Source organism: Quercus suber, unplaced genomic scaffold (genome assembly GCF_002906115.3).
Source record: "Quercus suber isolate HL8 unplaced genomic scaffold, Cork oak 2.0 scaffold_391, whole genome shotgun sequence".
NCBI lineage: Eukaryota > Viridiplantae > Streptophyta > Magnoliopsida > Fagales > Fagaceae > Quercus > Quercus suber.
In genome coordinates, this window is record NW_027069843.1 from 1 (window position 1) to 72089 (window position 72089).

At 36.5% G+C, this 72089-nt stretch overlaps 2 protein-coding genes across 4 annotated transcripts; both read left to right on the plus strand.

Annotated features, from left to right (window-relative positions):
• Positions 1-1288: 1288 nt before the first annotated feature.
• LOC112040879 (monooxygenase 2) lies at positions 1289-6712 on the plus strand. Its single transcript, XM_024073812.2, has 6 exons — positions 1289-1456; positions 1599-1745; positions 2258-2326; positions 3127-3292; positions 4904-5123; positions 5972-6712. Exons 1-6 carry the CDS (start codon positions 1383-1385, stop codon positions 6532-6534), a joined length of 1239 nt encoding a protein of 412 aa, XP_023929580.1. The 5' UTR covers positions 1289-1382; the 3' UTR covers positions 6535-6712.
• Positions 6713-15105: 8393 nt separating this feature from the next.
• On the plus strand, positions 15106-55938 carry LOC112040881 (monooxygenase 2). Of its 3 annotated transcripts, none has more exons than XM_065761013.1 (6): positions 15106-15293; positions 49947-50093; positions 50620-50688; positions 52163-52328; positions 53334-53556; positions 55177-55938. In XM_065761013.1, the coding sequence occupies exons 1-6, from the start codon at positions 15220-15222 to the stop codon at positions 55737-55739; spliced, it is 1242 nt and encodes a 413-aa protein (XP_065617085.1). In that variant the 5' UTR covers positions 15106-15219; the 3' UTR covers positions 55740-55938. The 3 variants fall into 3 exon arrangements, with proteins under 3 accessions (XP_065617085.1, XP_023929582.1, XP_023929581.2); XM_024073814.2 differs by lacking the exons at positions 49947-50093; positions 50620-50688; positions 52163-52328; positions 53334-53556; positions 55177-55938 and adding exons at positions 15541-15687; positions 16142-16210; positions 16935-17100; positions 17808-18027; positions 18864-19572 and having other exon boundaries at positions 15134-15293; XM_024073813.2 differs by lacking the exon at positions 15106-15293 and adding an exon at positions 49517-49701.
• The last annotated feature ends 16151 nt before the right edge of the window (positions 55939-72089 follow it).

Sequence of the window (72089 nt, forward strand, 5' to 3'; positions counted from 1 at the left end):
TCTCTCTCTCTCTCTCTCTCTCTCTCTCTCGGCTTAAGAGTTAAGACAGAATGTAGTTGGAAGGCTAATTGGCGTGCTTGTTTGTGATAAGCTCACGAGTGTAAAGTTCAATTTAAGTAGATATAATATTATATGTTTATATCGATACATGTACAAAAACATAGTTATGTAAACTTGCTATTGCATTGTCCATGTTTGTAAACATTTTATAAGACATCAAATTATTATTATTATTTATAATTTTCTAATAAATAGTCCATTTCTTAGTTATTAACTCAAATAATAAGTTCATAAACAAAAAATATTATATTAATTAACTCAAATAATATTATTTCGGCAATAATTTAGTTATTAACTATTAGTATGGATTTGAGAAGGGCTAACAAATTTTAATTGTGGTGTTCACTATACATGGAAAGGAAAATGTTAATCAAGTAGTTCGTAAATAAGCTCAAACTTGTTTTAAAAATTTTAAAAAGGAGATAGTGTTCAAAATAAAAATAAATGAACAATTTTTAAATTTTAATACTTGACTCGGCTAAACTTATATACAACCTTATAACATTGTTTGGTTGAGAGAATGTAAAATGTTAAAAGAACAAAAAATATATATTTGTATTTTCTAGTATTGTATATCTAGAGAAATTGGAAAAGTAAAAAAAAAAAAGATTTTATTATTATTATTAGTATTTTTATGCGCTTATATTAAAAGTAAAATGACAGAAAAGTGAGAGTAATTTTGATATTTCATTTCTTTAAGTTTTCTCTCTAAATTCTTTCTCAAATTTGGAGAGAGAAAAATATATGTAGGCCCGATGAGATAAACTCCCTTGACCCATTTTTCCCCCCTTAAGTTCTCCTGTACCAAATATTAAAAAAAAGAAAAAAAGAAAAGAAAAGAAACTCTCTACTATTTTCCTTCCCCTACTTTCCCCCCGCTTCTACCAAACCCACTTAAATTTCGTTATTTTATTTGTCCTGCGTGGCTGCTATTTTCAAACTTTCGTATGTGCTTTCATCATCATTGTCTTTCTTATTGCATCATTTTCATCAATCAACGTGATGTTGCTGCCATTATATTTAGGTCCACCACTACTCTTTAGAACCATTCTATCTTGTCCTTCCCCTAATTTCCACCCTCCTCTACCATGCCCACTTAAATTTCATTATTTTATTTGTCCTGCGTGGCTGCTATTTTCAAACTTTCGTATGTACTTTCATCATCATATATTGTCTTTCTTATTGCATCATTTTCATCAATCAACGTGATGTTGCTGCCATTATATTTAGGTCCACTACTACTCTTTAGAACCATTCTATCTTGGGGAAAAAAATATCTCATTACCAAATCTCCTTCTCCTCAGAAAAAAAGCCAAAATATCATGGAAGAAGTGCAAGACATTGTGATTGTGGGAGCTGGAATTGCTGGTCTTACAACATCCTTAGGACTTCATAAGTACCCTTCCTCTCTCTTTTTTTTTATATCCATGTACATGTTTGTACTTTAAGTGTATACAAATCCATACCTTGACATATCTTAATACTTCCAAGTAAATAAGCAAATCCAAACCAACACTAACAACGAAAAGATTGCGTAGGTTCGGTATTCGAAGCTTAGTATTGGAATCCTCAGGCAGTTTGAGGATCACAGGATTTGCCATTGGAATATGGACAAATGGTTGGAAGGCCTTAGATGCTGTTGGCATTGGTGACTCCCTTCGACAACAACATAAACAGATTTATTGGTGAGTACTAATTAGTAGCCTTCTCCTCTCTTAATTAGTGTCACTTTTCTTGGAAACTAAGCAATTCATCAAGAAGCAAAAACAGTCTGGGTGCAAATACTAGAAAAAAAAAATGTAATAGTGTAATAATACAATCGGGGGACTATCTAAAACTATAAACTGTTGGTTGCTTTCCAATTTTGTTAGAGCTTCAGCATATGAGTTAGCTTAATGATCAGCCTATGAAAATAGCTAACCACCTACACTTATTCATTCTAGTTGAGTGATACCTATGTCTAATATCATTTCAAGGCTACTCAGAGCGAAAAAAAAATCGTTTGAAGGCAAAACTTTTTGCGAAGACTACATAACTTAGAACAAATGAATTAAAATTAATTTCCCATAGTTAATTGCAAAACTTTGAAAATACATAAACTTCTACATGTATTTGGTTAAATTTTACTAGCTAACTCCCATCACAAATACAAGAACATGCATACATTGTATACTGACCAGCAGCTACTTGTATGCAGGAATTTGACTACCTCTACAATTTCAGGAGTTCAAACAGCAGCGATGTCATTTGAAGCCAAAGGAAAACAGTAAGTTAAAGTACTTGGAGATAGCAATGGTTATAGTGCCCATATATCATACAAGTAATAATCCTCTCTCTCTCTCTCTCTCTCTCTCTCTCTCACACTGGGCACATTGACAGGAGAAAATATCTTTTACATGATCTATATGCATATCCATTCCTCACTCTAATAATTCGTGGATCCCATAGGACCCACACAGTGCGAGAAATATGAAGCATATATGAAATGTATGACAGTATGAGGTTGAGATAATTATTGCATTGACAAAGACAGCTAATTTTCCTATCCCAATCCCAATCCCTAGCCCAACCAATCTCATCCTATTTACACACATCTTATTACTAACCTCCAAAACATTCTCTCTTAATACTTTTTGCCGTGATTCTTGTCTCTAATCAGTGTCGAGGACTTAATTAGGGATAGCAAAACTAAATGCATTCATCTTGTCTCACCTTAACTTGCCCCACTTTCATCCCAAACAAGAAACAAAGGTGGGGGATGGGGCGGGAATCCATGACTTAGACATGTTCTCACCTCGTTTGCTATCCCTATTCACTATCTGGTGCAGTAGTAAAAGTTTTTGGGCTGTCAAGTGCAATCGTTCCCAGAACCTCACTTAAGTGGGTTTAACATTGGGTAATGGCCCTTGCAACCCTTTCTCAAACTCCTAGTTGTAATGAAACAACTTATTAAACTTAGGTAACCAAAATTTATGTACAATTCTAACAATTCTAATAATTTTATTTAAATGTTATAATTCATAATTAAGATACTTTAAGCAAGCCTGGTAATTGCTATTTGTGCAGTGGACACCACGAACTTCGTTGCGTGAATAGGAAGGTGTTGTTGGAAGCCCTTGCAAAGGAGCTCCCAAGTGGCACCATTAGGTTCTCTTCCAAGGTGGTTTCTATAGAGATATCAGGCTTTTATAAGCTTGTGCATCTTGCTGATGGAACCATTCTCCAGACAAAGGTAAATTCACCCAAGTGTTAGTATCACTATCACCTATAGTTTTATTTTATTTTTTTTCTTGCTTTTGGGTTATTTTCTGGTGTAGTATTCAAGTTGTGAATGTTGAGAGCATGTATTTGATGTAAAAAAATAAAAGACCCATTAGATACCGTAATTGGATATATGCATCTTCATACATAACATAGTCCCAAAAAATATACACGATTTTAAAAGATTTTGTAAATGAATGGACTGTTTATCTTCTAGGCCCGAAATTATCTTGAATTGGGCCTACATATGTTCAATTCATATAATATCATAAATTGTCAAAAGTGGATATTGATTTCTACTTGGATTAGGTAAGGATTATGGAGTAGTTAAAAGATTTAAGGAAAACATTTCCAATTCATTATGCGGGGACTGATAAAATCACCCACATATATTTTTATTTATATTATATAATAAGTGATCACGAATTGTTTAAGTAATACTTGTGAATAGTTTTATCAATCTCCATATAATATTAGGTGGATGGAAATTCTTCCAAATTGATTTTTTTGTTTGTTTAGACCCCTTAAAGCAGATTGTTTAACCTAATATATTAACCAAGTGATTACTTGTTAATAGATTAATTATTCAGATCTAGGTTAAATAATAATAAATCATATTATGCAAAATAGCGGGGGAAAAAAAAAAAAAACCCCCATGATCTGATGACCTAAGAAAACCAATGAAACTAACTATTTTAAGGTAAAAACCTGTGAATGATTTGACCTAACTATCTTCAAGGTAAAACAAATCCACTAAAAGAGAATCGTAGATTTTACAATTAGATTTAACCCTAAATGCATTGCAACCTCATGTAGTAACTTACTAACACGATCGCGTGCAAGTTCCGAATTCACGAACTCCTTCTCTTCTTGGATTTACACCAACACAAGCACCCTTGCTTGTGACTTTGAGATCCCACTCAAAGGTTTCAGATCACCATCAGTAATGATCTTGTTGCAGCAACTTCAGATCTATCGGTTCTAATGGTATGAAAATGATTTCTGGTAGTGACTTTGATAGACGAAGGTACAATACCTTTTAGATCTCACAAGAGCACCTCCAAAGTTTCTCAAAAAGCCCTGAAAACGTAGTTAGGGTTACCCTTTTATATGTAAAGAAGTTGGAATGAAACCCTAAACATTTAAGCAGAGTTTGGGCTGAAATAGAATTTTGCAGAAATTTCATGTTTGTGATTTTCAATGGGTCGGATCTAATTTTCGATTGGTCGGATTTCAGAGAATTTGAATTCTTCTTTCTATAGCTTGTACATTCTTGCGTTCTGACTTGTAACACCTTGAGTATTGTCTAATAAAATTTATAGATCTAGGAATCTATATCTAGACAAGTTTGTGCTCACGGTTTACCAATTATTTTAAACTTTTAGAACCTAACAAATTTGGATCAGAAAATTGTCCAAGATTNGGGGGGGGGGGGGGGGTGGGGGAGTTGCTTAACAGAATTAAACTCAAAAGCATCTATGCAATTTTTAATATAATTAAATAATTTAGTATTTAAACCATCTATGTGTTTTATTGTATAATTACTTGGGCCTTATTGGAGTATCAACTTTGTAAATGGAAGGTGTTGATTGGGTGTGATGGAGTGAACTCAGTGGTGGCAAAGTGGCTGGGCTTCAAGGCATCGGCTTTCACAGGGAGAGTTGCTATTAGGGGTTGTGTAAATTTTAAGTCCAATCATGGGTTTGAGCCTAAGTTCTTTCAGTTCTTCGGGAAAGCATTTCGATCTGGTTTTCTTCCTTATGATGACAATGGCGTATATTGGTTTTTGACATCCAGCGAAGGTGAGCCCCTAGGACCAATTCAGTACTTGCTTGATTATTTGCTATTTAGAGCATGTTAATTGGAACAAGAAATCTAGGATACACAATTTTTTTGTAACTTATTTCATTTCATCTCTAATTTAAATGGATTCATTTTATGATTCATAATAAATATTACCATTTTTTTAGAAGAATAAATATCTAAAAGTGTATCCAGTACCATGTCATTTAAATTATTAAATGGCCTATAGCATTCTATACACAGTTAGATCCAAAACTGCTGAAATATTAAATGTGAAATAAAAATTTTCCATTTTAAGTAAAATGGGGAGAAAATTCTATTCCTTTCATAACTGTAATGTGAATTGAAATGATTTGTGCATAATACAAGTAATTTAAGTGATGAATCTATATATATCAAAAATGATATTTTCGAATCACAACTTCTCATCTAAGCAAATTATGAAAATAGTTGTGTTTAGTAATCTATGTATATAGCCAATTTTGGTTTTTTGTCTACCTTATTTTCTATGCATGGATGGATAGTGAAAGACCGATTTCAAGATGATTGGTTGCTTGAATCAGATTTCCATATTAATAATTTCCCAATATAATCTTAGTTTGCATTTTTTATTTAATAAAGTCTAGGAAAACAATTATCAAAATAAATAAATAAATCTAGCAACACAATTTTGTTCCTAATTTTTTTTAACAATTGTCGATCAAATCTTTTGTAATTGGTGCATAATTAAAGTGTTGTCAATGATGGATCTAAGTAAAAATGATATTGCTTCAATCATAACAGATCATTTAAGCAATTGTAAAAAATATCACATCTCTAACAATTTGTTCTTATTCATATCTTGCAGATAAAGAGAGAGAAGACGACCCAATTAAAATGAAGCAATTTGTGTTGAGCAAGTTAGGAAATGAATATGTACCTGACGAAATAAAGGCCATTGTTCAAAATACTGAATTGGATTCCATTATATCATCCCCATTAAGGTACAGACATCCTTGGGAGCTTCTTTGGGGAAACATCAACAAAGACAATGTATGTGTAGCCGGTGATGCACTCCACCCCATGACCCCAGACATTGGCCGAGGTGGTTGTGCTGCCTTAGAAGATGGTGTTGTTTTGGCCAGGTGTCTTGCTGGGGCTTTACTAAAAGAACAAAGTGAGGAAACAAGAGGGAATGGTGATAGAGAAAGAGAGGAATATAAGAGGATTGAGATGGGGTTAAAGAAGTATGCCAAAGAGAGGAGATGGAGAAGCATTGAGCTCATAAGTACAGCTTATTTTGTTGGTTTTTTACAGCAGGGTAATGGACAAGTGACATCCTTCTTAAGAGACAATATAGTGCCTGTATTCCTAGCTGGGTTATTGTTGAAGAGAGCCGATTTTGATTGCGGGAAGCTCAGCATTTCTTAAATGCAGTCATGCATACACATATGTTTTGCATTATTATGGCTATTTTTTTTTTCACTTTAACAATTGACATAAGTATAAAGTGAAAGGATGTGCTAATTGAGACATCTGTCATCGTTATTCAAAACAATTTTTTTGGTTTTTCTTGTCCAATGACATTGTCTACCATGAAATAAAACTTTAAATCTTAATTTAAATTGATTCATTTTATGATTCAAAATAAATATTACAAATATTTAGTATCACATTATTTAAATTATTAAATGACCTATAGCATTCTATACACAGTTAGATCCAAAATGTAAAATATTAAACAAGATATGAAATTCTCCATTTTAAGTTAAACGAGGAGAATTTTCTATTCCTTTCATAACTGTCAATATGAATTGAAATGATTTGTGCATAATACAAGTAGTTTAAGTGGTGAATCAATATGAAAAATGATGTTTTCGAATCACAACTTCTCACCTAAAGAAATTATTAAAATATTTGTGTTTAGTAATCTAAGCATACGTCCAATTTTGGTTTTTATGTGTTCCTTATGTTTTTGTGCATGGATGCATAGCGGACTAATTTATACTCAATTTAATTCAATTTTTGCCATTTTTTTCTTTCTAAATAATAATAATTGTAATCCATAAGTTTTATTGGTATATAGAATTGTAATGCATTTTGTTAATTTACTAGAATAAACAATGTGGCCACGTCAAAACTGTTGTTCATTTTCTTTTCTTTGGGGAGAGAGAGAGAGAACATAGCCCAGCTAAGATGAAGCATTTTGTGTAAAGCAAAGCTTGGAAAAGTGCCTGATCGAATAAGGGCTGTCATAGAAAACACGAAACTGGATAGTTTTATACCATACCCAATAAGGTGTAGATATCCTTGGAACTTCTTTGGAGAAACATAACCAAAGGCAACGTTTATGGAACTGGTGATGCACTCCACTCCGTGACCCCAGACATTGGCCAAGGTCGTTGTGCTGCTCTAGAAGATAGTGTTGTTTTAGTAAGGTGTCTTGCTAAGGCATTATTTGATGAAACAAGTAAGGAATCAAAAGACATAGATGAAAGAGAATTGGATGAATATAAGAGGATTGAAATGGGGTTGAAGTAGTATGCCAAAGAGATGAAGTGGAGAAGCATTGAACTTATTAGTACAGCTTACATTGTTGGTTTTATCCAGCAAAGTAATGGCAAAATAATGACTTTCTTAAGGGATAAAATTTTGGCTACATTCCTGTCTAGCTTACAGCTAAAGAAGGCTAATTTTGATTGTGGGAAGCTTAGGATTTCTTGAATTCGATCATACATACAAATGCTTTGGAGTACTATTGCTGTTAAGATACATACGTAGTCAGATGTTTTTTTAATAAGGTTGCACACACTTCATTAATTAGATAGTTGTTGGGGTACCTTTTTTTTTTTACACCTAATTTTATTTGAGTACCACCTATTTATACCACTAATAAGTTATTGGGTTTTTCCCAAATATTTTTGCTCTATTATTATGTTAATCACAAATGTTTCATATCTCATTATCTAAATTGGGTTATGATATATGTTGAGGGCCAAAATTTCACAAGAAACCCCATTCCATGAAAAGTAAGGAAAGACTATGGGCTTTAACAAAAAAAGGCCTAATTCATGAAGTTAAGAAGGACCATGAAGGCCCAAAATCCCAAAAAGAAGGAAAAAAGAAAGAAATAATAATGACAACAAAGAAAAAAGAAGAGGATCTTGGTCAGGCCAGAGGAAGGATCTCGGGCGGACCAGAGAATATGCAGCAAGAAGAAAGATCCCAGTCAGACCAGAGGATATGCAGCAAGATGTATGTCAAATTTTCAGCAAAAAAGACCGTTAAAAAATCTAGCAAAATCCAGTGAAAGAACTAGGTTGGGATACCTAGAGGCTGCTAGAGGCTCGGGATCCTCGGGACGTGTAGCACAGCTAAAATGGGATTGAGACAGCTCAAGAGGAGTACCATGAAATACAAGAAAGGAAGAATAGATATGTCATTCTCAAGCACCCAATGGCACAACAAATTAAGAATCAGAAAGCTTGGAGAGTGACAATTCATGAACAAAAGGCTGGTATCTCGGGGAACCCAAAATGAAGAACTATAAGGGGAAGTGGCTGGGAAAGCCTTCAACCCAGCTGGAATAGATTCTGCTCACTTGGGAAAAATGACAGCAAGAAGGACAGCCAAAAAGCTAAGTCTAAGAGGTAAAAAGCCTTGAAAGAAGAGAGGGTAAAGGTCAGCTCTCCAAAATGGAAAGTTTGTAAGTGGTTTTTAGGAAAACAGGACTAAAACATGAAAACTATGAGAAACAGAGAAAGAATCAACGGTCAAAATGGCTGGCATAACAAGGGCTCTGGTACCCAGGGAGTCAAGAGGGGAGAATCAATGGTATCCAAATCCTAAAATGACACTATAAAAGGGGGGAAGTAGCCAACATTAAGAGGCATTATGCAGAAATAGAAAATCAAAGCACAATCTTTGAGAAAACATGGTCTAAAACTCAAAGAAAGTAAAAAATAGCTCCCAGTATCCTAGAAACAGCCACTATAGAGCGTACTTGGATTCAAAAGGATTCAAACTTTGCAAGTCTTAGAGGCTTAGATAGCCATCTAAGTCTATAATTTTTGAGCTTATTTGGACCTTGTAACGCATCTTAGTGAGCACATTGTAATTCACAATTAAGAAAAATAATAAAATATCTCATATTGATTTGAGGATCTCTAACAATTATTTCGTGTATTTCTTTATTACATTGTCTTCCTTTACTGTTTTTTGCTGCTCAATACATATATTCTTGCTTGCTAGTTTTCCTTTTACTCAGCCAAAAGCTGAGTCCTTTTACCGAGGTCCTCACTTCAACTTGGGCCTTAGACACACTTAGCCTCCAAAGAAACATATGTCAAAACATGCGCACACCAGATATCACTCTCTCCCACAAATATCCTTCTCACCTAACTATCTTGGAAGGAAAAGCCCAAGCAAAGCCACTCGGACTTGAGTTCTAAATCCCACAAGTCTTATGCAAAAGCACTAAGTTTGTGAGAATTGGGGCCATGATCCTCGTGGCTGAATCATTCTCATGAAATTTATTTACATATATTTATATGTATTAAAATGTATATCCTAATGTAAGAAACTAATAATTATTTGAAGATATGTGTATTGTATAGTGTGTTTTATGTAGCACCTATAGAGGTAAAGGGAAAGGACAAGACTCTATTGCATAATAAACATGTAGAAAGATCATATAGTTCAGAGAACCACCATTCTGGGTTCTTATAGGCCTAGTACGCCCCGGGATCCCACGACAGTACGCCCCAGGGTGCCAAGTGAAAGAACTCTTTTAAATGTTTATACAATAAAAGATAAGCCTTAAATATTCTATTTCAATCTCTTTCTCATTGTGAATATTATGAATACTTATTTTACTTATTTTGTAAGTTTAAATGGTCATTTTATGACACTAAAACACTTATAATGATATTTTATTGCTTAGGAGGAATCGCATTTTTGCCTTGAGGAGATTTATGTAACTTGCACACAACTTGGTTCGTAATCAGCCCCCATTTAGCTGCGGTGAACCAAGCCTAGTCCACCAAACAACAAATATTTGGCCTGAGATTCTTGTCTCTACTTGGGTCTGTGAGCTAAGAAAAAAAAAAGCACTCTCACAATATAAAATATCACAAAAAAACCCAAAAACTCATATTTTATCCAATTTTATTATCATTATTTAGCTAAGCCCAAAACTGGCCCTATGAACCCAATAAACACATTCTATTCTATTTAAAGTCCAAGAATACTTATACTTGGCAATATTTGAAAAGCCTATTATTCAAATCCATGGCAAAACAATTTTATCAATGGAATTCAAATCCATAATCAAAGCTCATGGTTTAAACCCATGGCAATTTATTTATCCAAAACCCAATTCACATTAATAATATCAAAGCCTAATTCTCATTGGCAACATCAAAGCCCAGTTCTCGTTGACAATATTTGAAGCCCAATTTTTGTTGGCAACATCAAATCCCAATTCTAATTGGCACTATCAAAGCCCAGTTCTCACTGGCAATATTTGAACCCAATTTTCATTGGCAACATCAAAGCCCAGTTCTCGCTGTCAATATCAAAAGCCCAATCTTCATTATCAATATCAAAAGCCCAATCTTCATTTGCACTATTTTATCAAAAAACCCGAGATTATTAACGCTTGGCAAAGAGAAAAGTATCATGGCCTAATTATTGCTTAAGTGTTACTATGGCAAAAAACCATGGCAATTGTTTTGTAAAAGCTCATAGGAAGTTGTCTTGAAGAATATGTTCTCACATTATAACCCATGAAACACATGGTCATCACTTGCATCACAAGATCCATAAAACATATCTTCAACGCTCATGGAAAATACTTGATCCCACAAGCTTATCATTTAAATTATGATGCGACTATTAGAAGCCATGAACGTTATTTATGGAATCCATCATAGTAAAGGTTATTTTCAAATGTATTTTGAAAACTAATCATATTGTTTCAAACATTACAATTAATTGCCCAAAAGACCCATTGCAAATATCTATAAAAACCCAAAAAATATTTACTAATAAAAGTCCACGTGGAAGGAAAGCCCATAGCAACATGTGTTATTGATTTTGTAAGATGCACACAACCTAACCCAAGGGAACCGGCCCAGGTGAACAGGCCCAATCAAAGAGATCCTAGCAAGAAGCAGAGGACTGAAAGTAGGCAAAACAACCTTTGTTCATCCTTGACCGAAGTACAACAAAGAGAACCATGTCCTTAAGAATGAACTAGAGGCTGTCCCATCGGCTTTTGGTCACTCTCTGCCTAACGTGAACAGTACCCGAGGCTTGTAACATCAGCTGAAGTCTAAAGGGTGATGGGACTCCATCATCTTTTTTCAAGACTGCACCTCCAGCAAAAGATGAGCTGAAACCAAATTATTCAAATTCTAGCAAATTGATGCTATAAATGTTAAAAACTTTCAAGACATGATTCATGTGCTAAGCCCATGAATCCTAAAGGGGAAAAAATTGGGAACATGTGGTTTGGAGGGCATAAGGGGATCTCCAGCGAACCCCCTGAAGTAGGCTTAGAACTTGACACCTGACTTGGAGTGTTGAATCTTACTTCTTAGGGGTCCAAATCTCAGTTGCAGTCTTAGAATTTGCTCTTAATACATGCCCCAATCACATTGATTAAGCTCAGCCCTAGAAATCCTGGCATTTAATGCAAAATCCCATCATTACCCAAAGAAGCAAAGTAGCCTATAAAGCAAATCTTCTACTTTTGACCAAAAATCCCAGGAAGATTAACCTTGGATCTCCACCCCTGAATCAGACCTACGTTTTTTGGATTCTTGTTAATTAATGCTCCTCTAAACTCCATTATAAAGGCATAAGCATCTCAGCCCACAAACACAACAACTGCCCTCTGAAACTTTCTGATTCATTGGTCATTTTGCTTGCAATTCAACTCTCTTTAAGCTCACTACTCATCCCTTTCAGCCCACATTCATCTAACCTTAGACATTAATTCCTCTCCTTTACACAATCATAGCTCATAAATGCCTTCCACTACTCATAAACAACCCCCTACTCACAAAAAACCTTAACCTTAGAGTTAATCTCATCCCACTCACTCAAAACAGCCCATATTGTCTCATTCATGCCTTATGAACACACACTCATCAAAATCTTAGTTTAATACTTGCTATATTTAGCTGGGGATCTTTCTCCCCCTTCATTCCATTCTATTTTTTCCTCTTTTATTTGTAACAATGGAGCCTTTAATCCTTGTTTATTATTATTATGATGAAGGATATAATGTATTTGTAACAATTGAATTTTTCTCTCACATTGATGTAATGATGGCTGAAAGTATTATAAATTCCCCTAACCAAGACACACAAGGACCCCCAGGACTGAATACCTTCATAAATTTATTTAATCATTAACTTCTGGACTTTTAAGTGTAATTTCACCTTTACTGCTAGAGGACTAATTTGAATTATGATGATGTAAAAAGGACTAATAATATAACAAATTAACAATAGTAACGTGTTTATTGGGCTTTATTTATTGTCTTCTTGATAGGGTGCATCCTCTATCTCTTGCTTGGGCGGACTTCCACAACACCGAAAGCCTTTGGGCTCTATTTCAAGGGCCCATCGTCAAGTTTCGGCTTGGCTACCCCATACTCTATTTGAGAACATCAAAATTTTTCCCTTAACAATAGTCAAACATTAATTATTCAATGAGTAATTTGTGTAATTATCTTTTTAATTAGGGTAAATTTGGAACTAATTAGGTATAAAATAGGAGTGATTGGAGCCTATTAATGTTAATTGGAAACTAATTTGGGACTTATTGATGTTAATTGTGCTGAAATTATTTTATAACAAATGACATCTACTCATCATTTTGTTGATATCTCTCCAAATGTTTTGAATCTATGAATAAAGTTAATTTTCCCAAAAATAAGACATCCGAGGCTTTAATTTGAGCACAAGAACAAGGCAATTACGATCAGAATCAAGTAAGATATGATTTTTTGAATTTGGCTCCGTAGGCTATTAGGGAAAAACCGAATTTTGCTTGCTCATCACTCCCACCAATCTCTACATTTAATGCACTAGTTTTCCCCAAAGTCTAAAATAGGGTCTAGATTCATGATTCTTTTTTATCATTTGCCAACCTTCATTAAATAACATTCCATTCATATTTTCTCCTCCACTACTATATAAACTCCTCATCTCCTCCATTTCAAGGCACACAAAACCCTCTTTCTTCTCCTCTCTTGAGTTCTAATGAAGTAGAGTAGTCTTGTTATATCTTAATCTTCCTAAGACTCAATGTATTGAGTGAGACTCACTCTCCCTCTCCTAACTCTTCTATTCTACTCTATCCTTAGGATCTCTACCAAGAGTCTCCTTCTCCATTGTGTGGATCTTGCATGAAGGTATAATCTCTTTCCCCAACTTGTTTTTTATGTTGCTATGATGAGAATTTAAGATTAAAGTATGATAGTAATTATTTAAATTCCTTGAATATGTTTGAATGTTCTTAAATTTTCATATGCATTCTTCACATGTTCTTGGTTGTTCATAACATGTTTATGCATGACACTAATTTTGATCTTAAATCCACATCCAAAATATGAAAAACATGCTAGTTTCATAATTCTCTCAAATTCTTGAATCTAGGATATCACCATTCACGTACATTCACTAAAATTTATTCTTTAATCTAAATGCAATGCTTAATAAATATAATTAGGGTTTATCACATGCACACACATTAAATTCAACATACAAATTGATTGATAACATTTTGAATTATATGACATGAATGTTGGCCACCGTAATCTAGAAGACCGGTTTCACCGGGCAAGATGGGTGCCTAACACCTTCCCATCTTGTAACATAGCCTCCGAACTTAAATCTAGAGTTGATATATCAATGCTTATTTATGTAATTTTCAATTTCTAGATTGTAACTAGGAAATGAAGCTATGTCCTTTATCTCTTGGTTTTGCTATACTCATACCTCTCCATCTTTATATCATTGAGAGGTTCTTAGTCCAAACACTTATCACACCTAATTTGAGTGTTGAGTCAAATTTTGGTGCTGTTGGGAAGCATTGGAAGGAGCCATTAAGTGATAGATGCAATCGAGTTGAATTGTGCAATCCGAAAAGCTAGTGAAGACAAAACTCAAGTAGATGGGCTCAAGCACATGGGGTGGACTAGGCTTGGAGGGTTTTTTGTTATTTGTGTACTCTACCTTTATTCACTAGTAGATCGATTTCGACTTAGAGGGTCGCAAAGACTTTTCTCTTCGAGTTCTTCGGTTTTCTCTTCGATAACATGTCTTGGTGTTATCTTGTGTTTGCATCTCTCTTCCCTTACTCTTTAAGCTTTACATTTATTGTTGCTTGCTTGCTTATGGTGTAGAGAGTAGTGTTACCAGTTTATTGTGCTTTATTTACTCTTATTCTGCACTTAGATAAGTTAGAGTAAAAGTAATTAAATCGTAATTTAAAATTGGGGTTCTAAACAAGTATTAGTGTTTCACACTAATTTGAGCTTTCTTATTTGTATTTTCTATTGTTGTATATCTAGTAGAGAAGATTGAAAAGTAAATAGATAAAGAGTTAATTATTATTATTATTATTATTATTATGCGCTTATATTAAAAGTAAAAGGATGGAAAAGTGGGAGTAATTTTGATATTTCATTTTTTAAAGTTTTCTCTCCAAATTCTCTCTAATTTGGAGAGAGAAAAAGATTTGTGGGCCCAATGAGATAAACTCCCTTGACCCATTTTTCTTCCCCCTTAATTTCTCCCATACCAAATAAAAAACAAAATAACACTCTCTCTACTATTTTCCATCGCCTATTTTCCACCCTCCTCTACCAAACACACTTAAATTTCATTATTTTATTTGTCCTGCGTGGCTGTTATTTTCAAACTTTTGTATTTGCTTTCATCATCAACTTCTCCTTGTTGCAGCATCATTTTCATCGATCAACGTGATGTTGCTGCCATTATATATAGGTCCACTACTACTATCTTTAGAACCATTCTATGTTGGGGAAAAAAATATCTCACTACCAAATCTCCTTCTCCTGAGATAAAAAGCCAAAATATCATGGAAGAAGTGCAAGACATTGTGATTGTGGGAGCTGGAATTGCTGGTCTTACAACATCCTTAGGACTTCATAAGTACCCTTCCTCTCTCTATTTTTATATCCACGTACATGTTTGTACATTTTGGTTTAGTCTTTTTTATTATAAAGGTTTATTTAACTTACTTATTTATAGTTTCATGTTTGTTAGAACTTCACTTTCGCAAAATGGAGAGATCCTAATGCATTAAGTGAATAAACAAAATCCAAACCTTGACATATCTTAATACTTCCAAGTAAATAAGCAAATCTAAACCAACACTAACAGCGAAAATATTGTGTAGGTTGGGTATTCGAAGCCTAGTATTGGAATCCTCAGGTAGTTTGAGGATCACAGGATTTGCCTTAACAATATGGACAAATGCTTGGAAGGCCTTAGATGCTGTTGGCATTGGTGACTCCCTTCGACAGCAACATAAACAGATTTATTGGTAAGTATTAATTAGTAGCCTTCTCCTCTCTTAATTAGTGTCACTTTTTTTGGTAACTTAGCAATTCATTAAGAAGAAGCAAAAACAGTCTGGGTGCAAATACTTTAAAAAAAAAATTGTAATAGTGTAATAATACAATCAGGGGACTATCTAAAACTAGAAACTGTTGGGTGCTTTCCAATTTTGTTAGAGCTTCAGCGTATGAGTTAGCTTAATGATCATTCTATGACAATAGCTAACCTCCTACACGTATTCACTCTAGTTGGGTGATATATACCAATGTCTAATATCATTTCAAGGCTACTCAGAGGAAAAAAATCGTTTGAAGGAAAAACCTTTTTCGAAGACTACATAAACTTCTACATGTATTTGGTTAATTTTAATTAGCCAGCTCCCATCACAAATACAAGAACATGCATACCATGTATACTGACCAGCAGCTAATTGTATGCAGGAATTTGAGTAGCTCTGCAATTTCAGGAGTTCAAACAGCAGCGATGTCATTTGATGCCAAAGGAAAAAAGTAAGTTAAAGTACTTGCAGTTATCAATGATTATAGTGCCCCTATATCATACAAGTTATAATTCTCTCTCTCTCTCTGGGCACATTAACAGGAGAAAATATCTTGTACATGATCTATATATATGCATCTTCATTCCTCGCTCTAATAATACGTGGATCCCATAGGACCCACACAGTGTGGGAAATATGAACTATATATGAAATGTATTACAGTATGAGTTTGAGATAATTATTGCATTGACAAAGATAGCTAAATTTCCTATCCCAAACTCTAGCCCAACCAGTCTCATCCTATTTACACACATCTTATTACTAACCTCCAAAAAAATCTCTCATAATACTCTTACTGCCATGATTAACATTGTGTAATGGCCCTTGCAACCCTCTCTCAGACTCCTGGTTGTAATGAGACAACTTACTAAGCTTAGGTAACCAAAATTTATGTACATTTATTTCTTGGCTGCGTGGTGGATGATATTCGCCATTTGATACATGGGTTAAATTGGGCTAGGACTAATCAAACTAGGAGGGGAGGGAATACAGTGGCACATGTTCTTGCCCAATTTGCTAGAAATTTAGAGGAGGATTTAGTTTGGATTGAGGATTCTCCTCCACCCGCTGTGGCGGCCTTGTCTCATGATGCTTCATTTTTATAATTGAATGAAAGTTGCCTATTAAAAAAAAAAAGATACTTTAAGCAAGCCTGGTAATTGCTATTTGTGCAGTGGAGACCACGAATTTCGTTGCGTGAATAGGATGCTGTTGTTGGAAGCCCTTTCAAAGGAGCTCCCAAGTGGCACCATTAGGTTCTCTTCCAAGGTGGTTTCTATAGAAATATCAGGCTTTTATAAGCTTGTGCATCTTGCTGATGGAACCATTCTCAAGACCAAGGTAAATTCACCCAAGTGTTAGTATCACTATCACCTATAGTTTATTTTTTCTTCTTGCTTTTGGGTCATTTTCTGGGGTAATATTCAAGTTGTGAATGTTGAGAGCACTTATTTGATATAAAAAAATATATATATAAAAGACCCATTAGATACTGTAATTATCTCATATATTGTATATATACATCTTCACTCATAATATAGGCCCAGAAAATACACATGATATTTAAAGATTTTATAGATGAGTGGACCATTTATTTTCTAGGCCCTCAATTATCTTGAATTGGGCCCACATATGTTCAATTCATATATTATCACAAATTGTCAAAAGTGGATATTGATTTCTTCTTGGATTAGGTAAGGACTATGGAGTAGTTGAAAGATTTAAGGAAAAACTTTCCAATTCATTATGCGGGGACTGATAAAATCGCCCACATGTATTTTTAAATACATTATATGATAAGTGATTATGAATTGTTTAAGTAATACTTGTGAATAGTTTTACCACTCACAATAAACTCATAATTGTGCCTCCTTTTCTACAAGCTAAACTCACCAGGCCCTTTTTTTATTTTTTTGGGCTTAACATAATTGAACTCAAAAGCATCTGTGCAATTATTAATGTAATTAAATAATCTAGAACCTAAACTATCTGCTTTTTATTGTATAATTACTTGGGCCTTATTGGAGTATCAACTTTGTAAATGGAAGGTGTTGATTGGGTGTGATGGAGTGAACTCAGTGGTGGCAAAGTGGCTGGGCTTCAAGGCACCGACTTTCACAGGGAGAGCTTCCATCAGAGGTTGTGTAAATTTTAAATCCAATCATGGGTTGGAGCCTAAGTTCTTTCAGTTCTTTGGGAAAGGATTCCGATCTGGTTTTCTTCCTTATAATGACACTAGTGTCTTTTGGTTTTTCACAACAAGCGAAGGTGAGCCCCGGACCAATTCGGTACATACTTGATTCTTTGCTTTTTGGAGCATGTTAATTGGAACAAGAAATCTAGGATACACAATTTTTTCATAATTTATTTCATTTCATCTCTAATTTAAATGGATTCATTTTATGATTTATAATAAATATTACAAATCTTTTTTTTAGAAGAATAAATATCAAAAAGTGTATCTAGTACCACGTCATACAAATTATCAATTGACCTAGCATTCTATATATAGTTAGGTCCAAAAACTAAAATATTAAACGTGAAATAAAATTTCTACATTTTAAGTAAAATGGGGAGAAAATTATATTTCTTTCATAACTGTAATGTGAATTGAAATGATTTGTGCATAATACAAGTAGTTTAAGTGGTGAATCAATATAAAAAATGATGTTTTCGAATCACAACTTCTCATTTAAGCAAATTATGAAAATAGTTGTGTTTAGTAATCTATGCATAAAGCCAATTTTGGTTTTTTGTCTACCTTATTTTTTGTGCATGCATGCATAGTGTAAGACCCAATTCAAGATGATTGGTTACTTGAGTCCAATTTCCATATTAATAATTTCCAAATATAATCATAGTGCACATTTTTTATTCAATAAAGTCTAGGAACACAATTATCAACCAAAAAAAAACTCTTACAACACAATCTTTTTCCTAACTTTTTTTACAATTGTTGATATGATTTATTGCAATTGGTTTGTAATTAAATTGTTGTCAGTGGTGGATCCAAGTAAAAATATTACTCCCATCAGAGCAGATCGTTTCAACAATCATAAAAAATGTCACGTCTCTAACAATTTGTTCTTATTCATATCTTGCAGATAAAGAGAGAGAAGATGACCCAATTAAAATGAAGCAATTTGTGTTAAGCAAGTTAGGAAATGTATATGTACCTGATGAAATAAAGGCCATTGTTGAAAATACTGAATTGGATTCCATTATATCATCCCCATTAAGGTATAGACATCCCTGGGAGCTTCTTTGGGGAAACATCAACAAAGACAATGTATGTGTAGCTGGTGATGCACTCCACCCCATGACCCCAGACCTTGGCCAAGGTGGTTGTGCTGCCTTAGAAGATGGTGTTGTTTTGGCCAGGTGTCTTGCTGGGGCTTTACTAAAAGAACAAAGTCAGGAAACAAAAGAGAAAGGTGATAAAGAAAGAGAGGAATATAAGAGGATTGAGTTGGGGTTGAAGAAGTATGCCAAAGAGAGGAGATGGAGAAGCATTGAGCTCATAAGTACAGCTTATTTTATTGGTTTTATAAATCAGGGTAATGGACAAGTGACAACCTTCTTAAGAGACAATATATTGCCTGCATTCCTAGCTGGGTTACTATTGAAGAAAGCCGATTTTGATTATGGGCAGCTCAAAATTTCTTGAATGTAGTCATGCGTATACATATGTTTTGCATTATTATTGCTATTTGTTTTCATTTTAACAATTGACATGAGTATAAAGTGAGGGGATGTGCTAAATGAGATATCTGTCATCGTTATTCAAAAACATTTTAGTGGTTTTTCTTACCAGTGGCATTGTCTACCATGAAATAAAACTTTAAATCTTATTTAAAATTTATTCATTTTATAATTCAAAATAAATATTAAAAATATTTAGTATCACGTCATTTAAATTATTAAATGACCTATAGCATTTTATACACAGTTACTCAGTTAGATCAAAAACTAAAATATTAAATGAGATATGAAAATTTTCCATTTTAAGTCAAATGGGGAGAATTTTCTATTCCTTTCATAACTGTCAATATGAATTGAAATGATTTGTGCATAATACAAGTAGTTTAAGTGGTGAATCAATATAAAAAATTATGTTTTCAAATCATAACTTATCATCTAAGTAAATTATGAAAATATTTGTGTTTGGTAATTAGTGCATACAGCCAAATTTGGTTTTTTGTCTACCTTTTTTTGTGCATGGTTGCATGGCGGATAATTTATACTCAATTTAATTCAATTTTGGCTATTATTATTTTTATTTTCTAAATAATAATATTTATTGGAATGCATAAGTTTGGTTAGTATATAGAATTGTAATGCATATTGTTTACTAGAATAAACATGTGGCCATATCAAAATTTGTGTTCATTTTCTTTTCTTTGTAGAGAAAGAGAGAGAGCATAGCCCAGCTAAAATGAAGCATTTTGTGTTAAACAAGCTTGGAGAAGTATTTGATCAAATAAGGGTTGTCATAGAAAACACAGAATTAGATAGTTTTATACCATACCCATTAAGGTACTGATATCCTTGGGAACTTCTTTGGAGAAATGTAAGCAAAGGCAATGTTTGTGTAACTGGTGATGCACTCTACCCCATGATCCCAGACATCGGCCAAGGTGATTGTGTTGCTCTAGAAGATAGTGTTTTTTAGCAAGGTGTCTTGCTAAGTCATTATCTGAAAAAACAAATAAGGTGATGATGCTAAAATCGTCAGTAGAAACATTCGTCTAGAGGGGAGTTGTCCATAGCTAATCTGAATCTTGAGACAAGTTGAAAGGAAAGTGTATGGTCACCGGTGTGGTGCCTGCCACAGAACCTCCGATAGCAAAGTTAGAATAGCTAGAGTTTGAAGAAAGTAATGTGGATGTACTAGAAATTTTTTAGTGTACCTTTTCGTCGGGTTTTGTCAATGGATATATATAGATGCTTTCTTCTTAGTCGCTGGTTTGGCTTTAATGGTGGAATCATTGCCGAAGCTGTAATGCCCATGTGGGGTGTTAAATTGATAGATATACTTCCAATGGTACGGAAGTTCATTATTATTATTTTTGTAATGCCTCGTCATGATTAAGGGACGACGGTTAAGTCTTCGTCAGACATTTCCCCTAGGGTTGGGCTGACTTCGGGGTCATCCTTGTCTATCGTCCTTCTTAGGTGGACGAGTATATTTTCGGGACTATCAGCTGCCCCCCTATTCTAAGGTCGTCCATAATTCGAACAGTCTTTGGAATATGAGAGGTTTTTTTTTTTTTTTTGAAAAGTTTTCTGACGCTTGGGGTTATGTTCTCCGCATTAATTGTCTCATGGTGGCGAGGCACGCATCATGGCCACGTGTCCTCTTCTAATCGGTGAGTAAGTCTCATTTTCGGTGAGTGCCTTTTTAGTTTTCCCGCATTTTTCAAGGCAAACCTTTTTAACTCTTTGCCTTTCTTTTCTCATCTCTTTACTTTCCTTTTGCGTTTGATTTCTCTAACTCTTAGCCTTTCACTTCACTTTCTCTGTGTTTGATTTTTCTGAGCTCACTGTTGCCACTACGTTTTTTGCTCCCAGCCTTTTCGGTTTTCTTCCTTATTTCCAGGTACGTTTCCTTTTTTTCTACGCACTTTTCCTTTTTGGCTGTACTATACTCCTCTCTTTTGTATTCTTATTTTCCTTCTTGGAATTGTGTATCTTTCCTTAATGGTAGATTATACTGAATTTAGGCATATTTCTCCCTCCATCGCCTTTCTTTTTGCTCGCTTAGGGGGGCTGTTAGATTCTTCTGGTGACCAGTACCCACAAATTGGGGATTTTGTTGTAGGGGATAGTGGCCTTGATTTAGCGTTGGGTTACTTGTATCCGTTGTTGCAACAGCCTTTGTCTTGGTTCAAATCAATTCGTGGGGTCCTTAGGAGGGAAATTATGGGATCTAATGTGAGATCAAGTGGTCAGGAGAGGGGTTCATCTTCTGGTGTGGCTGCGGACAGGGTTGTTATAGACACAACTACCTCCATTCCTCCCCCTTTGTCTGTCCTTCCTTCTACTTTTGCCACCCCTCGTCCTTTTCATGCCCTTAAGGAAAAGTGTGTCTTGAAGATAGATGTCTTTAACAAGTTTAGGGATAGGTTCCAGTTCCCTGATGAAACTAGGGCTCGTCTTCCCAGGAAAGAAGGCTTGAGCCTTTGCCCATGGTGATGTCTGCTTTTATGAGGCTGCTTTCTTGTATGGCCTAAGGTTTCCCGTTCATCCATTCATTATAGAGCTCCTAAATCACCTACATATTGCCCCCGAGCAGCTTATGCCAAATTCTAGGAGGATCGTCATAAGTTGTATGGTGATTTGGATGACCATAGCGGATGGGGACATGATCACTCTAAACAAGTTTATTCATCTCTATTGCTTAAAAGAGTCCAAGGAATTTGGGTATTACGAACTTGTTCCCTGGGATAGGAGATCTCATCTCGTCGGCGACCTTCCTTCGTTTTTCCGTTACTGGAAGTCCAGATATTTTTTCTTGTCAGGCGATGGTTGGGAGACTTTACCCGATGAATTTTGGGGGAATGTCCCTAGGTTGTTGCGCCGATGGGAGACCCCTCATCTCGGTGTGTTTGCCTTTTATGTCTCTTCTTTCTTGTATTTTGGCTATTTTGATCGTCCTTTTGACCTTGTGTAATTTTTCTTCTTCTGTAGTGAAGGAGCATCCTGAACTTGAGAGCCGTTTTGAAGAGAGAGTTCTGGAAGCGATTAAGTACACAAGGACAATCGACGATTTTGATGAGTTGGTCGATCCACGCACATTGGCTCGTCACTATTTGGGGCCTGAGCCTTCACTTTACGTTCTTCAAGCACTTGAACGAGAACAGAGGAAACGTGAGTTGTCTTGATATGCATGATTGTCCTTTTCTTTTTTCCTATTTTAACTCTTGAATTTTCTTTTCTTTTTGGTGCAGAGATAACGAGCAAGTTTAACAAGGATATGTATGCAAAAATCAAGGGGAAGAAGAATGAGCCCCTTTCTAGTATTAGCCAAAAAATGTTAAGGATAACTGATAAAGAAAAGGAGAAGGAGAAAGAGACGGCTGAGAGGGGTTCATCCACCCCTACCTTGGACGAAGGGCGGACAGCTTCTCTAGCAGTCTCTATTGAGGAGGTCATTGCCCCTAAGAGACGAAAGACAGGGTACAAGGGCAAGGAGAAGATGGGCTCCAGTGTCTGGGTTGACGCTGAAGCAGCCATGGCCCAAGTGAATGAGCTCTTAACTCTTGAAGAAAAGAAGGAGATTTCCCTAGTGCGCTCCCATGAGATAGTGAGCCAGCATGTTCACAAGCTCGTGCAGGTAATCTTTTCTTGCCTTGTTCTCCCTCTCTTTTTGTTTGTTTTTGTTTTGTTTTGTTTTTTTTGTTTTTTTTTTTTGTTTTTGTTTTTTTTTTTTTTTAAAGTTTTGATGGTACTTTTTACTGTTAAGTGTTGGGAGAAACGATGCATCTTACTTCTCAATATTTGGCGAACGAAGAGAAGGCTATTATGGCCATTTCAAAAGCGGAGGCTTTAGAGGCTGAGGCTTTGGGGTTGCGGAAGGACTTGATTGTTGCCATGGATGCCCATAATACCTCCAAGGAGCAAGTCAAGGTTCTGACTGAGCAACTTGGTGCCGAGAAGTTATTGGTAAAACAAAAGGATGAAATTCTCACATCAACTAGCTAGAGGATGAAAGCAGTAGTAGCTAAGGCCGTCCTGGTCTTCCAGATGACAGATGAGTACAACACGATTCTATTCCAGTGGTACTTCAAAGGCTTCGAATTATTGAGGAGATACTTGGTGAAGCATTTTCTTCATCTTTTTGGAGGATTTAGAGAATTTTTTGTTGAAATACTCTTTTCATCCCTTTAGGGACTTAGAGAGAATTTTTGTTGAAATACTCTTTTCGTCCTTCTGGGGACTTAGATAATTTCGTTGAAATACTTTCTTCGTTCCAAGAATCTTGTCGTCTTTTTAATTTGGACGATGTACATCAATTTAAGGAATCTTATCGTCCTTTTGATTTGGACGATGTACATCCATTAAAGGAATCTTATCGTCTTTTTAATATGGACGATGTACATCCATTTAAGGAATCTTATCGTCTTTATGTCTTTTTAATTTGGACAATGTACATCTATTTAAGGAATCTTATTGTCTTTTTAATTTGGACGATGTACATCCATTTAAGGAATCTTATCGTCTTTTTGATTTGGATTCGGATGGCCATTTTGGTTTTTGAGAAAGAGATAATTAGAGCGCATGAATTGCTGAATAATACTTGTGAAATGTTGAATGATCACTTATAAAATGCTGAATAATCACTTATTTGAATACATGACTTATATTAAAAAGCATGAAATCAAATTATGTTAACTACTTACAATCAGGCTATGGTTCCTTTTCGTAATACCTCTTTAGATGCTTGACATTCCATGAACGAGATAGCCTATTTCCCTTTAGGTCTTCTAGGTGGTAACTTCCTCGTCGTGAATAATGGACGACTCTGTAAGGTCCTTCCCAAGTTGGTCCTAGTTTGCCTTGTGTTGGGTCTTTTGTTGTAGGGGTCACTTTTCGAAGGACGAGATCCCCGATGCTAAATCTTTTCAACTTTACCTCTGATTGTAGTATTCGGCCATCTTCTGCTGGTACTTGGCCATTCTTTGGGAGAATTGGTCTCTGACTTCGTCCAAACAATCCAAGTTCAAATTTAATTGATCGTTATTGCTTTGTTCATCAAAGAACTCCCTCCTAAGGCTGGTGAGCCCTACTTCAATTGGGATGACTGCTTCTATGTCGTACGTTAGGTTGAAGGGTGTCTCTCCTGTTGGTGTTCGTGCTGTAGTCCTATAAGCCCACAGGACGCTTGGTAACTCCTCTGGCCATGCTCCCTTTTCCCCCAATAACCGGGACTTGATAATCTTGAGTAAGGTTCGGTTCGTTACTTCTATCTATCCATTGGCCTGAGGATGTCCTAGTGATGAGTACTTGTTTTTTATGCCTAGGCTTGAGCAAAACGACCTGAACCCATGACTGTTAAACTGACGACCGTTGTCTGAGATGATCGTCCTTGGTATCCCAAACTTGCAAACAATATTTTTCCATACAAAATTTTGTACCTTTGCTTCTGTGATCGTTGCAAGTGCTTCTGCTTTGACCCATTTCGTGAAGTAATCAATCGCGACGAGTAGGAACCTCATTTGTCTCTTTCCCTATGGTAAGGGGCCCATGATGTCGATCCCCCACTGTGCAAATGACCAAGGCAAGCAAATAGTCGTCATCTTTTCCCTTGGGACTCGTTGAACATTCCCATATCTTTGGCAACTATCACATTTCTTGACGAACTTTGCTGCGTCTTGCTGCATTGCGAGCCAAAAGTAACCTGCTCTCGTGATCTTCCTAACAAGGGACTTTGACCCCATGTGATCTCCGTAAATTCCCCCGTGCACCTCTTCCAGAACATACTTGGCTTCTTCTTCTTCTATACACCTCAAGTAAGGCTGGGAGAAGCCTCTTTTGTAGAGCTCGTCATTCAGTACTGTGAACTGGGAAGCTCGTTTCTGGATCTTCTTGGCTTCTTTAGGATTCGCTAGTAACCGTCCATCTTTAACGTAGGACAAAATTAGACTGATCCATCCGGAGTGGGTATGCACAGGGAAGGTTTGAAACTCTTTGATGCTAGGGGAGTTTTGTTCTTCCAGCCTCCAATTGTTTATCTTTTCCTTGTCATCCGCTGATGCACTCTATGCTACCTCTTCGGCTTCTGCATTTTGATCCTATGGGATCTGAAGAAACTCTGCGCGATCAAAGTTTCTCATCAACTGATTCATCAACTTGAGGTATTTCTGCATTCTTGTCTCATTTGCTTCAAAATCTCCTCTGACTTGCCCTATAACGAGCTGTGAGTCGCTTTTCAGCACGATATTTTTTGCTCCAAGTACTCAAGCTATTCTTAGCCTGATCAACAAAGCCTCGTACTCTGCTTCATTATTGGTTACGGGGAATTTGAGCTGGACCCCATACTTCAAAACGTCCTCTTGAGGGGAGGTAATGACAACACCCGCTCTGCCTCCTTTCTGGTTGGACGATCCATCTGTATTAATTGTCCAAAGTTCTTCCTGGTTGTCTGCATGCTTGGGGAAGGTGAATTCCGCTATGAAATCTACCAATGCTTGAGCTTTTATGGCCACCTGAGGGTGGTATTCTATATCAAACTGGCTGAGTTCAATGGCCCATTGTACCATTCATCCAACGGCCTTTGGTTTGTTCATCACTTTCCTGATGGGCTGGACTGTTATTACTATGAAAGGGTTAGCTTGAAAGTAAGGACGAAGTTTTCTTGAGGCCACTATTAGGGTGAAGGTAATCTTCTCTATGCGCGGATATCGAGCTTTAACTCCCTGAAAGGCCTGGCTGATATAGTATACAGGAAGTTGTATCTTGTTCTCTTCTTTGATTAAAGATGCACTAACTGTTGTTACAGATACCACCAAGTAGAGGAATAGGTCCTCGACTTCCTTGGAGGGACTCAGGAGCAGGGGGTTGCTTAGGTACCGCTTCAATTCTTGAAATGCTGTCTCGCGTTCTTCCGTCTAAACAAATGCTCGCTTCAGGGTCTTAAAGAAAGGAAGGCATTTGTCTATTTCTTTTGAGACAAACTTGTTGAGGGCTGCCACTCTTTCTGTGAGTGATTGTACTTCTTTAACTATCCTTGGTGAGGACATCTCGAGGATAGCCCTCACTTTTTTAGGATTTGCTTCAATTCCTCTCTACGACACCATGAAACCGAGGAATTTCCTTGATGAAACCCCAAAAACACATTTGGATGGGTTTAACTTCATGTTGTACTGTCTGAGTGTGTTAAACGTCTCGTTAAGATCTTCTAGATGATCCTCTTCCTCTTTGCTCTTGACGAGCATATCATCGACATATACCTCCACATTTCTTCCAATCTGTTTGTTGAACATCTGGTTTACCAATCTTTGGTATGTGGCTCTTGCATTTTTCAAACCAAAGTGCATGACCCAGTAGCAATAGAGTCCTTGGCTAGTAATGAAAGCAGTTTTTTCTTGATCTTCCTCAACCATCTGTATCTGGTTATACCCAGAGAATGCATTCATGAAAGTAAGAAGTTTGTGTCCGGCGGTCAAATCTACTAGCTGATCAATTCTGGGTAAGGGAAAACTATCCTTTGGGTAGGCATTGTTTAGATCCGTGAAGTCGACGCACATTCTCCATTTCCCGTTTGCCTTTTTGACCATGACGACTTTGGCCAACCACTTAGGATAGTAGACTTCTCGGATAAAATTAGCAACAAGCAGCTTGTTCACTTCGTCCATGACCGCTTTATTCCGTTCGGGGGCAAAAACTCTTATTTTCTGTTGGACGGGCTTCTTTTTAGGATCTACATTCAAGCAATGCTATATAATGTTTACTGGGATACCTATCATGTTCTCGTGGCTCCATACAAATACGTTGAGGTTATCCTTTAAGAAATTGACAATCTCTTCCTTCCTCCTTGGATTTAGATTCGTCCCTACTTGGGTCGTCTTTGCTGGATCTCCTTCGACCAACTCTATCGTTTCTAGCTTCTCGATGACCTCTGGTGTTTTATCTTCGATTATCCACATGTGGTTCTCTTTTAAAGCCAGGACTGCCTGGTAACACTCCCTTGCCAACACCTGGTCCCCTCTTATCTCTCTGACCCCCTGTTCTGTTGGAAACTTCACCTTCAGGTAGTATGTGGAAGTAGCAGCTTTCCAGCGATTGAGGGTAGGTCATCCAATGATCACATTGTAGGACAAGGGCGAGTTTACCACCAAAAAATTGTGTTTGTTGGTTACCTGAAGGGGGTAAGAACCAGCTGTGACTATCAACGTTATTATTCCACGGGGGTACACCTTGTCTCCACTGAAACTAACGAGGGGTGACTCGAAAGGATGTAGTATTTTCTAGTCTACTTTTAATTGCTGGAAGGCAAAAAGGTAGGTAATGTCTGCCGAGCTCTCGTTGTCTACCAGAACCCTCCGTGTATTGAACCCTTCGATCATGATCATAATGACCAGCGGATCGTTATGAGGTTGCTTTATTCCTCTTATCCGTCTCTGCTTCAGGGGAGGTAGGCTATGAACACTGTTTACCTACCTTTAGTGTGACTTCTTGAGGGATCTGTACGACCCTCCTGTGATTGGTCCTCCCGTGATGGTTTTTATTTCCCTTATTGCACTCTACGGACGAGGTAGATGATCTTCATCTCTTTGGGAACCTCCATGTTGGTCCTTCTTATTGTCCCTGTACTGCTAGAACCTCCCTTTTCCACGTACTTCTGTAGTTTCCCTTTCTGTATAAGTTCTTCTATCTGCTCCTTCAAATCTCGGCAATCCTCTGTGTAATGCCCATGGTCTTTGTGGAAACGGCAGTATGTCCTTTTGTCGCACACGCTGGGTGACGAGTGGAGTGGCTTAGGCCATTTAAGGTATTGTTCGTCTTTAATCTCTGTCAGAATCTGGTTAACAGGCATCACTAAAGGTGTGAACTTCATTGGTCGAAGATTTTTGTCATCTCTTCTTCTATTTCCTTCATCATTCTGTTTGTCCGCTTGATCCCTTTTTTGTCCTCTTCAATCATCTACTTTTTCCTTCTTCTCCTTTGGTTTTTCTACTCCCTCTATGGCTGTTAGAGCGTCCTCAGCGTTCATATATTTCTGTGCTTTTAAAAGCGCCTTTGCCATCATCTTGGGGGGATTCTTCGCCAAGGAGACCACAAAATCTCTGGATTTTAATCCTGCCTTAAAGGTTGTAAGTTGCACCTTATCGTCTAATTCGTCTACCTCCAGCATTCCTTGGGTGAAGCACGTTACATAGGATCTCAAAGTTTCATTTTCTCCTTGTTTGATTGTGAGCAAGTGATTAGCTGTCCTTTTTGGACGTTGTCCGCCAACAAAATGACGAACAAACGAGCTACTTAGCTACTCGAAGTTATCAATGGATGACGTTGGCAATTTGATGAACCATTTCCTTACTGCCCCTTTGAGGGTAGTGGGAAAGGAGCGGCACAGAATCTCATCAGGTGGTTGATGAAGACCTAGAGTCGTCTTGAATGTATTTAGATGATCCAACGGATCTTTTAATCCATCAAAGGGCTTGAGTTGGGGTAGACGGAACTTGGAGGGCACCAGGCACTCCTGGACTGCTACGGTAAAGGGTGAATCCATCTCTTTGACAATTCTATCCAAACTTTGATCCGTTTTTCCCTTAATAGCATTTCTTAGCTCGTCCATCTCCTTTCTCATCTCCCTGAGGAAATCTGAGTTTACCTCTTCTGGAGTGCTGGTTCGTCTCCTGTGACGGTCTTCATCATCATCCCTGTTGATTTCTGTGCGGTTATCTTCTTGTTGCAGCCACTGCCTCATTTCCTAGTTTTGCTTGGTAAGTTCCTCCACAATGGCTATGAGTGACTGAATTTGTAGGGCCAATGCCGCAGGATCTGGGTTAGTGCTGAACTAATGATGCTAAAATCGGAAGTAGAAATGTTCGTCCAGAGGGGAGTCGTCCATAGCTAATCCGAATCTTGAGACAAGTTGAAAGGAAAGTGTATGGTCACCGGTGTGGTGCCTGCCACAGAACCTCCGATGCCGTAGTTAGAATAGCTAGAGTTTGAAGAAAGTATTGTGGATGTACTAGAAATTTTTTAGTGTACCTTTTTGTCGGGTTTTGTCAATGGATATATATAGACGCTTTCTTCTTAGCCGTTGGTTTTGCTTTAATGGTGAAATCATTGTCGAAACTGTAACGCCCATGTGGGGTGTTAAATGGATAGATATACTTCCAATGGTACGAAAGTTCATTATTATTTTTGTAACGCTTCGTCATGATTGAGGGACGACAGTTAAGCCTTTGTCAAGCAGTTCCCCTAGGGCTGGGCTAACTTTGGGGTCGTCCTTGTCTATCGTCATTCTCAAGTGGACAAATATATTTTTGGGACTATCATAAATAATCAAAAGAAAAATATGACAGAGAAATGGATGAATATAAGAGGATTGAAATGGGGTCGAAGAAGTATGCCAAAGAAAGGAAGTGGGAAAGCATTGAACTCATTAGTACAGCTTACATTGCTGGTTTTATCCAGTAAAGTAATGATAAAATTATGGCCTTCTTAAGGGATAAAATTTTGGCTACATTCTTGGCTGGCTTACAGATGAAGAAGGCTGATTTTGATTGTGGGAAGCATAGGATTTCTTGAATTCAATCATATGTACAAATGCTTTATAGTATTGTAGCTGTTATGGTACATATGTAGCCAGATGTTTTTCCTTTGGATAAATTAATAAGTTATATTTGTTTTAAATCAAAATGATAAATAAACACTTCTATTGTAGTAAAAGGTGTGATGGCTTCTTGCCCAAATGTTATAAGGCACCGTAATGGATGTTTCAAAGTCGTGCATTAGTGGATCTATTTCATATCTCCAATTAAATATTATAAATTTAAAATGTATTTAATGAGCCTTAGAAACTCATTAAATAGTTTGGAGAATATGAAGTTGACATCAGAGGAAGAAGAAATCATTGCCCTTCCAAACGAAGGGCGTAAAGAAGAAATTGAGAGTTGCGCTTTGAGTTTGATTGGAAAGTTTCTTACTTGTAAGCCTTTTAATAAGAAGGCAGCGCAAGATACGTTACGAAGAGCTTGGGGAATGGATGAGGGAATGCACATTGTTGAAGTAGGGTCAAATTTGTTTCAGTTCAAATTCAAGACAAAGTTTGAGTTGGAGCGGGTGTTCAAGGGTGGGCCATGGACCTTTGATAATCAGGCTCTACTGCTGCGTAAGTGGCAGCTGGGTATGATGGCAAAGAGTGTCCGGTTTGATTTGGTATCCTTATGGGTGTAGATTTGGGATGCTCCGTTTGACATGGTTAGTCCCACGGTTGCGACAGAGATAGGTAGACGTATGGGGGTGGTAGAAAAGGTGGAAAAAAGACGTAACAAGGATGGGCAGAATTTATTTATGAGGGTTAAAGTAGCCATTCCAATAGCCAAACCAATTCGTCGAGGGGGATTCCTGGCTGGCTTAGACGACCAGAAGACATGGACCACTTTCAAGTATGAGAGACTGCCAATGTTTTGCCATTATTGTGGATTATTAGGCCATGATATTAAGCACTGTGCCAACTATTTTGGGCTGATGAAATCGGGGAAGGAAGTGCAACTTCAGTATGGAGAATGGTTGAAGGCTAGTGGGGGAAGACAACAGGTAGAGCGAACTAAGTATGGTTGGGGAGACACGGTGCCGAAGAAGGGAAGTGTTCAGTCCGAGGGGTTAGATGTGGCGGTGGCTGAAGAAGTTAACAAGGTAAACCCTAGTGTAACGAGGTTAAGTGAGAAAGGAAAGAGCAAAAAATCCGGTAACGCTCGAGTTGATGGAGATTATGGTCCGAGTTTTAAGGAAAGGGCTGAAATGTATATGGTATTAACTCTAAACGAGTTATTAGGTGATTCAAGGGAGATAAGGCTGATACATGAGGAAGGGCACGTGGGGTTAAATTCAAACAATGAGGGTAACGTTCCTTTGCATGGGACTATGCACGTGGAGGGGATGGGCTCACATGGGCCAAAGACTTCTAAAACAAGGCCCCCTTGGACAAGATTAGCTCGAATGGTTTATGGGGAAGGGAATTCAAGTCCAACTGAAGCAGCCACGGTGCTTGGGAAGAGAAGCTCATATCAGGAAGGAATGGATGTGGGTTCAGAGTCAGAAGTTCACTTGAGGAAGCGAGAGAAGATTCAGGTTGATCCAGAAGCAACGGCGGGGGTGCTTGAGCACCCTTGCCGGTCACAATGAGGCTACTAAGTTGGAACTGCCAAGGCCTTGGGAACCCTTGGACAGTTTGAAGCCTTCAAAAATTATTGAAGGATGAAGCTCTCACAGTGTGTTTTTTAATGGAGACACGACTGGACAAGAAAGGGTTTGAAAAGCATTGCAGAAAAATTACTTTTCCTAACAAGTTGATAGTGAAGAAGCCGAATTTAGGGGGAGGTCTAGCTTTATTATGGAGATCAAACATAAAATTGGATGTGGTAAACTATACTGAGAATCATATTTTGGCAAAGGTGGTAGAGGAGGATGGTTTTGTGTGGCACTTAACATGCTTTTATGGTTGGCCCGAAGCTAGCCAAAAGTGTAAGTCTTGGGCTCTTTTATCACATCTTGCCACGTTTGTTCAAGGGCCATGGCTTTGCATGGGTGACTTTAATCAATTCTATTTGCTTCAGAGAAAAAGAGCAAGCACCCACCTTCATACAAGCAGATGGAGGAGTTTGGTTCAACATTGGAGACGTGTAAGTTGATTGATATAGGTTTTCATGGTTATCAATTCACTTGGAATAACAAAAGGCCAGGAGAGTCCAACACCAAAGAAAGACTGGATCGTGCAGTGGCAAACACGGGTTGGAAGGATAGATTCCCAGCTAGTACAATAACTCATCTCCATTCTCATGCTTCAAACCATCTTCCGCTTGTCTTGCAAACCCGGACAGATCAGAGATATAGGTCTCATGGAGCATGTGGCTTTAGGTTTGACGAGGCTTGGTTACTTTGGGATGATTGTGAAAGATGGGTTGAGGAAGCATGGGTTGTAAGTGGTGGGTCAGGTTCGGCCTTATCTAATGTTCATGAAAAGATTGTATACTATGGTGCTAACCTTCAGGCGTGGGGTGCAATGAAGACACATCCGGATGTGAAGGAAATAAAGAGGTTACAAAAGCGGGTTGAGTATCCAAATATGAAGGAAACCACTGAAGAGAGTAAGGCCGAATTTCTGGAGGTTAGTAAGCAGTTAGATGAACTCCTTCTTAAGCAAGAAATTTATTGGCACCAACGATCTCGCATTCCGTGGCTTAAATATGGTGATAAAAACACCAAGTTTTTTCATTCCAAGGCATCCCAAAGACGCAGAAAGAATTTTATAAAGGGTATTGAGACCAGCAGCAAAACTGGGTGGAAGAAATGGAAGACACAGCTGGGGTGGCAATTTCATATTTTGAAAATATTTTTAAATCAGGCGGATGTGACCGGATGGAAGAATGTCTTAACACAGTGCCCCATAAAGTTACCTCAAAGATGCAGGAGTATTTGTCTAGAGAGTACAGTGCAAATGAAATCAAAGTGGCGTTGTTCCAGATGGGACCAACAAAGGCACCTGGACCAGATGGTATGAATGCTCTCTTTTACCAAAAATTTTGGCATATAGTGGGTAATGATGTGACTGCTGCTGTGTTATATTTTTTAAATTCTGATGTTTTGTTGCCTGATATAAATTATACTTATATTTTGCTCATTCCAAAAATTAAAGAGCCTGAAAGAATATCATACTTTAGACCTATTAGTCTCTGTAATGTGATGTACAAAATTATTTTAAAAGTTTTGGCTAATAGGTTGAAGACTATTCTCCCCCATCTGATATCTCCATCACAGAGTGCCTTTGTTCTTGGACGCCTGATTACTGATAATGTGTTAGTGGCCTATGAGTCCTTGCATGCTATGCATGATAAAAGATCTGGTAAAAAAGGTTCTCTAGCCTTGAAACTGGATATTAGCAAAGCTTAGGATCGGGTTGAGTGGAATTTCCAAAAGGGAATTATGTCTAAATTGGGTCTTCCTGATATGTAGGTAGATAGGGTTATGAGCTGTGTGACTTCCTCTTCTTTCTCTATTCGGATTAATGGAAAGGCGTATGGGAACATTCGTCCATCAAGAGGTCTTCACCAAGGAGATCCTCTATCTCCTTATTTGTTTCTTTTATGTGCAGAAGGGTTCTCATCTTTGCTTGCCAAAGCACAGGAGGAAGGAAGGTTGCATGGAGTGTCCTTATGCAGGAGAGCACCTACCATTTCCCATTTGCTATTTGCAGATGATTCCCTCTTATTTTGTAGGGATAATCAAGAAGAGGTGCAAGTGGTTACAGAGGTTTTACAGATATATGCTAATTCTTCTGGACAATGTATCAACTTCGAAAAATCATCAGTTTATTTTAGCAGTAACACAGCAAGGGAGCAGAGGGATAACATTAAGATGGCTTTGGGAGTGAGGGAGGTGGACAGGTTTGATACTTATTTGGGGCTACCTACTTTGGTAGGGAGATCTAAGTACCAAACTTTTTCTTTTCTAAAGGATTGAGTTTGGAAGAAGATTCAGGGTTGGAAAGGACACATGCTATCTAAAGCAGGGAAGGAAATTCTAATATAGGCGGTGGCACAATCCATTCCTACATATACTATGGGGGTATTCCAGTTACCGGTGAAGCTATGTAATGATCTTAATGTTTTGTGTGCAAGGTTTTGGTGGAGGCAGATGGGTAGTGAGAGGAAAATCCATTGGAAGAGTTGGAGGGTATTATGTCAACCCAAAAGGGAAGGAGGAATGGGTTTTCGTGATATAAGGTTGTTCAACCTAGCTATGTTAGCCAAACAAGGGTGGCATCTATTGCAGGAAAAAGACTCTTTGTTGTATGGATGTTTTAAGGCAAAGTATTTCCCACGTTGCAGCTTTTTGGAGGCTAAGGATGTGCCCAACAGTTTTTATGCTTGGAAAAGCCTTATTGTAGCACAACCGATCTTGAAAAAGGGTTGTTGTTGGAGGGTGGGGGATCGCTCTTCTATACGGGCGCTGCAAGATAAATGGATTCTGAAGTACCCCACAAATAGGATATTACATATGCCTTCAGAGGTGGACAGGGAGTTACGGGTTTGTGATCTTATGGATGGGACTAGTCATGGCTGGGACAGGGAGAAAATTGGCAGCATGTTTCACAGGGAGGAAGCAGAAGCTATATACTGCATTCCTTTGAGCAAACGTCACCCTTCGGATACCATAATATGGGTGCCCAAAAAAGATGGGGAGTACACGGTTCGGTCTAGCTACCACATTGCTAGGTTGGTGCAAAAGGAAATGCCTGGTTTTGAAGAATGCTCGGAGTCAAACACCAATGGCTTGAATTGGTCTGGGTTGTGGAAGCTTCGTATACCCAACAAAGTTAAAATTTTTGGGTGGAGAGCCGGTTATGAGATTTTAGCAACAGTAGAAAATTTAGCTAAGCGCCAAGTGTTAAAGGAAGATATATGCCAACTATGCAAGCAAGAATCGGAGTCGGTGTTGCATGCATTATGGGATTGTGCGGTGGCTAGAGACGTTTGGGCTGGGAGTCAAACTCAACTGCAAAAGAGTGGGAGTGGTCAAGGTAGTTTTATCAAATTGATGGATGAGATGATGCTCAAGTTGTTAAACGAAGAGATGGAACTTTTTCTGGTGCTAAGCTGGGTTATATGGAACCAACGGAACACTATTGTCCATGGAGGAACCTTACAGGACCCAAACAAACTGGTGCAACGTGCTATGGACCTGTTGGAGGAGTATCGTGATGCTCAGACGCAGCTTGCTATACCGAGCCAGACTGTGGTAGTGCAGACATGGACACCACCTTTTGGGTTCCAATACAAAATAAACTTCGACGCAACGGTGTTTGCTGATATTAAGGCCTCGGGTTTTGGAGTGGTTGTCCGAAATGATAAGGGAGAAGTTATGGCGGCTTTGTCTGCTAAAGGACCACCGGTGATGGACAGTGAGGAGGCGGAGGTGTTGGCAGGGCGTAAGGCATTGGAGTTTGCATTGGATTCGGGCTTCTCAGAAGTGGTATTGGAAGGTGATAACATCGGAGTCATGCGATCCATTCAGTCGAACGGGGAGAATAAATCAGGCTTAGGTCACATTTATGGAGATATCCAATGTCTAGCTATAGGTTTTAGAGGTTGGTTTGTTAGTTGTGTAAAACGTACTGCAAATTCTGTGGCACATTCGTTGGCCAAATATGCTAGACAAGTAGTTGATGAACAGGTTTGGCTGGAAGAGTCCCCACCACCTGCTCAAGAAGCCTTGTACTTTGATTCTTGCTATTTTAATGAATGAATGAAGTCTGAGTCCACTTTCAAAAAAAAAAAAATGTATTTAATGAGTAGTGTCATGTCATTTAAATTTTATTATGAGATGAAAATATGTATACTATTTAATATAAAAATAAAATAAAATTTGAATCATGAAATAGACTCTCTATTTCAAGTGAACTAATCCTAGAACCTATTCTATATTAGAGGTTTTAGTTAAAAGAATGAAATGAGCATTTTAAAACACACAATAAGAACATAGAGGATTTTATGGCATTTATTCGTCGATTGCAATTTCCATAAGAACATTCACAGTAAAGTTGCTAAAAATTATAGTTTTTAGCAACTTAAAATGCTATTTTATCTATTTTAACATCATACTTTATAATACACCTCACAACAAAGGTTTTTTTTTTTTTTTTTATTACCATCACATTAAAATATTATTTCTTTATTTTTTTTTTTATTCTTGGAGCACTTGCAACAGTTTATTTGACAATACAAAAATTACTTTATTTATTTTATTTACTTAGATGCTACCGATTTATTTTAGCTTACAATACAATAAAATAAAATTAAAATCACAATAAAATAATATACTTATTACAATAAATAATACTTCTCACTACCCAAAAAAACACTACAAATATTCTTATAAGAGCAGTGTGAACACAAAATAAAATAATATATTTACATATATATATATATATATATTTTTTTTTTTTTTACTTTTGAGCTACAGTGCACAACTATCTTTAGCTGTGCACGGTAGCTAAAAAGTCAAATTTTTTTGTTATAACTCCACTACTGCAGCTTCAAATAGCTTTTAGTGGTGCCAAAATATATTTTGGACTTTGTTAACAGTGCCAGCTAGCACCTGTTAATAGGAAAATTATTAGGTACTTCCGGAGTACTATAAATACGTGCTCCTTCCTCTCACATAAATAGTGGGTCCCACCATAAGTTTAATTGGTGGGACCCACTAATTCATGTGAGAGGAGAGAGCATGCATTTATGGTACTCCGAGAGTACACAATAATTTTTCCTATTAATAAACCAGCTATGGTTCATTTATTATTTATCACAAATCTCACTGCATTGGAAATTGGTAAAATTTTTCTTTTTAACTGTGGTTTATCATAAAATAATTTGACTTTCTTCATCTAAACTGACACACATTTAATGCATATTCAGTTTTTTCCACATCACATTTAATGCATATTCAGTTTTTTCCACATCCCTAAAAAAAGTGAATAATTTAATGCACATTTAATACACATTAACGGGTGCTGTACAGCACCTGTTAACAGCACCTAATAATTTTTTAGCTTTGGATAAATTACATATTTGGTCCCTAACGTTTACATCATATTTCAATTTGGTCATTAACCTTTCAAATGTGTCAATTTGGTTCCAGATATTTTGATATTGGGTCAAAATAATCATTGCCATTAAGTGATGGATAAAATATGCCGATGTGACTAACAATTAAAATAAAGTATAATTTCTTTTGCCACATAACTCCTGCATGGACTACCACATAAGCAGAACCTTAAAAAAAAAAAAAAAAAAAAAAAGCACTATCTCCCCGCCTTGCCAAAGAATGGAACCTCTCAATCTACCGTCACCATTAGCAAAATACTTCAAACAAAAATAAAGATATCTAAAAATCTATCAAACAACAACCCAAGAATTACTCTGACTTTCTCTCTGTCAAACTATTTTTGCAATGGCATCCTAAAACCCACAATCACTGTCCCAAAATTTATTGTCCATCATTTGATGGGGACTACCTAATATAAGAGGCGTGCAATGAAGTCATTTTGTTTATGGTTGTGAGTTGAATAGCCCAATTTCTCTGTTGGGTTTTGTTGTAAAGTTGTGGCGTGAGTACATAGAGGTGAGACTACTTGTTGGGTCTGTCACAATGAGGACTGAACTAGAGGCTTAGGCTATTTGATGGTCTCCCCTTTCTCCTTTCTTAGTGAATATTCTCTCTATCTGTCACCCCTGCTTTTTCACCTTCCATATCTGCCTTTTCAAGTTTTTTAGGTACCGATTCTGCAATGTTTGGTTCCAACGAAAATACTGGAAAAGAAACCGCTTTTTTTGTTTAGAAAAAAACTCCAATGTTGTTCTTCATCCATGTCTCCATTGATTTGGGTATTACATCTTCTTTCTTCTTCTCTTTTCTTGGAAACTCTGATGGAAATATTGGAATTTTTTTTTAACAATTACCCATTTGATTTAAAACATTTATGGACGATTGTTATTACACATTTATACTCAAGTTGGAATTTTTATGTTAGATTTTGTTTTCTATTAATGTTCATTGAATTTGTCATCAAGTTTTAGTGAGGTGGAATTAAATATATTTGTTTGAGATTTAGGGATTTTGTTTGATTTACATTTTTTTTTTAATTTATGTTGATATGGTAGTACTCGTGGTAGTCTATGTGGCATAAAAAAATTATACTTTATTTTGGCTATTAGTCACATCAGCATTTTCCATCCATTACTTAACGGCAGTGACTATTTTGACACAATATCAAAAAGTTAGGACCGAATTAACACATTTGAAAGGTTAAGGAAAAAATTGACATATGATGTAAAGGTTAANAAAAAAAAAAAAATATATATATATATATATATATAAAACTCTATACGCTCTTTTGCGTCTTCCTCTCTCTTTCTTTGTTCTGTCTTCTCTACTGCAATAACACCAGCCACCGTCAGAAAATCTAAGCCGCCACCACCACCACCATCAGAAAACCCAATCTACCACCACCACCATCAGAAAACCCAAGCCACCACCCACCACCATAAACCGAAACCCAGCCACCCACCAGCCACCATTGCAAAACCAGCTCAAAATCAAACCGATAACCACCACAGAATCCCATCTTTCAAACCCAAACCCAAACCCAAATCAACCAATAACCAAGCACACAATAAGAAAGAGAGAGATTTTCGGCCATAGCAAAAGAAAATTAAAAAAAGAAAAAGAAAAGAAGAAGCCAGAAACCGCTACTGCCCATCGCCGATCTAGACCACCGGACCGCCACTGGCGCTGATTTCAACCACCACCACAACTGTTGTCAGTTGCCGATTTCAATCCTCACCACCATTGTTGCTGAGTTTTTGAGTTAGATGAGGTAGGGAGAGAGCTCAGAGAGGAGAAGAAGAGAGGGAAAAAAAAAAAAAAGAGAGAGAGAGGAACGGCTGTAGAGAGAAGAAAAAGGGTGGAGAAAGAGGGAGAAGAAAAGTTTTTTTAAAAGTAAACAGGAGAGAGAAAGAATAAAATATATATATATATATATATTTTAAGTTTATTGCTACAGTAAGTTGTTAAAGATAAGTTGTTATTTTGTTTAAAGTATGGCAGCTTTACTGTAGACTATATTTTAGATGCTAAAATAACATTATAGCAATTAGAAAAAAATGTCAAGAGATCTCCTAAAGTTTGAAGCAATGGTCAGAACACTCCCTAAATTTTTATTTTGATCAATTTGCTCTATGAACTATACAAGCTTGCCAAATAAAGGCATCTGTTAATCTGTTTGTTAAGTGACTAACGGAAAACAATACACACGTGCGTTTCATTTAAATCAAAGAAAAAAAAAATCCACCACATTCTAATAGAGAGTGCATCGCCCTGAGTTTATGGTTCCACTGCCCTTTTTATTATCTGCCACCTATCATTGTCTATAAATCTGTAGCAATTATTGCCATCTATGGGTAAGAGGAAAGAGAGTATGCGAGCCAGAGAGAGAAACTCAGATGGGAGAGATTTACGGATTAATTTTAAGAGAGGGAGAGAGAGTTTGAGATGTGGAGATTAGATTTGGGATTAGTTCTGACATCTGAGAAGCTAAAGCTTGAGAGTTTTTGGCTATGGAGGCTATAGATTGGCTAGAAAGAGAAAAATGCAAGAGAGAGAAATTGCTATAGAGAAGCTGGAAAAGAGAGATGGCTTGGTCTTAGGAGCATGTTGAAAACACATCTATATAGTGACCTCTATTGAACACTCCTTGTCGGTAGTTAGGGTTGTAAGTATGGTGATGGTTTTGAACTTTGAGCAAGTCTAATATGTGGGCTAAGTCGAGATAATATAGATTATTAAATAAACAAAAATATTTGTCTATTTCTATTATTTTATCAATAATTTTATGAACATAACAAATTTCTCAATATTTAAAATGGCCGATTGTGATTAGTGTAATATTATTTTGTTATGTATACTTTCATTATGTAATGCATGACACATGCATGAAACTTTCATATTGCCTATCATCATCTTGTCCTTGTTAGCATCATTGTCATAGAATAATAAACTTGTTGTTGCTCCCATTATTTATAGGTCCACTACTAGTATCTTTAGATCCATACTACCTCTTTGTATTCTTGTACTATTTTTTTCCCATCTTGGGGTAAAAAACTTTATGAGTAGGGTTTCAAAAAAAAAAAAAAAAAAACTTTATGAGTAGGAGCCCTCATAAACCTTCCCAGTTAAAATGAAAAAAAAAAAAAAAAAAAAAGGCCATAAAGGGAGTTTTGATTTGTTTTTTGTTTATGTTTTCGTTTTGAGATTAAATTTTATAAGGATGTAGTGTAAAACTTATGTTTCAACCCTCCAATTACAACATGCCACATCATCTTATCATATATTTAAGAATAAACATAACCACACCACATCCAATCAATTTTAATACCCATATATAAAAATCCAACTAAATTGAAAGTTTATTAAGATGCTATTAGGAGTGGTATAATGTATTAAATTTTAAGTAAAATACTAAGAGAAATTATTGTGTACTCTCGGAATACTATAAATGCGTACTTCCTCATCGCACATGAATAATGAGTCCCACTAATTAAATTTATGATGGGACCCACCATTCATATGGGATGTAGGACTATGCATTTATGGTACTCCGAGAATACCTAATAATTTTCCAAATACTAATGTAACAATCTTTTATTGAATGACGTAAAACATGAGTTTTAGACTTCATCCTTATCAAATTTGGACTCTTTCTATTTTTGTTTTGTTTGTCTTTTTATTAAGGGGACATAAGGGAACTAATTTATACACCACTTGTTACATGATTTGTGGGTAGATTAATAACAAGGACAAAATGGGTTTATGCCCTTTTCAGGAAAATTATATAGGGAAATGTCCCCCTTCCCAAACTAAATAGAAAAATGTCCATTTTTTAAAACTCAATTTTTGATAAATCGAGTTAGGCCCTATAGTGGCGTTTTTAAGGAGCCTATAGTGATGTTTTAAAGACCTATAGTTACGTTTTTTAACTCAACTTCAATGAAATTGAGTTATAGGCAATGAAATCAACCTATAGTGGCATTTTTTTTTACCTATAACTCGATTTCTTTGAAGTCAAGTTAAAAAAAGTCACTATAGGTCCTTAAAACGTCACTATAGGCTCCTTAAAACGCCACAATAGGGCTTCAGAAATTTTATTTTCTAACTCGATTTATCAAAAATCGAGTTCTAAAAGAGGGACATTTTCCTATTTAGTTTGGGAAGGGAAACATTTCCCTATATAATTTTCCCGAAAAGGGCAGAAGCCCATTTTGTCCTTAATAACAATAAAGATTTATTAACATCCTAATCATTGTTAGTTCTTGGGGTCGAGACAAATTATCCCATAAAGTTAAGATCAAGGTACACCACTAGCTACATGATTTGCATTTGAGATAGATTAATTATAATGGAATAATAATGAATTATTAACATTCTATCATTATTAATTAGTGGGGCCCAGAAAAATAGATCTTAGAGGAATCAATCTTATTATACCAAAGAGTTCTTTGTGTTTCTTGACTTAAGCGACATCTATTGAGCTCTCCATGTCGGTAGTTTGGGTTGAAAGTGAGGTGATGGGTTTGAATATACGCTGTAAAATAAATAAAAAGATTTGTCCATTTCTATTATTTTATCAATAATGTTACAAACCCAACAAACTCCACAATATTTAAAATGAGTGATTATAATTAGTGTAGTATTATTTTTGTACTTTAGAATTTAATTATGTCATGCATGATGCATGCATGAAACTTTCATATTGCCTGTCATTGTCAACTTGTCCTTGTTGTTAGCATCATTGTCATGGTTATAATAAACTTAATGTTGCTCCCATTATTTTTTTATAGATCCACTACTAGTACCTTTAGATCCATTCTACTTCTTTGTGTTCTTCTACTATTTCCCCATCTTGGGGAATAAGAAATCCCTTTACCAAATTCCCCTCCCCCTAAGAAAAAGAGCCAAAATAACATGGAAAAAGTAGAAGACATTGTGATTGTGGGAGCTGGAATTGCTGGCCTTACAACTTCCTTAGGACTTCAAAAGTACTCTTCCTCTCTTTCTTTTATATATATATATATATGTGTGTGTGTGTGTGTGTTGACACCCCATTTTGCAACCCGCATTTAACCTCACATGGAGGGTAAAATGGTACTTTCACTTTAAAAATATGCATCTTGATTCTAGCCATTAGACTCATTTCACCAAAATGATCTTGATGTTGTAACGATTAAATCGACTGGTCATAAGCCCTAATCGGACCATTAGATTGAAAGTTATTATCAAATCAAGTTTTAATGGCTAAGATGTACTATCACAAATTGAGTCCGACTATAACACTCCTTGTCGGTAGTTAGGGTTGTAAGTATGGAGATGGTTTTGAACTTTGAGCAAGTCTAATATGTGGGCTAATTCGAGATAATATAGATTATTAAATAAACAAAAATATTTGTCTATTTCTATTATTTTATCAATAATTTTATGAACATAACAAATTTCTCAATATTTAAAATGGCCGATTGTGATTAGTGTAATATTATTTTTATATGTATACTTTCATTATGTAATGCACGATACATGCATGAAACTTTCATATTGCCTATCATCATCTTGTCCTTGTTAGCATCATTGTCATAGAATAATAAACTTGTTGTTGCTCCCATTATTTATAGGTCCACTACTAGTATCTTTAGATCCATACTACCTCTTTGTATTCTTGTACTATTTTTTTCCCATCTTGGGGTAAAAAACTTTATGAGTAGGGTAAAAAAAAAAAAAAAAAAAAAAACTTTATGAGTAGGAGCCCTCATGAATAATGATATCTTGTACTTGATTACAAGTATAGATTGAAGTAACGTTTCTACATTTTATCCAAAATAATAATAATAAAAACTTTTCTCTTTCTCTCCAATTATAATTTGTTTGGTTTTCTTATTTTTAGATGAATTTCTTTAATGTATTTTTTTATTGATGTATTAATTTTTCTATAATGAAGATAAGGTTTAAACAAAATGGGAAAAAAGAACTGTTACATTCTAAAAGAATAATTGGCAAACCGTGAGCACAAACTTGTCTAGATATAGATCTTAGAGTCTATAGAGTTTATTAGACAATGCTTAAAGTGTTACAAGTCAGAACACAAGATAATACAAGCTATAGAAAAAAAGAATTCAAATTCAGTGAAATTCGACCGATCAAAAATTAGATCCAATCGATCGAAAATTGCAAAAATGAAATTTCTACAAAATTTTATTTCAACCTAAACTCAGCTTAAACGTTTTGGGTTTCAAGTGAAACACTTCTAGTATATAAAGGAAAACCCTAACTATGTTTTCAGAGCTTTTGAGAGAATTCGGAGGTGCTCTTGTGAGATCTAAAAGGTTTTTAGAGAGAAAAGAGTGCATCTTGTGCCTCCAATTGTAGATCTAGGGTTTTTGTACCCAAAACTCTCTAAAGTCTTTTACCGGCAATATTCTTTGAAGAATCTCAAGATCCGATGTTGTAGAAGTTGCTACTACAAGATCAACAAGTGAAGATGACCTGAAACTTTTGAGTGGGATCTCAAAGTCACAAGCAAGGGTGCTTGTGTTGGTATAAATCCAAGAAGAGAAGGAGTCCATGGATTTGGAGCTTGCACGTGGTTGTGTGAGTAAGTTACCACATAAGGTCGCAATAGATTTAGGGTTAAATCTAATTGTAAAAACTTCAATTCTCTTATAGTGGATTTACTTTACCTTGAGAAAAGCTAAGTCAAATTCTCCCCAGGTTTTTACCTTGAAACGATTAGTTTCATTGGTTTTCCTAAGTCATCATATCGTAATGTTATTTATTTTCACCTGCTTTGCATGATATAATTTATTATTGTTTAACCTAGATTTGAATAATTAATCTAAGTAATCACTTAGTTAATATATTAGGTTAAACAATCTAGTTTAAGGGGTCTAAATGAACAAACAAGAACATTATTGTTACTATTATCTTTCAAAACTAATATAAAAAAAAATTAATAGAACCTTAAAATTTTTGAATTCATAAAATTTGTGCATGGGGTCTATCTAACTATAAAAGATCTTGTTCACAGGTGAAATTGTGACATTAAAAAAAAAAAAATCAAATTACAACTTATTCATACACAAAAATCCTTGAAAGGTAAACAAAATATAATGAATTTAAGATTATATTGTTAATTTTCTTACATTTAAATAACACTTAATATATATACTTGGATTGCTTTTTGTATCAAGAATGTTACAAACTTATGGGTAGAACTCACCCTTAAAAACTGGTTTGCTAAGGGAGGGTGCCAAGAGCTTATAAACACTTGGTTAAATTTATTTTTAATCCATGTGGGACATCAGGATCATAACATACCATCATGCTCTTCAGCCGACGTCCACAATCGCTCACTCGAGTGACACTGACATAATGGTAGCCCTTTCTCTTTTTAGTAGCTCCACTCACCTATTAGTTATTTTAATCTATCCTCTAGGTTGCCCCTTTCGAGATCTGGCCACAAAACCACAACTCATTTGATCCCATACTCAATGAGTTACATAAAATTACTCGGGGTGGTGGTTAGCTTTTATGCCAAAAAGTACAAACTCATTAGTAGAACTCACCATTGAAAACCAATTTGCAAGGGAAAGGGTGCCCAAGAGCTTATAAACACATGGTCAAGCTTACACTTAATCCATGTGGGACATTAGGATTATAACAAAGTACTATGTGCGTGTGCGTGTGCGTGTGCATGTGCATATATGTTTATAAAAATTTTGCCCCATTTGGAGTTAAATATGGATGCACTTACAATATACCAATAAAATTAATTTATTTTGAATGGAGTAAAAAGTATATAACAACTATCCAAATGTTTTTCATTCCAATTGCTAGATGGAGTGAACTCAGTGGTGGCAAGGAGGCTAGGCTTCACGAAACCAGCTACCATAGAGAGATCTTCCATAAGGGGCTATGTGGATTTCAATTACAGTCATGCGTTTAAGCCCAAGTCCATGTAGTTCTTTGGGAAAGGTGTTCGATTTGGTTTTGTTCCTTGTGATGATAACTCTATGTTAGGGTACTTTTTTTTTTTACACCTAATTTTATTTGAGTACCAGCTATTTATTTTCAAATACCACAAATAAGTTATTGGGTTTTCCCAAATATTTTTTGCTCTATTATTATATTAATCACAAATGTTTCATATCTCATTATCTAAATTGGGTCATGATATAAACTATCACAAAAAGCCATAATCAAAGCCAATTTTATTATCATTATTTTTAGCTAAGCCCAAAACCAGCCCTATGAACCTATTACACACATCATAATCTATTTAAAGCCCAAGAATACTTATGCTTGGTAATATTTGAAAAGCCCATGATTCAAGTCCATGGCAAAACAATTTTATCAATGGAATTCAAATCCATAATCAAAGCCCATGATTTAAACCCATGACAATTTATTTATCCAAAACCCAATTCACATTAGCAATATCAAAGCTCAATTCTCATTGGCAACATCAAAGCCCAATTTTCATTGGCAACATCAAAGCTCAATTCTCATTGGCAATATCAAAGCCCAGTTCTCGCTGGCAATATTTAAAACCCAATTTTTATTGGCAACATCAAAGCCTAATTCTCATTGGCAATATCAAAGCCCAGTTCTCGCTAACAATATTTAAAACCCAATTCTCATTGGCAATATCAAAGCTTAATTCTTATTAGCAATATCAAAAGCCCAACTTACGTTGGCACTATTAAAAACCCAAGCTAACTACTTGGCACTATTTTATCAAAAGCCCAATGTTATTAATACTTGGCAAAATACTATATCATAATTCATTTAAAAGTCCAATAATGAGTAATATTTTAGATTTTTAAACCTATTACTATAATATTATAAGCTCATGGAATTTATGAATTATTTATTCTTAAAACCCATGGCAATCATCTTATAAAAGCCCATGGAAAGTTATGATTATTTATTTAGACCCATGACATTTATTTATTTCATATCATATTATAAACTCATATTCACTATCTATCTTACATCACAACATTCACAATATTTATTTCCAAAACTCATGGTAATTATTCATCCTACATGCCCATTATGATTATCTATAGAAAAACTCATGAGAATATCACATTATTCCATTATAGTGGCTGTTACCATATTTATTTAAAACCCATGGATATTGCCTCTATTTAAAACCCATAGTAAATATTATTCTCAAGAAAATATTGGAGGTCATTAGGGAAGAACAATGCAAACACAAGATAACATGCTGATGTGTTATCAAAGAGGAAACCAAAGAACTCGGTGAAAAACTTCTCTGCCGTTCTCCAAGCGGTAATCAATCCACTAGAGAATAAAGTTGGAGTACACGAATAACAAAAGTCCCTCTAAGCCTAGTCTACTCAAAGTACTTGAGCCCTCCAAGCTCCTATACCAACTGACTTAACAAAGCCTTGTCTTCTCTAGCTCTCCGGATCACGCAATATGCCCGATTGCATCCACCAAGCCTTATTGGCTTTTTTTGGCAAATTCGCAAAGCTTCCCAAGCTCTAAAACACTCTCTACACCCTGAAAATGTGTGGGTTGTGTTTGAGTACAAATCTTCTCTCAAGGTATGACAATGGGAAAGGGAAGGAGAAGAGGCTAGAATGATTTCTCACTAAGGATAAGTAGCTTTCTCTTTAAAAGATTAGTGTGTGTGTTGTAGAAAACCTATCTAAGGTTTTTCTCTCTGAATGACCTCCTTACAATATTTGTGGATAATGAGGGTATATATAGTATGGGTGAAGGGTAAGAAAGTCACACTTAAAAATCCTCCAGGCAGAATGTTTTGTGAGTACCTCGCGGGAAAACCTTACCCACGAGACACTCGCGAAATTGATAGCCTGACAATGATCCCACCTAAATACAGGGTTACTAAGTGCTTAAATTACAAGCAAATTGGCATGGAATAAAGCCAACAAGATAGTTGATAAATTTTAACCTTACATCTACTGTTAACTCATTAACAGAAAATACCATGGCAAACAATTTGTTCAGCTGGCATATTAAAGATGACATGGCTAATAAAATAATATTGAAAAACAAAAATCTAAATAACAAGAATAAATAATATGAATAACAAAAAAATTCCAAAATCAAGCCCTCTTTGCCTCTGAATCAAATAACTCAAATCCCACAAATCACCCTCACTCAGTGGAGTCGATTCCGTACCGTACCAGCCGGTACGACCAAAATTTTTCTTACCAAAACCTAAACCGGTACAGAAACACTTTTGTTTTGTATCGGTTAAAATACTGGTCATACCGGGTTATTTCGGGCTTACTGAAGCAAATACTGTATTTCGGCCGAAAAACTTATACTGGTCCAGAACAGAAAAATCAAGACTTTTAGATCTGAAAAAAGGAAAAAAAAAAGGTTTCGCTTACAGATCTAATATTCCTAAGGCAGTAACATTCAGATTTAATTCCTTGCCGCCAAGAGTACGTTGCTGATGGTGATTCCATTTCACCTAGCTCCCTTCTTCTTCTTCCCCATACAGCCATACCAGATGCCTTTTTCTTCTATTATATTTCATTTTCCTTTTCAAATTCTTTTTACTTGTCTTTTCTCATTTTATGTGCTCAGTTTGCTAACACAAGGTTAATAAAACAATTTTATCTTTTTTTACATTTATTGTTTTGTGTGTCTAAGTCAGTGACCCATGTGAACATCAAATCGAAATTAACTCACTTTTTATTTTTCTCATTTTTCATTTCTAACGTACTTTCAGCAAAAGCTTTTCATTTTCAACTAAATAAATTGTTCTCAATTGGACTCTTATGGTAAACAGGAATTTTTGAGGTAATATTTTATGGTAAATAGAGATTTTGTGTGTGTGTGTATATATACATATATTAAATATATAAAATTGCGATAAACTTGAAACGGTACACCAGTATTGACCAGTATCTGAAATATATTGTACTAGTAGCCAAACCGGTACAGCCTCTGGTACGGTATTGACTTCCTTGCCCTCACTTCCTCTAGGACAATGAAAAATGGCAACTACTCTACTGTAACATTCTTGCATTGATGAGTGATCCAAAATAATGAGTTTATCTTCATCCTTGTCAGAGTATTCAAACGCTGTAATGTTTCCTTCTTCAATTTCTTTTTATAGAGATTATAAGCCATGATTTTGGTACCAATGTCAGGCTCGCCAATACATATTCTTCAATAACGTAAATTGAAAATCTTGGAGCTGTTTTTTGATGAGCAAAATCCCACCAGCATCGAATCAAGCAACCCAATGACCAGAAATTTCCCAAACCCAAAAAATCTAAAGTTGTTCTTTAACGAGTGATATCGGTAGATTGTTGGTGGTGGTGGGGTGCGGTTGAGATTTGTGGTATTAGATGGGTTTTCTTATAGCTTGGGTTCTGGGGTTGATGATACATTATGATTGTGTCTAATTCTTTCGAATTGTTTCAATAATTTCAAGATCTCTATAGTGTGGGTTGGTTCTGATGCTCTGTTAGGTGGCTGAGAAAACCTAGGAAATCGGTTTTCTTTCAAGCTTGGTGTTTTTATTTTTATCTTTTAATTTTTTTTCCTCTAAATAAAGAAAGGAAGGATCGATGGGTGGTGGTGGTGCTTGATCGTGGCTTTGGGAAGGGAACAGTAACTTTAGATGTGTTTGGTAGCCAAGAAACTGAAAGGAAAAAAACAAAAAAAAGGACGGATGAGACTTTTTTTTAAAAAAATGATTTTTTCTCCTTTTTTACAATTAAGAATTAATAATTTTTTTTTAAAATTTTTCTTTAAAAAAATAATTTTCGGATATGGATTTTTTTTTTTTAATGATATTGAGGTGGCTTTTTTAAATATCAATTAAATTTTTTTTAATATTATTTTATCATCCACAACAATTTTAATTTTGTTGACTGTACAAATAGTTTGCCACATATACATTTTCTATTAGTGAGTTAACGGTAAAGACTAAATTGACTGCAAGTTAAAAATATTATGGACCAAATTAACTATTACCAAAATATAGGACCAAATTGACTATAACCCTAAAATGTAGGGACTAAAATAATGTTTCCGCCTTATTATTATTATGCGCATATATAAAAAGTAAAAGGATTGAAAAGTGGGAGTAATTTTGATATTTTATTTCCTTAAGTTTTTTCTCCATATTCTTTCTCTAAATTTGGGGAGAGAAAAATATTTGTAGGGCCCATGAGATAAACTCCCTTGACCCATTTTTCTTCCCCCTTAATTTCTCCCATACCAAATAAAAAACGAAATAACACTCTCTCTACTATTTTCCATCTCCTCTTTTCCACTCTCCTCTACCAAACACACTTAAATTTCATTATTTTATTTGTCCTGCGCAGTTGCTATTTTCAAACTTTCGTATGTGCTTTCATCATCAACTTCTCCTTGTCGCAGCATCATTGTCATCAATCAACTTGATGTTGCAGCCATTCTATATAGGTCCACTACTACCATCTTTAGAACCATTCTATCTTGGGGAAAAAAAATCTCATTACCAAATCTCCTTCTCCAGAGAAAAAAGCCAAATATCATGGAAGAAGTGCAAGATATTGTGATTGTGGGAGCTGGAATTGCTGGTCTTACAGCATCCTTAGGACTTCATAAGTACCCTTCCTCTCTCTATTTTTATATCCATGTACATGTTTGTACATTTTGGTTTAGTCTTTTTTTTTTTTTTTAAAGTTTATTTAACTTATTTATTTATAGTTTCATGTTTGTTAGAACTTCACTTTCTCAAATAGGAGAGATCCTCATGCTTTAAGTGAATAAAACCCAAACCTTGACATATCTTAATACTTCAAGTAAATAAGCAAATCCAAACCAACGCTAACAACGAAAATATTGTGTAGGTTGGGTATTCGAAGCTTAGTATTGGAATCCTCAGGTAGTTTGAGGATCACAGGATTTGCCATTGGAACATGGACAAATGCTTGGAAGGCCTTAGATGCTGTTGGCATTGGTGACTCCCTTCGACAACAACGTAAACAGATTTATTGGTAAGTACCATTTAGTTGACTTCTCCTTTCTTGATGAGTGTCACTTTGTTTTGCTAACTTAGCAATTCATTAAGAAGAAGCAAAGACGGTCTAGGTGCAAATACTATATAAAAAAGAAGAAGGTAATATTGTAATAATACAATCGGGGGACTATTTAAAACTAGAAACTGTTGGTTGCTTTCCAATTTTGTTAGAGCTTTAGCATATGTGTTAGCTTAATGATCAGTCTATGACAATAGCTAACCACCTACACTTACTCACTCTAGTTGAGTGATACCTATGTCTAATATCATTTCAAGGCTACTCAGAGCGAAAAAAAAAGGTCGTTTGAAGGCAAAACTTTTTGCGAAGACTACATAACTCAGAACAAATGAATTAAAATTAATTTCCCATAGTAATTGCAAAACTTGGAAAATACATAAACTTCTACGTGTATTTGGTTAATTTCAACTAGCCAGCTCCCATCACTAATACAAGAACATGCATACCATACCATGTATACTGACCAGCTGCTAATTGTATGCAGGAATTTGAGTACCTCTACAATTTCAGGAGTTCAAATAGCAGCGATGTCATTTGTTGCCAAAGGAAAATAGTAAGTTAAAGTATTTGCAGATAGCAATGATTGTAGTGCCCCTATATCATACAAGTTATAATCCTCTCTCTCTCTCTCTCTCTCATATCTTGTACATGATTTATTTGCATCTTCATTCCTCGCTCTAAAAATACATGGATCTCATAGGACCCACATGTTGGAAGTATAGTTTGAAAAATTGTCCAAATTGATTGAAAAAGTTACAAAGCAATATCAATAATATATCAGTAAAACAAGATATGCTCAAATTAACTTATAAGCAAAATAGACAAGTGCAAAAGCGTATAAAATTAAGGATTAAGTAAAACTTATCGCCGAGGCACAAAAATAAATCCGCTGTCCTTAAGAAGTGATTTAACTCCCACTGGAATGAATCCGTCGGTGCAAATGGCTCAAGCGGTTCCTCTCTAAGATACAATGGCAACTCTGTTAATATGCACTTACAAACAGAGTTTCAAACTCGTCACAAATACCCAAGAGAAAATTTTCAGCAAAAACAAAGGAGCAAAAGTATCAAAGTAATATATGTTTTTATTGTTTTCAACTAATCTCATATACGCAGAATTTGATAGTCTTAAAGCTCTTAAAAAGGAAGTAGCTAAAGATGATTAGAGTGAAAAGAGGAAGGCAAAAACAAAGGAATTTTTCTTTCCCATTGATGCCGCAAGCTGCTTTGTATTTTCTGCAAACCAGGCAAAGGTGTTGCTGACTAGTTTTCTAAGGAAATATGAGATTATTGAGGGTTTTGTTTGTAGCAAAAAATTCCCACACCAGCTAAGGAAAATTCTAAGGCATGGGCTTGGGCTTTACAACAAAACATTATGGGCTTAAGCTTGAACATACCCAATTAATTTTAAAACATACCCAAAACCACATAGTGTGAGAAATATGATATATATGAAATGTATTACAGTATGAGATTGAGATACTTATTGCATTGACAAAGATAGCTAAATTTCCTCTCCCAAACCCCAGCCCAACCAGTCTCATCCTATTTACACACATCTTATTACTAAACTCCAAAACATTCTCTCTTAATACTCTTACTGCCAAGATTCTTGTCTCTCACCAGTGTCAATTACTTAATTAGGGATAGCAAAACAGAATGCCTTCATCTTGTCTCACCTTAACTTGCCCCACTTTTGTCCCAAACAAGAGACAAAGGTGGGAATGGAGCATTCATGACTTTGACACGTTCTCACCCTGTTTGCTATCCCTATTCACTATCTGGTGCAGTGGTAAAAGTTCTTGGGCTGTCAAGTGCAATCCTTCCCAGAACCTCACTTAAGTGGGATTAACATTGGGTAATAGCCCCTGCAACCCTTTCTCATACCCCTGGTTGTAATGAAACAACTTACTAAACTTAGGTTACCAAAATTTATGTACAGTTGTAACAATTCTAATAATTTTATTTTAATGTTATAATTCATAATTAAGATACATAAAGCAAGCCGGGTAATTGCTATTTGTGCAGTGGAGACCATGAATTTCGTTGTGTGAATAGGAAGCTGTTGTTGGAAGCCCTTGCAAAGGAGCTCCCAAGTGGCACCATTAGGTTCTCTTCCAAGGTGGTTTCTATAGAGATATCAGGCTTTTATAAGCTTGTGCATCTTGCTGATGGAACCATTCTCAAGACTAAGGTAAATTCACCCAAACGTTAGTATCACTATCACCTATAGTTTAATTTTTTTCTTCTTGTTTTTTGGGTCATTATCTAGGGTAATATTAAAGTTGTGAATGTTGAGAGCATTTATTTGATGTAAAAATGAAAGACCCATTAGATATCGTAATTATCTCATATATTGGATGTATGCATCTTCATACATAATATAGTCCCAAAAAATACACATGATTTTCAAAGTTTTTGTAAATGAATGGACCGTTTATCTTCTGGCCCCCAATTATCTTGAATTGGGCCCACATATGTTCAATTCATATAATATCATAAATTGTTAAAAGTGGATATTGATTTCTACTTGGATTAGGTAAGGACTATGGAGTAGTTGAAAGATTTAAGGAAAAAATTTCCAATTCATTATGCGGGGACTAATAAAATCACCCACATATATTTTGATATATATTATATAATAAGTGATCACAAATTGTTTAAGTAATACTTGTGAATAGTTTTATCAATCTCCATATAATATTAGGTGGAAGGAAATTCTTCCAAATTGATTTGGATCAGATTATTGTTCAAGATTTTATAGCTGTGAATCCCAAATCAAACTCAAAATGAATACTTGCTCGGTTGTCACACATATTCTCACTCTTTAGTAATTAGTCATGTGGGAATTTGGAATCCTAAGCCAATCTCAAAAACAGTATTCTAACTTTTACAAATAATATCAAGAGAATTGTGAATTAGTAGCATATATATTTCAAATCTTCCCAATAGGAGAATTTAGATTCGAATCCACAATAAACTAACAATTGTCTCTCCTTCTCGACAAGCTAAACTCACCAAACCCTTTTTTTTGTTTGGGGGGGGGGGGGGGGGGAGGGGGGGGGTTGCTTAACAAAATTAACTCAGAAGCATCTATGCAATTTTTAATATAATTAAATAATGTAGTATTTAAACTATCTATGTGTTTTATTGTATAATTACTTGGGCCTTATTGGAGTATCAACTTTGCAAATGGAAGGTGTTAATTGGGTGTGATGGAGTGAACTCAGTGGTGGCAAAGTGGTTGGGCTTCAAGGCACCGACTTTCACAGGGAGAGCTGCCATCAGGGGTTGTGTAAATTTCAAGTCCAATCATGGGTTTGAACCTAAGTTCTTTCAGTTCTTCGGGAAAGCATTCCGATTTGGTTTTCTTCCTTATGATGACAATGGCGTCTATTGGTTTTTATTGACATCTAGCGAAGGTGAGCCCTTAGGACCAATTCAGTACTTGCTTGATTCATTGCTATTTGAAGCATGTTAATTGGAACAAAAAATTTAGGATACACAATTTTTTCGTAACTTATTTCATTTCATCTCTAATTTAAATGGATTCATTTTATGATTCATAATAAATATTACAAATCTTTTTTTAGAAGAATAAATATTTAAAAGTGTATCTAGTACCATGTCATTTAAATTATTAAATGGCCTAAAGCATTCTATACACAGTTAGATCCAAAACTACTGAAATATTAAACGTGAAACGAAATTTCTCCATTTTAAGTAAAATGGGGAGAAAATTCTATTCCTTTCATAACTGTAATGTAAATTGAAATGATTTGTGTATAATACAAGTAGTTTAAGTGATGAATCAATATCAAAAATGATATTTTCAAATCACAACTTCTCATCTAAGCAAATTATGAAAATAGTTGTGTTTAGTAATCTGTGCATACAGCCAATTTTGGTTTTTTGTCTACTTTTATTTTATTTTATTTATTTATTTTTTTTTGCATGGATGCATAGTGTAAGACCCATTTCAAGATTATTGGTTACTTGAATCAGATTTCCATATTAATAATTAATCATATACGTGTAGAAAGAGTAGTAACTATGGGGGGAAATTATTGTGTATTCTTAGAGTATTATAAATGCGTACTCCCTCCTCTCACATGAATGGTGTGTCACACTAATTAAATTCATGGTAAGACTCACCATTTATGTCAGAGAGTGAGTACTCATTTATGGTATTCCGGGAGTACCTAATAATTTTCCAACTATGGGTGATATGACAATAATAATATTATATAATTATGATGGGAAAATTTAATGGATTCTTGAGAGCATTTATTAGAATTCATTTTTAGAAACTTTTAATAGGAAAATATTAAAAAAAAAATTGGCTCCTTTTTATATTTCTAATAAAAGTGGTGTCAAAATTTTTTTTAAATGATTTATTAATAATTTTCCTAAGAGCGGTTAACATGACTCAATTATAATTTGTAAAATGACATTTTCATTCATAAAATTTGAACTAAAAACTTGGATGCTTAAAAATCCAAGTTCAAAATTATAGGAAAACTTTGAATTACCTTACTTTACTAAGAACTCATAAATTTCAACGTTGAAGAAAATTGTAGCTCAAAGTGCCTTTTTGAGATACAACATACGGTAATTTATTGAGAAATGATATGTTTACAATATATTTTGGTTTTTTGTCTACCTTTTTTTTTGTTTTGTTTTTTTTCGTTTTTTTTTTTTTTTTTGCATGGATGCATAGTGTAAGACCCATTTCAAGATTATTGGTTACTTGAATCAGATTTCCATATTAATAATTTCCCAATATAATCTTAGTTTGCATTGTTTATTTAATAAAGTCTAGGAACACAATTATCAAAATAAATAAATAAATCTAGCAACACAATTTTGTTCCTAAATTTTTTAACAATTGTTGATATAATCTTTTGTAATTGGTGCGTAACTAAAGTGTTCTCAATGATGGATCTAAGTGAAAATGATATTGCTTCAATCAGAACAAATCATTTAAGCAATTGTAAAAAATATCACATCCTTAGCAATTCGTTCTTATTCATATTTTGCAGACAAAGAAAGAGAAGACGACCCAATTAAAATGAAGCAATTTGTGTTAAGCAAGTTAGGAAATGAATATGTACCTGATGAAATAAAGGCCGTTGTTGAAAATACTGAATTGGATTCCATTATATCATCCCCATTAAGGTACAGACATCCCTGGGAGCTTCTTTGGGGAAACATCAACAAAGACAATGTATGTGTAGCGGGTGATGCACTCCACCCCATGACCCCAGATATTGGCCAAGGTGGTTGTGCTGCCTTAGAAGATGGTGTTGTTTTGGCCAGGTGTCTTGCTGAGGCTTTACTTAAAGGACAAAGTGAGCAAACAAGAGGGGAAGGTGATAGAGAAAGAGAGGAATATAAGAGGAATGAGATGGGGTTGAAGAAGTATGCCAAAGAGAGGAGATGGAGAAGCATTGAGCTCATAAATACATCTTATTTTGTTGGTTTTTTACAGCAGGGTAATGGACAAGTGACATCCTTCTTAAGAGACAATATATTGCCTACATTCCTAGCTGGGTTACCGTTGAAGAGAGCTGATTTTGATTGTGGGAAGCTCAGCATTTCTTGAATGCAGTCATGCATATACATATGTTTTGCATTGTTATTGCTATTTTTTTTTTTTTTTCATTTTAACAATTGACATAAGTATAAAGTGAGAGGATGTGCTAATTGAGATATCTGTCATCGTTCTTCAAAACAATTTTTGTGGTTTTTCTTGTCTATTGGCATTGTCTACCGTGAAATAAAACTTTAAATCTTAATTTAAATTGATTCATTTTATGATTCAAAATAAATATTACAAATATTTAGTATCACATTATTTAAATTATTAAATGACCTATAGCATTCTATATATAGTTAGATCCAAAACTAAAATATAAAACGAGATATGAAATTTCTCCATTTTAAGTTAAATGAGGAGAATTTTCTATTACTTTCATAACTGTCAATATGAATTGAAATTATTTGTGCATAATACAAGTAGTTTAAGTGGTGAATCAATATAAAAAAAAAAAAAAATGATGTTTTCAAATCACAGCTTCTCACCTAAAAAAATTATTAAAATATTTGTGTTTAGTAATTTGTGCATACGGCCAATTTTGGTTTTTTTGTCTTCCTTATGTTTTTGTGCATGGATGCATAGCGGCCTAATTTATACTCAATTTAATTCAATTTTGGATATTATTCTTTTTTTCTAAATAATAATAATTGTAATGCATAAGCTTTGTTGGTATGTAGAATTGTAATGCATTTTGTTAATGTCACGCCCCGAACCCAACTATAAAAATAGGCACGTGACAACTGCCGCACGCTTATAAAGTAAACACCCTACAAGTGTGCAAGGCATTCTTAGCAACTAAAATTTATCCTCAAAATTAAATCAAATAAATCCAAAATACCTCAACAAATTCTTTATGAATAGATCTCCAATAATTTAATAGGAACAAATCCAAACCTCATGTACATAATGCCAATTGGCCAATACATATAAAACTATTAGAAGACCATCCAATCCCCAAAATCACTAAGCTTCTTTTCCCGCTCACAACACAATATCAAAACTCCCAAACTTGTCATTCTTCATAATCTGAAATTGGAGGGGAAAAAAGGGGGGTGAGCTGACAACTCAATAAGGAACCAAAATCCTAATAAGTTCTATCAAGCAATAGATCTGTAAAGTAATAAGATGTAATATGAGCCTTCAAGAGTTATAATATGCTATGGGTTTTCAAAAATAACTAAAGAAGTTTCATAGTCATAAAATAATAAGTTGCAAATAGATCACATACTTTAATCTTACAAATATATCATAGATGGTTTAGAAAGTAGTCAGTTTTTCATATATTAAAAGCAATTAACTTACAATAGGTCCTAAAAATACACAAGCAGTTTTAATGACTCAAAAATAGTTCAAATACTCAAACATTTTCAAAATTACATATGTAGTTTTAAGGACTCAAAATAGTTTAGATGTTCAAACGTAATTCATATTCTTAATAATCTTATAACTATGGTCACACTATATCCCTGTGACTGGGCATCAGAGTACTAATGAATAATCCCCATTGGCTGGGTATCAGAGTACCAATGAATAACCTCCATTGGTTTGGGTATCAGAATACCAATGAACGATCCCCATTGGCTGGGTATCAAAGTACCAATGAACGACCCTCATTGGTTCGGGTATCAAAGTACCAATGTATAACTCCCATTGGCTGGGTATCAAAATAAATTCATAGTCAGATTGTTCATAATCATATAAATGAAATCATAGTTTCTAACAAAAATATATCTTATTCAAATACATATATATAATCATATATTCAATATTCAAATCTATTTGTGATATTTCTATAATTCTTTACTTTAAATCAATATAGCTAAAAAAATAATTAAGTAAAATAAATCTTATGTTCAATGCTCATGTGTATTTGTGAAAATTCTTTATTCTTTACTTTAAATTAGTATAGCTAAAAACAATTAAATAAAATACATCATATATTCAGTAATCAGATATATTTGTGATAATTCTTTGCTTGAAATCAGTAATATAATAGAAATAAAATTGTAACAACTATAAACAATTTTTCAGTAGCTAAAATACACAAAATAAAACTAATTAGGATAAAGTTACTTACCTCAGCTAACTTACCACAAGGATCTTCTCCCTAACACTTTCTCTAAAATCCTTAAATATCACCTTAAGGGTGTAGTCAATCCTTCTCTACTTCAGTCCTTTGGGTAGTCTCCTCTCTCAAAATATCTCCCCACTTATATAGCTAGGGTTTCAACCATATTTTCTAAAAAATCCCTTAGAAATATTAATTATAAAATTGACCCCATAAACAAATTTACTTAAATAGCCTTCCTTTTAATCTTTTTATTTTTTTTTCCGGGTATTACAGTTAATTTACTAGAAAAAACACGTGGCCATGTCAAAATTGTTGCTCATTTTCTTTTCTTTGGAGAGAGAGAGAGAGAGAGAGAGAGAGAGAGAGAGAGAGAGAGAGAGAACATAGCCCAGCTAAGATGAAGCATTTTGTGTTAAGCAAGCTTGGAAAAGTGCCTGATCGAATAAGGGCTGTCATAGAAAACACAAAACCGGATAGTTTATACCATACCCAATAAGGTGCAGATATCCTTGGGAACTTCTTTGGAGAAACATAACTAAAACAACGTTTGTGTAACTAGTGAAGCACTCCACCCCATGACCCTAGACATTGTCCAAGGTGGTTGTGCTACTCTAGAAGATAGTGTTGTTTTAGTAAGGTGTCTTGCGAAGGCATTATCTAATGAAACAAGTAGGGAATCAAAAGACAAAGATGAAAGAGAATTGGATGAATATAAGAGGATTGAAATGGGGTTGAAGAAGTATGCCAAAGAGAGGAAGTGGAGAAGCATTGAACTCATTAGTAGAGCTTGCATTATTGGTTTTATCCAGCAAAGTAATGGCAAAATAATGACCTTCTTAAGGGATAAAATTTTGGCGATATTCCTGTCTGACTTATGGTTGAAGAAGGCTGATTTTGATTATGGGAAGCTTAGGATTTCTTGAATTCAATCATCTATACAAATGCTTTGTAGTACTGTTGCTTTTAAGATACATATGTAGCCAGATGTTTTTTCTTTGGAGAAATTAATAAGTTATATATATTTTTTTTTAAATCAAAATGATAAACAAACTCTTCTGTTGTAGTAAAAGGTGTGATGGTTTGTTGCCAATCTGTTATAACACTCTGTAATGGAAGTTTCAAAGATGTGCATTTTAAATGGATCTGTTTCATGTTTCCAATTAAATATTATAAATTTAAACATGTATCTAATGAGTAGTATCATGTCATTTAAATTTTAATATAAGGTGACAATATGTATACTATTCAATATAAAAAATAAAGTCTGAATTGTGAAATAGACTCTCCATTTCTAGTGAACTACTCCTAGAATCTAGACTATATTAGAGGTTTTAGTCAAAAGAGTGAAATGACTATTTTTAAGCACACAATAAGAACATAGAGGATTTTATGGCATTTATTCGTTGATTGCAATTTCCATAAGTATGAACTGAGCAACAGAGTAGGCAACTCTGGGGTATCAATTGTTCATTTCCAACATATTTCTAGGTTTTTTTTTTTTTTAAGGGGACATAAAGGAACTAATTTATACACCCCTTGTTACATGATTTGCGGCTACATTAAAAGGAACAAAGATTTACTAACATGATAATCATTGTTAGTTCGTGGGGTCGAGACAAATTAACACTTAAACAAATCAATATACACCACTACATAGCTACATGATTTACATCCGAGGTAGATTAATAATAATACATACATAGTGATGGGATTGACGAAGTAGATCATGGAAGAGGTAATCTGGACCGACGAGGAAAGCCTTCAATGACAAGAATACACTTTACTGATGACTCTGAGCATTTCATTCAATACCATCAATAAATGTCAGGGACGGTTACAAAACCAATCGAACAGACCGTTGGGACAAAATTAAAGCCACATGATGAGGCCAAAAAACGTTACCCATAGGGATATTAAGAACCACCATAATTACCCAACGGCTAGAGCCTACAACAACATATATAAAGCCCTCACACGCCCCAAAGAAAAGGTATGAACATATTGAGATTGATACTATTTGATTGCTTATTCTTGAGTAATTTTTGACAATAACTTTAGCATCGGAGACGTTGTGGCAGGCACCACACCGGTGACTGTCCTTGAGAGAACATCTTTGCAAGAGGCCGAAGATCGTCCCTGTCTACATTCACTGACTGACGAATTCACACTTCATCAGTTTGGCGCCGTCTGTGGGAAACGACATTTTTCGTGTTCAAACTCAAAATAGTGGTTTCTTATTCTTGTTTTTTTTAGGATGGAGTCCAATCAAGATTCTGCAGCCCTAGCTCAGCAAGTTTAGGCCCTTGCAGCCACAGTTGAAGAGTTGACTAGGCAAAACCAGGAAATGAGGCTACGACTTCAGCAGGAGGAAAATCGTTCGATGGGAAATCAAGAAGGCGAAGGGGATAGCTACAGAAGAAGTGACCATCGAGGGCCAAACACTCCTGCCGAGCAAAATTCAGACATTCTTCGGGAGATGAGGAGGGAGATGGACAAACTAAGAAATGCCATCAAAGAAAAAACAAAGCGGAGTGTGGATTGGATGGTCCGAGCGACGGATTCGCCATTCACAACAGCAGTCCTCGACTGTCTAGTGCCGTCAAAATTCCAGTTACCTCAGCTCGAGCCCTTTAATGGGCTGAAGGACCCCTAAGATCACCTGAATACTTTCAAAACGACCCTGGGGCTTCAGTAGCCCCCAGATGAAATATTGTGTCGTTCCTTCCCAACAACACTCAAGGGGGCTACCCAAGAGTGGTTCACAAAATTGCCAATGTCGTCCATCGATACATTCGAGCAGTTGAGCAACGCCTTCTTGCGCCACTTTATTGGAGGACAACGACCAAAGAGAACCGCGGATCACCTGCTCACCATCAGGCAGGGAGAGAAGGAGACCTTGAGGTCATATGTGAAACGCTTTACCAGGGAGACACTGAAGGTAGACAAGGCTGACGATATGGTGCAGTTGACAACCTTCAAGGCAGGGTTGAAGTCTAGGGAGCTCGTTACCTCACTCGCGAAGAACCCCCCAAAGACGATGGCTGAAATTCTCCTTAAAGCGCAGAAATACATGAACGTTGAGGACGCGTTGGCTGCTATCAGGGACGAAGGTAGACCGGTGGACAAAGGGAGAAGGGAAGACGACTGTAGAGGACAAAAATGAGACCGTCCGGATTGTCGGAATAATGACGAAGTCAGAAGGAAAGATGATAAAAGTCCACGAACGGTAAAATTCACCCCTCTTGTTATGCCTGTTGAAAAAATTTTGACGCAGATTCAAGATGAACACTACCTTAAATGGCCACGGCCATTGCATTCGTCCCCTAGCGTCCGTGACAGGAGTAAGTATTGTCGATTCCACAAAGATCATGGCCATTACACCGAAGATTGTAGGGATCTCAAAGAGCAAATAAAGGAATTGATACGAAAAGGGAAGTTGCAGAAGTTTATAAAGAAGGGAGAATACAGCAAATTCCAAGATGAAAACAAAGGCCAACACGAGTCCTCGTCCAAGAGCGGAAGTCGTCAGTCCCAGCCTCCCCAAAATGTTATCGGGGAAATACAGACGATCGCAAGGGGGCCTGTCACAGGAGGTTCATTCAAGTCGCTTAAGAAAACACATCAACGACAGGTGAATAGTGTCCGTTTGATTCAAGCAATTGAATCATCTACTTTCCTGCATTCCAGCAATTGAAACTGGATTCAAGAAGACTACGTCCATTTGATTCCCCCCTCGTTAGCTTCAGCGGCGACAGAGTATATCCCAAAGGCATAGTGACGCTGGCTGTAACAGTAGGAACATACCCGAGGCAGTTGACTCGTCAGATAGACTTCTTGGTAGTAGATTTTCCTTCGTCATATAACGTCATTATTGGGAGGCCAGCGCTCAACAAGTGGAAGGCGTCCACATCCACCTACTGCCTAAAGGTAAAATTTTCAACGAAAAATGGTATCGGTGAAGTTAAAGGAGACCAAATTCTAGCTCGAGAGTGTTACCAGGCTGTGTTTGCAGTTAAGGAAAACCACACGTGGACGATAGAAGAAAAAGAGGAAGAAAAAACAGAGGCACTGGAAGCAGTGGAGCTGATCGAAGGGGAAGCAACGAAAACAACCAAAATAGGGACGACCCTGAGTCCTGAGATGAGAACGAAGCTCATTCAGTTTCTTAGGGAGAACTTAGACGTCTTTGCCTGGAGCCATGATGACATGCCAGGCATATCTCCAGAAATCATCCAGCACAGGTTGAATGTGGACCCAGAAAGGAAGCCCATCAAGCAGAGACGAAGAACCTATGCACCCGAAAGAGACCAAGCCGTCACTGACGAAGTGAGCAAACTCTTGGCGGCAAGCTTCATCAGGAAGGTATATTATCCAGATTGGCTTGCAAACGTCGTCCTAGTAAAGAAAGCAAATGGGAAATGGAGGATTTGTGTGGACTTCACGGACCTAAACAAGGCCTGCTCGAAGGATAGCTTTCCTCTTCCAAGGATAGACCAGCTCGTAGACTCTACAGCTGGGCACAAGCTGTTAACGTTCATGGACGCGTTCTCAGGGTACAACCAGATAAAAATGGTTGACGAGGACCAAGAGAAAACCGCCTTCATTACCAATCAAGGGTTCTACTGTTATAAGGTAATGCCGTTTAGACTGAAGAACGCTGGGGCAACTTATCAGAGATTGGTAAATAAAATGTTTGTCAAGCAGATAGGCAAGAATATGGAGGTATACGTTGACGATATGCTCGTCAAGAGCAAACAAGAGCTTGTACATCTGGACGACCTGAGGGAGACATTCAATACCCTCAAACAATACCAAATGAAGCTGAACCCTGGTAAATGCGTTTTTGGTGTTGCCTCCTGAAAATTCCTGGGATTCATGGTGTCTCAGAGAGGAATAGAAGCAAATCCTGAGAAGGTACAGGTCATAATCAATATGGCATCACCTAAGACCGTCAAGGAGGTCCAGAAGCTCACGGGTCGGATTGCAGCACTTAACAGGTTTGTCTCTAGAGCGACGGACAAATGCTTGCCATTCTTTAAGACCCTGAAGCAAGCTTTTGAATGGATCGACGAATGCGAAGCGGCATTCCAAGAGCTCAAACGTTACCCTAGCAATCCGCCACTTCTAAGCCCATCAAAAGAAGGTGAAAACTTGTATTTATACTTAGCAGTATCATCTACAGTAGTCAGTGCAGCCTTAATTCGAGAAGAGGATAGGAAACAGCTCCTAGTTTACTACGTCAACCAAGCCTTCCAGGGGGCTGAGTCCAGGTACCCAAAGATCGAGAAAATCATATTCGCATTGATAGTAGCCTTACGCAAGCTCAGGCAATACTTCCAGGCAAATCCAATCTTAGTGATGACGGACCAACCCATCAAGAAGTCTATGAGCAAGCCCGAAGTAGCTGGGAGGATGGTCCAATAGGCAATTGAACTCAGCCAATTTGACGTGGAGTACCATCCCAGGACGGCCATTAAAGCACAAGCATTGGCAGACTTCATCGCCGAGTTTACCTATCCAGACGAGCCCAACCATGCCAGCGAAAACAAAACATGGATAATGCAAACTGATGGCTCGTTAGCCTAAAAAAGAGGGGGAGTAGGGGTAGTCATAACCACCCTTGACGGAGAAGTATTGAGATATGGAGTTCAGCTAAAATTCCCAGCCACCAATAATGAGGCTAAGTACGAAGGAATTCTGACAGGCCTAAGGCTCGGGAAAGAGCTTGGGGCCAGGAACCTGCTGGTCCAGAACGACTCAAAGTTAGTAATTGGGCAGATCAAAGGAGAATACGAAGCAAAAGAAGAAAGAATGCAGAAATACCTCAAATTGACGAAGCACTTGACGAAAGAATTTGAAAAAGTGGAGTTCATCCAAATTCCGAGAAGCCAGAATAGGGCCGCAGACGAAGTTTCAAAGATAGCCTCGTCGGAAGGAATAGAATCAAAGACAGACCTAATGATGGAGATACAGAAAAACCCCAGCATAGAAGAAATTTTAACATTCGCAGTCCAGAGCGAAAGTAGCTGGATGACGCCCATCATGTCCTTCCTCCAGGATGGACACCTACCCCAGGACGCAGATGAAGCCAGGAAGATCAAGAAGAGGGCCGCCAAATTCACGATTCTCAATGACGCCTTATACAAAAGTTTCTCCATGCCTTACTTGAGGTGCGTTGACGAAGGAGAGGCGGAATACTTCCTGAGAGAGGTGCATGAAGGAATTTGCGGGGACCATGCTGGACCAAGATTCTTGGTGAGAAAGATTATGCGAGCAGGGTACTTCTGGCCAACCATGCAAGATGACACATCAAGGTTCGTCAAGAAATGTGACAAATGTCAGAGGTTCGGGAATATTCAACGCCTGCCATCAGAAAAGCTGACGACGATAACATCTCCATGGCCGTTTGCACAATGGGGAATCGATATCGTTGGCCCCCTACCTCAAGGCAAAGGTCAGGTAAAATTCTTGCTAGTTGCTATTGATTATTTTACTAAATGGGTTGAAGCAGAGGCATTGGCGACCATCACCGAGACTAGAATCCAGGGTTTCGTCTAGAAGAATATAATCTGCAGATTCGAGATTCCACGGACGATCATATCAGACAACGGATGACAGTTCGATTGCCAGGGTTTCAGAGACTTCTGCTCAGGCCTAGGCATCAAGAACCAATTTTCATCACCAGGCCACCCACAAGCGAATGGACAGATGGAAGTGACGAACCGCACGTTGCTCAAGATCATAAAGATCAAGCTGGACGATGCAAAGGGTACCTGGCCAGAAGAATTGCCCAACGTCCTGTGGGCCTACAGAACCACGGCCAGAACCCCAACGGGAGAAACCCCCTTCAGACTTACCTACGGTACAGAAGCGGTGATCCCTGTCGAAGTGGGAATAACCAGCACCAGACGGGAAGCATTCAACGAAGAAGAGAATGACCATCTATTGCGAGTTGATCTAGACTGCCTTGACGAAGTACGAGACAAAGCCTTCAGCAGGATGACGAAATACCAGAAGAAAATGACAGACTACTACAACAGAAGGGTGAAGCTCAGACGACTCAACATAGGAGACCTCGTCCTACGTAAAGTAACCCAAGCAACCAAAGACCCAACTCAAGGAAAGCCCGGCCCCACCTGGGAAGGACCATACAAAGTCATTCAATACTCCAGACAAGGCAGCTACCATCTGGAGACCCTAGACGGACAAAGGCTCCCAAGGCCATGGAACGTTGAACATTTGAAGAAATACCATCAGTAGATGTAATTGAAAGACGAATTCGTCATTAACAATCAATAAATTCATTATTCAGCCAATATTCGTGTTCAAACAGGCCTGCTCTAGAAGAAACTAACAAAAGCCAAAAATGGCTAAGTAACAAGATTCCGCGTAGACGGATGTAAGTTACTGACGAATAAACCCGCCTAAAAGCCAAAAATGGCTAAGTAACAAGATTCCGCGTAGACGGATGTAAGTTATTGACGTAGATAATATCACTAAGAGTGATTAAAAAGCAGAAAAAAAAAAAAAAAAAAAAAAAAAAAAAAAAAAAAAAAAAAAAAAAAAGAAAGCTCGGCCCCACTTGGGAAGGACCATACAAAGTCATTCACTACTCCAGACAAGGCAGCTACCATCTGGAGACCCTAGACGGACAAAGGCTCCCAAGGCCATGGAACATTGAACATTTGAAGAAATACCATCAGTAGATGTAATTGAAAGACGTATTCGTCATTAACAATCAATAAATTGATTATTCAGCCAATATTTGTGTAAAAACAGGCCTTCTCCAGAAGAAACTAACAAAAGCCAAAAATGGCTAAGTAACAAGATTCTGCATAGACGGATGTAAGTTACTGACGAATAAACCCGCCTAAAAGCCAAAAATGGCTAAGTAACAAGATTCCGCGTAGACGGATGTAAGTTATTGATGTAGATAATATCACTAAGAGTGATTAAAAAGCCAAAAAAATGGCTAAGTAGTAAGATTCCGCGTAGACGGATGTAAGTTACTAACGTAGATAATATCACTAAGAGTGATTAAAAAGCCAAAAAAATGGCTAAGTAGTAAGATTCCGCATTGACGGATGTAAACTACTGACGACGACAAAACCTTGAAAAAGGTGTAAGTCATAAGAAGCCGAAAAAATGGCTAAAATAACAAGATTCCGCGTAGACAGATGTAAGTTACTGACGTAGATAATATCACTAAGGGTGATTGAAAAGCCAAAAAATGGCTAAGTAACAAGATTCCGTGTAGACGGATGTAAGTTACTAACGTAGATAATATCACTAAAGGTGATTGAAAAGCCAAAAAATGGCTAAGTAACAAGATTCCGCATAGACGGATGTAAGTTACTGACATAGATAATATCACTAAGGGTGATTGAAAAGCCAAAAAATGGCTAAGTAGTAAGATTCCGCATTGACGGATGTAAACTACTGACGATCACAATGCCATACCGTGACAAATATAAACTACTGACGCTCACCGTTCCAAAGAAGGTGTGTCTCATAGAAACGAAAAATGCTTCACCAAACACATCACATATGCAATTAAGAGCATATAACTCGTAAACACAGGTAAGATGCAAGAAGTAAATTAAAACTACCATTGTTTCTTTACAAACCCATAAACACTGGGCTTAAACATTGTTCCCCAAGAAAAAAGAAAAATGTTTCTAGATGAGATTTACAAAAAAAAAGGGGCCACAATGGGCAATAATCAACAGACAAAAAACTTAAGTAATAGGTTCAGGCTTCAGAAGTCGGAGGGGCATCAACGGCCGCATCATCGTCAGCAGGGGCATTTCCTGGAGCGTCATCGTCAGGGACCACAGACAGAGCAGCTTCGTCAGCGGCCATCTCTTTGTCCACTTCTTCCAGGTCCAAGCTTCCAATATCAACGCCAGTTGGATGCTTGAGCATGTACCTTCGAAGAAGTTCAAAGCCTTTAAAGTACCAACTGAAGAGCACAGTATTGTACTCGTCAGTGGTTTGAAAGGCCTCAACGGACCTAGCCGCGATGGTCTTCAACGATTCCTTAGAGCTTTGAAGCTGCTCATCCTTCTCCAGGTTCAGCTGGCGCTCAACTCTGAGGTCGTCACCCAAAACCTTGACCTTCTCCTTCAAAGTGGTAGCTTCGTCCATGGAGTCAATGAGGTTCTTCTTCAGCTTTGAGTTTTCACTCTCCAAGGCTAGCACCTTTGACGAAAGGGATGCCAGCTTAGCTTCTTGAGTGAGATACTCAGAGCCGATATGTAAGCTTTCCCCCAGGACCTGAAAAGATGTCTTAGTTCTTCAAAAAAGAAAAAAAAAAAAGAAAAAGAAAGGATTGCTCATGAAAGAAGTAAAAGCACTTCACTTGGACGAGCTTGTGAACGTGGCCACTAGCCACTGTGTTGAAGGGGACCCCAGAAAAAGCCTTCAAATCGTCAGCCGTCACGATGCTATGGGCCCTTTCAACGGCCAGCCTTTCATCCCCCCAGATCGTAGAGAGAGAAGCATCCCTTTCTCCTTCTCCTTCTCCTTCTCCGACAGGCGTGGCCTTTTAGTGACGGGCGTAGGAAGCTCCTCCACTGAAGTAGATGGAGAAGTAGTCCTCGTTGTCTCAGTGCCGGAGACAAGAGGAGTAACGGAGGCAGGAGGAGTGGCAGAAGGAATCCTCCCTACTACACGCACGGTCTTTTTCCCTATATTCGACAAAGGGCTCATCCTTCTTAGCCCTCATCTTCGCATACATCTCCTTGTTGAACTTAGATGTCATTTCTGTCGAAAGAAGAAAGTTAGTCCCGAATAAAAACACAAGAAATAGAGGAAAAAAAAGGGCCAACACTGACGAAGTTGGAACTTACTCTTTTTTCCTTCTATCTCAAGATTTTTTAAGACGAAAGCAAATGGCTCAGGCCCGAGGAAGTAGAATGCAAGAGTTCTGGGATCAAAAAGATCGTCCCAGCTCTCGATAGTCTGCGAGTATTCAATGGCCTTCTGCACTCGTTCCCTATACCTGCTCTTAAGCTTTGGTCGTCTCTTCACAAAAAAAAAAAAAAAAAAGTTTAGCAGCCATAATAGTAAACACAACGAAATTCAAGAAACGAAGAAGAAATATTGACGCACCTAAAGTCGGGGTTTCCCACCGCCGACGTAACCTCGAGAGATCACCCCACAACTTGCCCGAAGGTGTCTCAAAATCGTCCCCAGACACAAAGAAGAACCTGGACTTCCAGTACCTGAAAGAGGACAGCAAACCCTTGACGATCCTAGTCCTTCTTTCTCAGGGCACCAGTTCATAATACCCATGCTCCTTGGATGCCTTCAGACGGTAAAGATAGACAAGCTTGTCCACCCTGAGCATGTCCCCGTCATTGGCTGCCAGCCAAATCCCCATACAACTCACCAAGATCCTCCACGAGTTAGGCATTAGCTGCCCAGGAGCAATACCAAAACGATCTAAAAGCTCCATGAAGAAGGGATGGACTGAGAACCTCAATCCACAGACGAAGGCAGATTCATAGAAGCATACCTCGCCGGGAAAGAAGTAACAGGCCCGATCCCTCTCACCAGGTAGACGAACCCTAACCCTATCTAGAAATTGAAATTTGTCCCTAAATCTACCTAGGGTTTCCGCGTCCAACCCATACTCCTCCTCCAGAGCATAAAAAGCCCTAACCTCTCGAGGGTTAGAATGGGCTGTATCTTCCTCTACTGGGTTACCACTAGACGATAACCCAATCTCGAGTTCACTAGACCTGACCTCTGACATCGTCCTCCCTTCCTTCACTAATTTTTCAAACCAATCAACGGATTGACGTAGAAGAGGCAGTAAATCAGCCAACGCGATGGCCAAACTATTGCCCTCGTAAACAAAATTTTCAAGATAAGGAAAAGTTCCTAAAGCCCCCCCTAATCGAGCAAAAAGAAATGAAATCGAAGGGCAATCTGACTTAACCTCAGAGCTACTGAACATGGAAAGCTAGAAAAACGCAGAAAATAAAGAAAGATCTAAGGTACCCAAAAGCCAAAAAGAAGCCAAACAAAAGAGAAACAGCAAGGAAAGAAGAAATAAAAGATCAGAAATTTACAACGACGCGAATAAGCAAGATAAACAGAAAGCAAAAAGAAGAACATACCTCGAAGAAGAAAATCGTTGCATTGCGCAGGGAAAATCGCTGAGAAGAGAGGCAGAGAAGATGAGAACCAGAGCAATAATGGAGGTGCTTTTTCGAAAAAGTGAAAAGAAAATGATGAGAAGAGGGGAAGTTTAAAACCAAAGATTGGGAAGCTGAAAAACCAGCGGGAAAATCAAGGAGACTCATCATGTGAAGCATTAACTCCCCCAATCAAAAGGTGCCACGTAGGCCACAACCCAAAAGGAACCGCCACAGCACATTAAATACGGCTCAAAAACCCAACCGCTTACTGCCCAGAAACCTTTCACCTTCCTTGGTCAACACGACATGTCATGACGACCAAGGAATCCGGGGGCAACTGCTGGGACTGACGAAGTAGATCATGGAAGAGGTAATCTGGACCAACGAGGAAAGCCTTCAATGACGAGCATACACTTTACTGACGACTTTGAACATTTCATTCAATGCCATCAATAAATGTCAGGGACGGTTACAAAACCAGTCGAACAGACCGTTGGGACAAAATTAAAGCCACATGATGAGGCTAGAAAACATTACCCAGAGGGATATTAAGAACCACCATAATTACCCAACGACTAGAGCCTACAACAACATATATAAAGCCCTCACACGCCCCAAAGAAAAGGGATGAACATATTGAGATTGATACTATTTGATTGCTTATTCTTGAGTAATTTTTGACACTAACTTTAGCATCGGAGACGTTGTGGCAGGCACCACACCGGTGACCGTCCTTAAGAAAACATCTTTGCAAGAGGCCGAAGATCGTCTCTGTCTACATTAATTGACTGACGAATTCACACTTCATCAGTTTTATATTTGGTTTATCCTTTCCACATCATTATTTTATCTTGTCTTATCTTTTTTATTTTATTTTATTTTATTTTTTATTTTTATCTTCTCTTTGTTTTTTTTTTTATTCGGTTTGGTGAGTGTTTAATATTCTTTCTAATTGTTTCATTTTTCTATATCTATACTACTATTTAAAGGGTTTCTCCTATTTGGAATGGACATTTCATTGGGTCCAAAATACCCCTGCACCCTACGCTTAAGTAAGGGAAAATTTTGGTAAAAATGCTTCTCTAATTTCACATAAAACACTATATACAAAATGGGACCATACTTACCACACTGATATTGGTTTTCAAACTCAGTTTGTTTCTTCCTCAGTTCTCACAGTTCTCTCAATTCTGTATTAATCTTCTTTCCACCACTATCATCATTTTTTCTATTTGCTTCGTCTCAACGGTATGTGTTTTTGCTCTATTCTATTTTGATTATGTAATACATGGAAAAAAAATAATTAAAAGGAAGGGTATTTAAGTAAATCTTTTGTGAGGTCAATTTGATAATTTATAATTATAAGGGAATTTTTAGAAAATAAGGTTGGAAACCCTAACTATATAAAAACTTATTATGTCAACTTATATGGAGAGATGTTTTGAGAGAGGAGACTACCCAAAATACTCAAGTAGAGAAGGTTTGACTACACTCTTAAGGTAAGAGTTTAAGAAATCTTATTCTTTTGTCAAATTTAGACTTTATGAGATATTAGAATATTTTCTTATGTGAGTATTTTGGCCAACAATGAGACTTTCTTTAGCCATGGCCGCATGGGTGTGTTCAATGAAATTTTCTTAAAAGAATTGAATCAGATTGATGGAAAAAAAAATGCTTGACGAAAAGGATGAACACCAACTTCTTTCTAATATATTATTATTTGTTTATTGACTTGGTAGAGGAAGAATAGAGTTTCAATAAAGCTTGTGTCAGAGCTTGAATTGTGTGATTTGTCTTCATGCCAAAAGAAAACTAGAGGCGGTAGTGGCAAGAGGAGGAAAAAAAAAATGAAAAAGAAAAAGAACATGTGTAGAACTATAGAAGATGGTCTAGGTGGTGCTTTTGACTCTAATTGATTATATGTAGACTACTAGGTTCTGTTAGTGGTAGTAGAGGATATATATTGAATACATGTGTAGGAGGCGAAAATTTTAAGCCAATCATAAAATGCCATATCAAAATTTAGTGGCAAATTCTAAATTAATGTCATTAAATTAATTAAATTACATGATGACATGTGTCACCCAAATTGATATTACATTGACATATTGAAATTTGCCACATGTCATTGGGCCCACAAAATAAAGATAAATTTCCTATACAAAATTTAGGGATAATTATCTTTATTAAAATAAATAAAATAGAGATATTTATTTATCTTTTTTGATTTTTATCTCTATCAAAATATGATATTTATCAAAATAGATAAATAGAGATAATTATCTCTAAGAAGAATTTGGGCCAATAAAAAATCTACTACATACTTTCAAGTATATCAATACAAAGTGGAGCTTATCCTCTGAAATCACTATAAATAGAGGACATCCCCTCTCATTTTCAAGACCAAGTTTTCAAGAGGTCCAAGAGGTCCAAGATCTGGAGAAATTCTGTCTCAAGCATTTTTGAAGAACTTGAAGAACATTCAAAGGGTTTGAACAACTTGAAGAATAATAAATCTCTAATAAGCTCAAAGCTAGAGATTTGTTGTGAAGATCGTTCAATCCTTCTTCCAATCAAAGTCAAGGAGATCTCTTGTTCAAGTTCTTTGAAGTTCTATTGGAATTAAGCTAAAAAGCCTCCATAAACTCCAACAAACCCAAATCTTTGAAGCTCAACAGATTAAGCCTTTAAAGCCCCAAAGAATTTCAACCTACGAGCCTTCACATTTGAAGACTTGAAGAACAATAAATCTCTTATAAGCTCAAAGCTAGAGATTTGTTGTGAAGACCGTTCAATCCATCTTCCAACCAAAGTCAAGAAGATCTCTTGTTTGAGTCAAGTTCAAAGAAGATAGAATCAAAGGTTATTCTTTTATAAAAGAATTGAAATAGAGATTGTACTCATTATTTATCAATACAAATTTATATTTGCAAACCATATTTCTTTTCAATTGTTTGATTTTCTACAATTGAGAAAAATTTGTGTTTACAACATGGATTTTATTTTATTTTATTTTGAGATAATAAAGAGAAATTATTGGATATTTTTAGTAGTCACTTTGTCGGCCAGGTACTGTTATAAGTCATTTTTTAAATTATTTGATTATTGAGTAAAAATATTTGAAAATTGTTCAAGGTG

What these genes read in the sequence shown, in the direction of transcription:
- LOC112040879 (XM_024073812.2), top strand. Translation starts at nt 1,383, where the DNA reads ATGGAAGAAGTGCAAGACATTGTGATTGTGGGAGCTGGAATTGCTGGT. An exon ending in CAACATAAACAGATTTATTG is followed by an intron (nt 1,746 to 2,257) that starts GTGAGTACTAAT and finishes ACTTGTATGCAG; the next exon opens with GAATTTGACTACCTCTACAA. An exon ending in TTTGAAGCCAAAGGAAAACA is followed by an intron (nt 2,327 to 3,126) that starts GTAAGTTAAAGT and finishes CTATTTGTGCAG; the next exon opens with TGGACACCACGAACTTCGTT.
- LOC112040881 (XM_065761013.1), top strand. Translation starts at nt 15,220, where the DNA reads ATGGAAGAAGTGCAAGACATTGTGATTGTGGGAGCTGGAATTGCTGGT. An exon ending in TTTGTTGCCAAAGGAAAATA is followed by an intron (nt 50,689 to 52,162) that starts GTAAGTTAAAGT and finishes CTATTTGTGCAG; the next exon opens with TGGAGACCATGAATTTCGTT. An exon ending in GAACCATTCTCAAGACTAAG is followed by an intron (nt 52,329 to 53,333) that starts GTAAATTCACCC and finishes TGCAAATGGAAG; the next exon opens with GTGTTAATTGGGTGTGATGG.